The sequence below is a fragment of the Phyllobates terribilis genome, unplaced genomic scaffold, assembly GCF_046119375.1.
Source record: "Phyllobates terribilis strain yellow unplaced genomic scaffold, ASM4611937v1 Scaffold_2__4_contigs__length_985480577, whole genome shotgun sequence".
In the NCBI taxonomy this organism is placed as follows: Eukaryota; Metazoa; Chordata; class Amphibia; order Anura; family Dendrobatidae; genus Phyllobates; species Phyllobates terribilis.
Genome location: NW_027362762.1, coordinates 208,628,370 through 208,700,458, shown reverse-complemented (window position 1 = coordinate 208,700,458; position 72,089 = coordinate 208,628,370).

Sequence of the window (72,089 nt, the reverse complement as noted above, 5' to 3'; positions counted from 1 at the left end):
ATCCCCGTTTGCTGCACGGAGGAGAGAGCGACCGGCGACGCACCTAACAAATATTTTAGCCCTTCGTGTTAACGCACACGGAAGGGTAAGACGGCACGCACAATCTCCAAGAACCGCAGGGAGACGTGCGTCCGTGGGAACAGCAGTAGACCTGTCTTTGATACAGGCGCTACGCTATGGGGATTGGCGCTAAAGCGGTTCACACAATCTCCAAGAACCGCAGGGAGACGTGTGACCGGACTATGAGCAGTAGCCCTGTCTTCGGTACAGGCGCTACGCTATAGGAGACGGCGCTAGTGTGCGGGTGATTCCCGCCGGGTAATCGAGCACTCAGCCGGCGTGCTACCGGACTGAGCAAACCCACTCTATTCAGCTCACAGGCGGCTCGGGGTGTAAGGCGAACCCCCTGGTTAGAGCCAGTCAGCGAGGTGAAGCTACCTGCCTACTAAAGCTATGGCTCTTAGAGCCCGGCCTGCCTAGCTAATGCTATGGCTCTTTTAGCCCAGAGTAAGCGTGCACACCAAACAGCTAGCTCAAATGATCTGAGCGCGCCGCCATGTTTGTGGGCGGGCCTTTTAAAGATTAAGCCCTGCCCAGCGACGCGCTATTGGTGATGTTACCCGTGAACCAATCAGGGAGTGCCAGGTCACCGAGTCAGGTGGGTGCCAACCCACCAATCATGATCCGCCAGGTCACGGACATGCTCAGTGCGGTGAATACTGGACTTGGACTCCACGAGCCCTGTCTCCCTCTGCAGCCTATGCTTAACACTGCTGGGCACAAATGCCTGGGAGACAATCTGCAGGGCTCGTGGAACAGCTAGGCGTTGGGACTGACAACAATGCTGAGCAGTATCAGCCCTGGCTGGCCTGGAATGGGAGACCACAGAAGGTCCTGGATCCATTTCAAATCCAGCCCCAAACCGATGCCTAACAGTGTCCATCAACCAGCCATCCTCCACTCCATCCATCTGGACCATCAAGATCATTTCATGCATGATAATGCCCTGTCTCATGCTGCACATAACACATCTGCATCTCTGGCTGCTGTGGGCATAAAAGGGGACAAACTTATGGTGTGGCCCCCATGCTCACCTGACCTCAACACCATTGAGAACCTCTGGAGCATCCTCAAAAGGAGTGTCTATGATGGCGGGAGGCAGTTCACATCTAAGCAACAGCTCTGGGAGGGTATTCTGTCCTCATGCAAAACAATTAACCACTTCGTGCCAGAGCCTGTTTTTGCCTTCGTGACCAGGCCAATTTTTTCAATTCTGACCACTGCCAGTTTATGAAGTAATTACCCTGGAACGCTTCAACGTATTCCCCTGATTCTGAGACTGTTTTTTCGTGACATATTGTACTTCATGATAGTGGTAAAATTTCTTCGATATCACTTGCGTTTATTTGTGAAAAAATCGGAAATTTGGCGAAAATTTTGCAATTTTCAAACTTTGAATTTTCATGCCCTTAAATCAGAGAGATATGTCACACAAAATAGTTAATAAATAACATTTCCCACATGTTTACTTTACATCAGCACAATTTTGGAACCCAAATTTTTTTTTGTTAGGGAGCTATAAGGGTTAAAAGTTGACCAGCGATTTCTCATTTTTCCAACAAAATTTACAAAAACATTTTTTAGGGACCACATCATATTTGAAGTCACTTTGAGGGGTCTTTATGACAGAAGATACCCAAAAGTGACACCATTCTAAAAACTGCACCCCTCAAGGTGCTCAAAACCACATTCAAGAACTTTATTAACCCTTCAGGTGCTTCACAGGAATTTTTGGAATGTGGAAGAAAAAAATTAACATTTAACTTTTTTCACAAAAATGTTACTTTAGACCCAATTTTTTTATTTTCACAGGGGTAACATGAAAAAATGGACCCCAAATTTTTTTGTGCAATTTCTCTTGAGCGTGCTGATACCCCATATGTGAGGGATAACCACTGTTTGGGCGCACGGCAGGGTTCGGAAGGGAAGGAGCGTCATTAGACTTTTTGAATGTAAAATTTGTCTGAATAATTAGCGGACGCCATGTTGCGTTTGGAGAGCTCCTGATGTGCCTAAACAGTGGAAACCCCCCACAAGTGACACCATTTTGGAAACTAGACCCCTTAGGGAACTTATCTAGATGTGTGGTGAGCACTTTGAACCCCAAGGTGCTTCACAGAAGTTTATAATATTGAGCTGTAAAAATAAAATTTTCACATTTTTCCCACAAAACCGTTTTTCATCCCTTAATTTTGCATTATCATAAGGGTAATAGGATAAATTGCACCATGAAATTTGTTATGCAATTTCTCCTGAACACGCTGATACCCCATATGTGGAGGCAAATTACTGTTTGGGCACATGGCAGGGTTTGAAAGGGAAGGAGCGCCATTTGACTTTTTGAATGTAAAATTTGTTTGAATAATTAGCGGACGCCATGTCACATTTGGGGAGCCCCTAATGTGCCTAAACAGTGGAAACCCCCCACAAGTGCCACCATTTTGGAAACTAGACCCCTTAGGGAACTTATCTAGATGTGTGGTGAGCACCTTGCACCCCCAGCTGCTTCACAGAAGTTTATAATATTGAGCCGTAAAAATAAAATTTTCACATTTTTCCCTCAAAAAATGTTTTTCATTCCCTAATTTTGTATTATCATAAGGGTAACAGGATAAATTGCACCATGAAATTTGTTGTGCAATTTCTCCTGAACACGCCGATACCCCATATGTGGAGGCAAATTACTGTTTGGGCACATGGCAGGGTTTGAAAGGGAAGGAGCGCCATTTGACTTTTTGAATGTAAAATTTGTTTGAATAATTAGCGGACGCCATGTCACATTTGGGGAGCCCCTAATGTGCCTAAACAGTGGAAACCCCCCACAAGTGCCACCATTTTGGAAACTATACCCCTTAGGGAACTTATCTAGATGTGTGGTGAGCACCTTGCACCCCCAGCTGCTTCACAGAAGTTTATAATATTGAGCCGTAAAAATAAAATTTTCACATTTTTCCCATAAAAAATGTTTTTCATTCCCTAATTTTGCATTATCATAAGGGTAACAGGATAAATTGCACCATGAAATTTGTTGTACAATTTCTCCTGAGTACGCCGATACCCCATATGTGGGGGAAAACCACTGCTTTGGTGTACGGCAGGGTTCGGAAGAGAAAGAAGCGCTATGTTGGCTGGGATAGGCAGCAGACACCATGTCACATTTGAAGAGTCGCTGACATGCCAAAACAGCAGAAACCCCCACAAGTGACCCCATTTTGTAAACTACACCTCTCAAGGAATTCATCTAGGGAAGTAGTGAGCATTTTTTAATTTTTAAATTTATACCATTGGGCAGTGAAAAAAGCATAATTATATTTTTACCACAAAAAAATGTTTTACCCTCAGATTTTACATTTTCACACAGGGCAATGGGTAAAAATGGTGCCGAAATGTGTCACACAATTTCTTCTAAAAGTGTCAATACCCCATATGTGGCTGTATCGTACCACTTAGCCATACGGTGAGATTTGAGGGGGAAGGAGCGCTATTTGACAATTGGAGAACAAATTATTGTAGAATAGGCATTTGGATTTGGGAGCACAAAATTTTCTGAATTTCTTTTGGGGGGCAAGGACCATTTTGCTTTTCCAGAGCCTTTCTGCTACCAGTAACTTGGAAGTCCCTTATATTTTTAACAGATGATGGACCTGAGTGGGGACTAGCTTTTTTTGAGGACTGAGTTGAAGCTTTTATTGGGAACATTTTACGTAACATTTATCCGGCGCTCTAGGCTGAGCACTTACATCGGGGTTTCCATCTAATTTTCCAAGTGATGTAATTCAGATGAAACCCCTGCAGGATCCACTCACTGTAATGAGGCAGCAGAGTTACTCTGGACTCCGTCTGGCCTCTGTTTAGTGGTGTCCTTTTTTTCAGAAGTGCACAAAACTGTGGCCAACCGCACTTTTATGCACGCCTAAAACAAATGACACCGTGGGATCCCAGGCTAGACGGCATCCACAGTGGCCTATATCTGCCTCATTACAGGGAATCTTCCATCATGGGTTCTGGCTGAATCACGTATTTCAGAGATTTACACGGAAACTCTGGTGTAAGTGCTCAGCGCAGAGCACAGGATAAATGTGAGCAGAGCCTTACTGGGATCTTTGGGAGACATAATAAACAAATCAGTAGCAGGTGAATAATATTTGTTTTATTTATTTTTTATGCCGTTCCTAGTGTGATATAACTGATTAGATTACTTTATTCTTCGGGTCGGTGCGATTACAGAGATACCAGATTTATATCGGGTTTTTATGACTGACAGCTGTCACACACTAAAATACGCTTTTTTTGCAAAATCTAGTTTTTGCATCACCATATTTTGAGAGCTATAATTTTTCCATATTTCGGCCAATAGAGTCATGTGACGGCTTGTTTTTTGCGGGACGAGTTGAAATTTTTATTGGAACCATTTTTGGGCATGTGACATTTTTTGATCGCTTTCTATTCCGTTTTTTGGGAGGTAAAGTTAACAAAAACAAACACTTCAGGAATTGTTTTTTGAGGTTTTTTTTATGCCGTTCTGCGTGTGGTAAAAGTGATCAGGCAGCGTTATTCTTCGGGTCAGTACGTTTACAGCGATACTACACTTACTGTATTTTTTTTATGTTTTGGCGCTTTTACACAATAAAACAATTTTATAGAAAAAAATTTTTTTTTTTGCATTGCTTTATTCTGAGCGCTATAACTTTTTTATTTTTTGGCTGATGGAGCTGTATGGCGGCTTTTTTTTGCGGAACAAGATGACGTTTTCAGTGGTACCATTTTTATTTCTATTCTGCTTTTTGATCGCATTTTTTTCCACTTTTTGTTTGGCGATATGATGAAAAAGCATATTTTTTTGCTCCGTTTTTTATTTATTTTTATTACGGTGTGCACAGAAGGAGTTAATTAGTGTGACAGTTTTATAGCTCGGGTTGTTTCGGACGCGGCTATACCAAATATGTGTACTTTTTTTGGTTTTGTAATAATTTACGGATTTATTGGTTTAATATTTTATTTATTTATTTTTATTTATTTTGTGATTTTTTTTTTTAATAGTTTAAAAACTTTTTTTTTACTTTTTTTTACATTTTTACTTAGTCCCTGTATGGGACATTAATTTTTATTTTTCTGATCACTGATCTCATGTAATGTAATACACATATATTGCATTATATGAGATCTTCACTGACTGTTTCAGTCAAGAGTCTCCTGTCTGACTTCAGCTACATACAGGCTGAAGTCAGACAGGAAGGACACCATATATGGCAGAGCTGGAGGCGGTCATGTGATCTCCAGCTGCCATAGCAACCCCAGGTCCTCAAACGAAACGGAGGTCTTCGGAGGTAAGTAAGACGACCCCCTCTCTTCCTGCTGTCTCCTATATGCCGCGATCACTATAGATCACAGCATATAGAAGACAGCAAAGGGTTAACATCACTGGGACCTGATCTAATCAGATCCCGATGATGTACCCTGTCAGAGCTAACGCTCTGCACCGGAATCGCAGTGCTTGCAGGACCCTGGGGGTCCTGAGCACTGCGAGACCACCCACCGTTTTTAAACGTCGGCACTGCACAGAGCCCGGCAAGCGCCGACGTTTATCTACAGTGGGCGGTCGGGAACCGGTTAAAGCAGAAACCATCCAAAACCTGACAAATTCAATGGACGAGAGAGTTCAGAAGCTCCTTTCGAACAAGGGGTCCTATGTGCAAATGTTACATCACCTAGAATAAAGTTTTGAGTTGAAAACTGTTTGATTTCAGTTTGTAATAACCTGCTAATGCTTATAATTTCAAAAATGACCATTTTTTTGTTCTTTATTAAAATGAAAAGGTTGAAAACTCTGCTGTGCATAATAATTTGGAACATGCATTTTGAGTGCAGTTTGAGTGTTTTATTTTTTTTAAAATATACTGTTATCATAGGCAGTTTGTACAAAAACCTTTCAATTGTACTCTAATAGTTATTTGACTGGAAAATTACAATGACTGCAATTCATATAGATAATTTGGGAAAATCTGAGAAAATATTATTTGCATAATAATTTGGAGCACAGTGTATACTACACTGCCCTGGGGCCCGTTCCACCTGTGGGGAGCCGTTCCAACTCAGCTTCCCTACCAACCGCCCCAGAGGTCTGAAGCAGCTCTAGTATCTATTACCAGAAACCACAGGTGGCGTCACGAACACTTTCTAAGAATTACAAATCCCATATAAATATATTCAATTCCCCTTTTTGTTGACCGCCCTGGGCCACGGACCGGGCCGCCGCCACTGTGACATATCGCTCCCCCAGCATCTACAGGCCCGGCACCGAGTACCCCACGGCCCTGGGGGCGCGTCAAACACCCAAGAGATCATGCAGATCCCACCGCTGCTAGCAATTATCAGGACTATTACACAATTGACTGACGAGTGATGTATGGGGCAGCGGCTATTTCCCCTACTAGGCCAGTTATTGGGGAACTCACAGTGAGAGTATAGTAAATACACCTCCGATTTCAACGCATGGAATATACATATATACCCCTGTATGGTCACTGCCAACTCCACAATAACAAAAGGAACTACTATCTGCCACCACCAATCGTTTATACAGGCCGATTGGACACCAGTTACAGGTAGCGTATGGCTTCAGGGGTGCAATTTGCAGAGCAAGAGGAACGTAGCTATAACATTTTACATAGTTAATCTGGAAAAGTAGGCAGTGTTTAGAAAAAATATACGAATATGTTACAAAATGGGAACAAAACAATACAGTATATACAATCACATGAAATAAAAGGGATAAAAGAAAATGTACTAAATTTGTGTCACAGAAATGGCTCAGAGCTTAGCGGAGGGAGGTGCTCCTTTAGGAAATGGACATTACCACAGCAAACTGTACCTTCCAGAACTGACAAAATACAAAAGCTCAAACTATGTTTTCTATTAGCTCAAGGTTACATCACCATACCACCCCTTATTGAGCTCATATGGAGGGCTGGATGTGGGATGTACAAGGTCTTTTAAAAGTTTATGAGATCCCCAACTTTCAGGATAACTCCACTCCCGGAGGTCCCAGGTGGGAATTTTTTTTGTCATGTTTCTTATCACGATTTTACCTTTCTATAGAGATGAAATATGGCATGGGTAGCATCACCCATCTGACCGATATTAAGTTTGAGGTGTTCGGCTGACCTTAAGGTCATGTGAATGAATGTATGAATACACTGTGTGCAGAATTATTAGGCAAGTTGTATTTTAGAGGATTATTTTTATTATTGATCAACAACTATGTTCTCAATCAGCCAAAAAGACTCATAAATATCCAAGCTTAATATTTTTGGAAGTTGGAGTGGGGTTTTTTTAGATTTGGCTATCTTAGGAGGATATCTGTTTGTGCAGGTAACTATTACTGTGCAGAATTATTAGGCAACTTAATAAAAACCAAATATAATCCCATCTCACTTGTTTATTTTCACCAGGTAAACCAATATCAGTGCACAAAATTTAGAAATAAACATTTCTGACATGCAAAAACAAAAAAAAATTAGTGATCAATATAGCCACCTTTCTTTATGATGACACTCAACAGCCTTCCATCCATAGATTCTGTCAGTTGCTTGATCTGTTTTCGATCAACATTGCGTGCAGCAGCCACCACAGCCTCCCAGACACTGTTCCGAGAGGTGTATTGTTTTCCCTCCCTGTAGATCTCACATTTTATGATGGACCACAGGTTCTCTATGGGTTTCAGATCAGGTGAACAAGGGGGCCATGTCATTATTTTTTCTTCTTTTAGACCTTTACTGGCCAGCCACGCTGTGGAGTAGTTGGATGCATGTGATGGAGCATTGTCCTGCATGAAAATCATGTTTTTCTTGAACGATACTGACTTCTTCCTGTACCACTGCTTGAAGAAGTTGTCTTCCAGAAACTGGCAGTAGGTCTGGGAGTTGAGCTTCACTCCATCCTCAACCCGAAAAGGTCCCACAAGTTCATCTTTGATGATACCAGCCCATACCAGTACCCCACCTCCACCTTGCTGGCGTCTGAGTCGGAGTGGAGCTCTCTGCCCTTTCCTGATCCAGCCTCTGGCCCATCCATCTGGCCCATCAAGAGTCACTGTCATTTCATCAGTCCATAAAACCTTTGAAAAATCAGTCTTAAGATATTTCTTGGCCCATTCTTGACGTTTTATCTTATGTTTCTTGTTCAAAGGTGGTCGTTTTTCAGCCTTCCTTACCTTGGCCATTTCCCTGAGTATCTCACACCTTGTGCTTTTTGATACTCCAGTAACGTTGCAGCTCTGAAATATGGCAAAACTGGTGGCGAATGGCAGCTTCACGCTTGATTTTCCTCAATTCATGGGCAGTTATTTTGCGCCTTTTTGGCCAACATGCTTCTTGTGACCCTGTTGGCTATTTGCCATGAAACGCTTGATTGTTCGGTGATCACGCTTCAAAAGTTTGGAAATTTAAAGACTGCTGCATCCCTCTGCAAGACATCTCACAATTTTGGACTTTTCAGAGCCCGTCAAATCTCTCTTCTGACCCATTTTGCCAAAGGAAAGGAAGTTGCCTAATAATTAAGCACACCTTATATAGGGTGTTGTCATTAGTCAACACCCCTCCTTATTACAGAGATGCACATCACCAGATTTACTTAATTGGTAGTTGGCTCTCAAGCCTATGCAGCTTGGAGTAGGACAACATGTATAAAAAGTATCATGTGATCAAAAGACACATTTCCCTAATAATTCTGCACACAGTGTATGTTCGTCACTTCGCTATTTCGCCAAAAATATATCTCCCATAAATATTGAATCGATGCAAATCCCAATATTAATCACTAACCACTGGCTCTATGCTGGAAGCCCCAATACTTCTCCGCCTCTGAGTATACAAATCCTAGGCTTGTTGGCTTGTTCTCATCAGATCTCCTGTGGTAATTAACTGTTCATGGCAGGAGGTTCTACTTCAATGGAGGTTGAAGTGTCAGCTCTTTCTCACTTCCCCAGTTATAATTAATCCCGTATGTTCAATGTGAGTGATATGTCTCCTCTCCGGGGATATCTTTTGTGTCACTTTCTCAACGTAAGTCTATGGGACTCAGAATGAGACTAGAGAGCCTTCTTCTGAGACTCACAGATTTGCATTGAGAAAATCTAAAAAGTGTAAGTATTGCAGTACAGTCTCTGCATACACATTACTATTTGCTAATAAATGGAAAAATAACAAAAAATCATCAGAGTGCACATTTAAGGGATATTAACAATTTAGCGTCTCTGTGTTTAGCCTACAATATACTTCAGGAGCTTTTCCCAATCTATACTGTAACATTCCCATAGGCCCCCATTCACCAGACAAAGGCCAAAAGGTGTGTTCTTTTGGCCTCCGCCTGCATCTGACCTCCGATTTGCAGTGTCCCTGAGCTTGATTGACAGCTCTGGGTTTCTCACAGCAAGTGCCTTCACATTGAGTGTGTGGCCAACCTGAGACTGTGAGTGTGCTACTTGGCTCCTTAAGTGTCAGTGGGCAGGAACGGGGATTTAAATTTAGGGAACACTCACTGAGAAAGCCAGCATTGTTAATCAAGATCTGCTACAGTGCTTAGAAATGAAATCGAAGGGCGCAATGGTGCATCAAACCATTGGGCACGGTTAGGTTTCACGCTCTTTTGCATATGGATTAAAAGTGAATTTTTCTGCATTTACAGCACTAAAATGTATGTTACTGGTATGATTTGTTTCCCTATATAAATGTTTAAATAGCTGAATTTGCAGTTAGGGGATGACAGACTCTCTTTCAATAGTTCTCTTTGACTTGATGAGGGTAGTGTACTTCAAAAACTTTGTCAAACTGGGTGTATGATTATTTTTAAAAAATGTTTCTGTCTAGAACTGAATAAAATGTTAATGTCAGAAAGTAAAACTTTTAATAAGAATTATACAGCCATTCTGACATGTATTTTTTAAGTACACTATCCTCATTAGATCTAAGAAATCTTGAATAATGCAATTTGTGAAGTAGGTTGACAGATAGAATTTAAAGTAGAACAAAATAGAACCAACTCATACAGATATGATGGTTATGTGTCTACATAGATAATTGGGAGAAAATGTGAATTAGCAATGTCACAGTCTTTTAATTAGAACTGATATATTTATAAAAAAAAAGAAACTAAATATTTTTATAAAAGTACATCTTTATTATATCCCTCACCTTATAATTACACGATCCTCATATTTCACATAGAAAGTGGATTATGAAATAATATTTTTGTGGAGTTTGGCACAATCTAATTTCTATGTAAAATATGTTGACGTAGACGTGTTATATTTCTGAGCAGCACTGAAGATAAGCCTTTGATCGCCAATGTCTAGAAGTGAGCGAGCTGCAGTGCAGATTTGAATTTCTTTGATTAATTACAATCTGATTATATTAAAATAAACATTTTTTTTTCCTTGAAGAAAAACCCTTCTGAAGTAAAGTAATGCAAGGATAGGTGAAAACAAAAACAACACTGATACACAATTCTTCATTCCCCACAGTACAGTGAACTCCATGATACTACTAGGCTAGGTACAGATGACCATATGTTCTCTCATCCGAGAAAATTCGTCCGATTATGCAAATCACACTCTGATCAAACTCAGAGTTTGATCATAGTGTGATCTAGTTCTCCATCTTCTCCATTGTGTTAGTCCGTGGAAATCGGACTGCATTCAAATGTCATCCGAGTGCAGCACGATGTTTTCCTCAGACTTATTGACTTGCATGGCCTAGTGCGATCTGAATATCGGATCAAACTCGGTCATGCTGCAATTTTTTTCTCCAGACATGTGCACGGCCCAATAGCATAACATGGGAACAAATGCTACCTGTCAAAACAACGGATAGAATTTGAGCAATTATTACGGTCATCTGCAGAAGCCATTAATTGAACGAGAGAAAATACATACAAATTCATCATTTGCGTTTTTTTATTTTCAAGTCACATTTCTTTTTTTGTTGTGTGGTATTCACTGATGTTTATTGCGCCAAATGCCTCAAAATGGCAAATGTGGACCATGAATATGGCACAAAGTTAAAAATGGGCTTTTTTCCAGTTAGCAACGATTTTTTGTGACTTTTTGAAAACCGCATCTTTTTCAAGATGTCGCAAAACATGTGACTTTTGAAAAAGATGTGTATAAAACTTCACTGGGGGGGGGGAGGCTGGAGTACTATTGTGCAAAGTTTTTCGGCTCTTTAAAAAGTAGATCTACTCTGCCCACTAAGTGGGAAAAAAAACAGCAGGCGATTACATCTAAATTAGGGTTCCAAAAAATCAAAAAAGTGCAAATAGAATAATCATTTGGGTGTAAACAAAAAAAAAGCGCAAAACACAGTAAACTAGACCAAAAAAAAAAACAGGCAGAAAGGCAATACAGTCATATTTTTCAGACTGTAAAACACACTTAGCACAAAAAAAATCATATTGCTAAAAAGCTCGTAATACGCAGGTCACTGCTTATTTAAAAAGTCTGTGATGACAGAAATTCATTTGTTTTAGACAGAGGGGCTTGCAGGGACCTTATACCAAGAGGAGCCGGTGATCTTTATGGCGGTTTTGATGAGGGGATGGGGTGGAGTGCAAACTCCTGATTCATTAAGAGGCACACGCCTCTTGATGAATCAGGAGCGTCTGATGAGTGGCGTGTGCATCCATGTGTGCCTCGCTACAAATCTTACTCCATCCTCTGCTGGGGAAAGATTTGTGGTATAGTGAACGCCGCCGCCACCGCTCGTCATGAATTTGAACAAGTCACTATGCCCTCGTCCTGCCCCAGCGCTGGCAACTTTGTCAGAGCTGGCTGAAAATGGGTAACGCCTTCTGTGAAGTGTATATAACTGTTGTCCATGTATAGTTGCCTGATGAAGGAGTTAGACCAGCTCTGAAACGAGTAGCAAAACATTAATGACCCATTCACTTGATGATTTCTCCAGTGGTATCGCTTGTTTTAAACCTTGGCAGCGCTAAATACAGCTACCGCTTTCCTTTTAATTTCTAACATATCTCTGGATCCTTGGATAGGATCCAGCGGGTGAAGCAGCAGCCATCGGATAAACAATATACCTGTCACAGTGTTGTGCTTGGAGATGCACAACTTTTCCAGGTGAGAAAATCCACAACTGTGATTGTAATATGTTTTCTGTCTGATCTGTGCAAGGTGCACTTTCTGTGTTTTTCTTTTTAAATAGCTGGAAATGGCATGAGCCCACCAAAAGTTGCAAAATTTTAGCGCAGCTTTGAGTTGTTCCAAAATTTTGTGACTTTTCAAAAGTTTTTATGCCAGAATTCTGGCGTAAAAGCTTTGAAGATTAGTTTAAAATCCAAGGGCTAGTTTTGGAAAAAATCTCCTTTAGGTTTAAATAGAAATTAGGTGCTCCGAGCACCCTATGTTTGACAGTTTCACAGGCTACCTCTGTCCCCCAATGCATTGATTGGTAGCGCTGGCTTCACTTGAGTCAGCACTGTCTCTGCAGAAATCCTACAGTCATGGCCAAAAGTATTGAGAATGAGATAAATAGTAATTTTTCCAAAGTTTACTGCTTCATTTTTTGCAATGGCAATTTGCATATACTCCTGAATGTCAAAGAGTGATCAGCTTAACAGCAATTACTGTACTTGCAAAGTCAATATTTGCCCAGAAAATGAACTTTAACCCCCAAAACTCATTTCAACATCATTGCAGTCCTACCTTAAAAGGAGCAGCTAACATCGTTTTAGTGATTGATCCATTAACACAGGTGTGGGTGTTGATGAGGACAGGGCTGGCGATCAATCAGTCATGATTAAGTAAGAATGACATCACTGGACACTTTAAAAGGAGGCTGGTTCTCTTCAGTTAACCATGGTTATCTCTAAAGAAACACGTGCAGCCATCATTGCACTGCACAAAAAGGGCCTAACAGGGAAGAGTATCGCAGCTACAAAGATTGCACCTCAGTCAACAATCTATCGCATCATCAAGAACTTCAAGGAGAGAGCTTCCATTGTTGTCAAAAAGGCTCCAGGGCGCCCAAGAAAGACCAGCAAGCGCCAGGACCGTATCTTAAAACTGTTTCAGCTGCGGGATCGGACTACCAGCAGTGCCGAGCTTGCTCAGGAATGGCAGCAGGCTGGTGTGAGTGCTTCTGCACGCACTGTGAGGCGGAGACTCTTTGAGCAAGGACTGGTTTCAAGGAGGGCAGCAAAGAAGCCACTTCTCTCCAGAAAAAACATCAGGGACCAACTGATATTCTGCAAAAGGTACAGGGAGTGGACTGCTGAGGACTGGGGCAAAGTCATTTTCTCTGATGAATCCCCTTTTTGATTATTTGGGACATCTGGAAAACAGCTTATTCGGAGAAGAAGAGGTGAGCGCTACCACCAGTCTTGTCTCATGCCAACTGTAAAGCATCCTGAAACCATTCATGTGTGGGGTTGCTTCTCAGCCAAGGGAATCGGCTCACTCACAGTCTTGCCTAAAAACACAGCCATGAATAAAGAATGGTACCAGAATGTCCTCCAAGAGCAACTTCTCCCAACCGTCCAAGAGCAGTTTGGCACCCAACAATGCCTTTTCCAGCATCATGGAGCACCTTGCCATAAAGCAAAGGTGATAACTAAATGGCTCATGGAACAAAACATAGAGATTTTGGGTCCATGGCCTGGAAACTCCCCAGATCTTAATCCCATTGAGAACTTGTGGTCAATCATCAAGAGACGGGTGGACAAACAAAAACCAACAAATTCTGGCAAAATTCAAGCATTGATTATGCAAGAATGGACTGCTATCAGTCAGGATTTGGTCCAAAAGTTGATTGAGAGCATGCCAGGGAGAATTACAGAGGTCTTGAAGTAGAAGGGGCAACACTGCAAATATTGACTTGCTGCATTAACTCATTCTAACTGTCAATATAACCTATTGGTACTCGTAATATGATTGCAATTATATTTCTGTATGTGATATAAACATCAGACAAACACTAATAAAAACCAGAGGCCAGCAGATTATGTGAAAATATAATTTTGGTGTCATTCTCAAAACTTTTGGCCATGACTGTACATGCACCGAACAGCTTATCTCCTGGTAAATTGATTCAACTGAAGGTAGAACTGTCAATCAATGAGGCAATAAAGGAGACAGAAGGCAATACTGTCAGTGCTGCCTCCGTACCATCCTGCAAATCGATTTAATCACCAGCTCCATAATTTTTCAATAGGCTGAAGTTACCAGCATTGAGGCCATACTACTGAAGAAGCAGTTGTGCTGGGCAGGACACTTCTAGGATGCAAGATCATCGTCTACCCAAGATTGCATTGTATGGTGAACTCGCCACAGGCCACCAAGACAGAGGGACACAGAAGAGTCCTGCCATATAGACCATAGGAATTGGCTAACCACAGGCGTTTGGAGTCAAGCCATCCACAACATTGTCTCCTCCTTTGAGAATGCACTATGGGCTATACTTGAAGACAAACTGTGCAAGAACCAGGGCAATACTGCAGCTTTATGCCCAACTGAGACCTTTCCCTGTGGTCAACGTAGCCAGACATGCTTATCCTACATTGGCCTCATAAGCCACCAAGGAGCATGCAATCGATGTGGACATCCACCATGTCCCCTTCACAAATCTTCATTCGCCAATCTAAGCCATGAGACATTGTAAGGACTCATTCCTAATTTCTATATTCCACATCATGTGCGAGTGTCCAAATGGCTGTCATCCATGAGCTTCGCTTATTGTCCTATGCCAGAACCAGAAAACAAAACACTAATCCATCATTATGGGGGTCTATAATACCAAATCCTGTCAATCATCTATACACTGATGAAACTGGTAAATAAAATCACATGCAACTAATAAACCTGCCTCGTATTCAGCTCAAGGAAACCCGAGGTCCATTATCTGATGTTCTGTAACTTAGCAAAAAAAGAGCTTTCTGTCTCCCATCCAAAGAACAACTGCTGGGTAAATAAACATGCCAATTACCCAGTATTTTCAGGGTGGCAGGACTCGGCTGTGTGTGATGGTTTTCCAGTGTATTCAGAAACATGTATCAACCTAATTTCTTAATATGTGCCACTGTAGCAATAATACATCCAAAGTGTTTACCAAAGCAATTTCATGTCCCGTAGAGACTAATGTTTTAAAAAGTAATTTCATGGAGATTTATGATTTATCATTATGCAGAAACAAAACAAGCTGACAAAGCTTATCGTAAAGTTTCAAAGCACAAAAAATATTAATAATCTGTCTCCAAGAAGAAGTTGCGTGTAACTAAGAGGAAGCTAATTTGGGTTATGATTAAAATGTTATACATTTCTATGAAAGATATGAAAAAAAATCTAACAATCTAACTATTTAATATATGATTGGTGATTTAATTAAAAAACAGCATAAAATCCATATTATTTACATATATATATATACATATATATCTTGTAAGCTCGCAAGGGCAGGGTTCTCTTCCCCCTGTACCAGTCTATCATTGTTAGTTTGTTTACTGTAAGTGATATCTGTATTTGGTATGTAACCCCTTCTTATGTACAGCACCATGGAATCAATGGTGCTATATATATATATATATATATATATATATATATATATATATATATATATATATATATATATGTAAATGATATTATAGCTACAAAATAAAAAATCCCCTAGCAGCCATGTACATTGATGAGGTGCCACCACCAATTGAAGGGGAGACCGCTCTCAGTCAAGAGGACCTGTGTCAGCATGTAATGGAAGCGGAGAGAATGAAGGGACTTCACTTCCTGAGATATACAACTATGTTCCCAAATGGGTAATCAGTAGTGAAGAGCGAGCACTAAAATGCTCGGGTACTCATTGCTTGGATCGAGCAAATTGGAATACTCGGGTGCTCAACCCGAGCAACAAACCCAATGTAAGTCTATGGGAAACTTGAGCATTTTTCTAGAGGTCTGCAGGGTGTCTAAATTGCCCTAACAGATGGGAACAGTGCTCAAATGACATGAGAACATCATGGGGAAGACCCCTGGAAGCATCTCTGACTCCCAGGTCACTGTTGTGAACAATGTTGTTAGAGTATTACGCCACTTTTACGGGCTCACAATAAAACATACAAAACAAAACCAAAATGGAACATTCTTTCCAGGGTAATGACTTGCATATAAGGCAAAATAAATAACCCCAAAAAAAGATGCGCCTCCTCACCTTGGAGTATGTTCACACGTAGCGTTTTTGATGCGTTTTTGCACTTTTGCATTGATTTCAACGGTGAAAAATACATTCACTGGTAAATGTCATTTTAACATTTTTCTACCTTATCTAGCCATGTGGTGTGTGAGACATGATCAGACACATCCATACAGTGTTGAAAAGTCGTGGGAACAGCATGGGGAAGACCTCTGGAAGCATCTCTGACTCCCAAGTCACTGCTTAAAACCGTGGTCATCAGACGTGATCCTATACAGTTATATGAAAATTTTGGGCACCCCTATTAATCTTAAGCTTAATGTTTTATAAAAATTGGTGTTTTTGCAACAGCTATTTCAGTTTGATATATGTAATAACTGTTGGACACAGTAATGTTTCTGCCTTGAAATGAGGTTTATTGTACTAACAGAAAATGTGCAATCTGCATTCAAACAAAATTTGACAGGTGCATAAGTATGGGCACCCTTATCATTTTCTTGGTTTAAATACTCCTACCTACTTTTTACTGACTTACTAAAGCCCTTTTTTTGGTTTTGTAACCTCATTGAGCTTTGAACTTCATAGCCAGGCGTTTGCAATCATGAGAAAAGCTACTTAAAGTGGCCACTTGCAAGTTGTTCTCCTGTATGAATCTCCTCTGAAGAGTGGCATCATGGGCTCCTCAAAACAACTGTCAAATGATCTGAAAACAAAGATTATTCAACATAGTTGTTCAGGGGAAGGATACAAAAAGCTGTCTCAGAGATTTAACCTGTCAGTTTCCACTGTGAGGAACATAGTAAGGAAATGGAAGAACACAGGGACAGTTCTCGTTAAGGCCAGAAGTGGCAGGCCAAGAAAAACATCAGAAAGGCTGAGAAGAAGAATGGTGAGATCAGTCAAGGACAATCCTCAGACCACCTCCAGAGAGCTGCAGCATCAACTTGCTGCAGATGGTGTCACTGTGCATCGGTCAACTATACAACGCACTTTGCACAAGGAGAAGCTGTATGGGAGAGTGATGCGAAAGAAGCCGTTTCTGCAAGCACGCCACAAACAGAGTCGGCTGAGGTATGCAAAAGCACATTTGGAGAAGCCAATTTCTTTTTGGAAGAAGGTCCTGTGGACTGATGAAACCAAGATTGAGTTGTTTGGTCATACAAAAAGGCGTTATGCACGGCGGCAAAAAAACACAGCATTCCAAGAAAAACACTTGCTACCCACAGTAAAATTTGGTGGAGGTTCCATCATGCTTTGGGGCTGTGTGGCCAATGCCGGCACCGGGAATCTTGTTAAAGTTGAGGGACGCATGGATTCCACTCAGTATCAGCAGATTCTTGACAATAATGTTCAAGAATCAGTGACAAAGTTGAAGTTATGCAGGGAATGGATCTTTCAGCAAGACAATGATCCAAAACACCGCTCCAAATCTACTCAGGCATTCATGCAGAGGAACAATTACAATGTTCTGGAATGGCCATCCCAGTCCCCAGACCTGAATATCATTGAACATCTGTGGGATCATTTGAAGAGGGCTGTCCATGCTCGGCGACCATCAAACTTAACTGAACTGGAATTGTTTTGTAAAGAGGAATGGTCAAAAATACCTTCATCCAGGATCCAGGAAATCATTAAAAGCTACAGGAAGCGACTAGAGGCTGTTATTTTTGCAAAAGGAGGATCTACTAAATATTAATGTCACTTTTCTGGTGAGGTGCCCATACTTATGCACCTGTCAAATTTTGTTTGAATGCAGATTGCACATTTTCTGTTAGTACAATAAACCTCATTTCAAGGCAGAAACATTACTGTGTCCAGCAGTTATTACATATATCAAACTGAAAAAGCTGTTGCAAAAACACCAATTTTTATAAAACATTAAGCTTAAGATTAATAGGGGTGCCCAAACTTTTTCATATAACTGTATTACTGCAGTAATAATACAGACATTTTTGGCAAAGTGACAAATATTAAACTCCATTTAAAATGGGCAAGGCTCGTGGCAAGGGTCAGGGAAGTGAACGTAATGGTGATGGTGCACACAGAGGCCGAGGCCGTGGGCAAGATGAGACTGTGCCTGCTGAGGGAGCACAACAAACACCCACATCATAAAAACCTACAAGAAGCAAAATGAACATAAACCCTGCTGTAAATAAATAAAAAGCAAGTGCATTTAAATAAAATAGGGTTCTTAGTAACACTGCTTTTGTTCAAAAATAGTATATAAGCCTTCCCACCATCGACGAGGTGAACCCGTTCGGGACGGTCCTACACTGTCTAATATTAAAAAACCTTACCATTTGTGAAAGTTGACCTCAATGTGTGAATAAGGGCAGACAAAGGACTGAGTCCCAAACTGAACACCAGCCTAGGGAAGCTTTAAATGTATTATCCAGCTCTAGGAAGGGAGGCCACACCCAGGTTTGCACAGAATGCAAAAAATACAAAGAAAAAACACAAAATTAGAGCTTGGTTTAAGTGGTATACATACAGCACTTAAATGCATGTTTCACAATGGCCATAAATCAGAAAAACCTACAAGAAGCAAAATGAACAAAAACCCTGCTGTAAATAAAGAAAAAGCAAGTGCATTTAAATAAAGTAGGGTTCTTAGTAACACTGTTTTTGATCAAAAATAGTATATAAGCCTTCCCACCATCGACAAGGTGAACCCATTCGGGACAATCCTACACTGTCTAATATTAAAAAACCTTACCATGTGTCAAAGTTGACCTCAATGTGTGAATAAGGGCAGACAAAGGACTGAGTCCCAAACTGTGAACACCAGCCTAGGAAAGCTTTAAATGTATTATCCAGCTCTAGGAAGGGAGGCCAGAAACACCCACATCATGTCGAACTACCTTCCTGTCCCAATTACTAGGGGGCTGCGGAACACCACTCTTGAAGCCAGAGCAGTGTGAAAAGGTTGTTGGTTGGATAGCAGATAATGCTTCCAGTCAGTTTGCCACCACCACCACCCTGTCTTCCACACGGTCCAGTCTCAGTAGCCGTGAGTCTGGACCACATTATTATTATTACTATAGCGCCATTTATTCCATGGCACTTTACATGTGAAAAAGGGGTATACCTTGCAAAAATAATTACAATAATCTTGAACAAAAATGTGACAGCGACTGGTACAGGAGAGGAGAGGACCCTGTCAGTGAGGGCTCACAGTCTACAAGGGATAGGTGAGGATATAGCAGGTGAGGGTAGAGCTGGTGGTGCAGCAGTATGGTGGAGCAAGGGTTACTGCAGGTTGCATGCTTGTCGGAAGAGGTGGGTCTTCAGGTTCCTTTTGAAGGTTTAAACAGTAGGCGAGAGTCTGATGTGTTGGGGTATAGAGTTCCAGAGTAGGTGGGATGCAGAGAAATCTTGAATGCGATTGTGGGAAGATGAGATAAAAGAGGAGTAGAGAAGGAGGTCTTGTAAGGATCGGAGGTTGCATGCAGGTAAGTACCAGGAGACTAGGTCATAGATGTATGGAGGAGACAGGTTGTGGATAGCTTTGCATACCAAGGTTAGGGTTTTGAACTGGAGTCTCTGGGTAATGGGGAGCCAGTGAAGGGATTAACAGAGAGGAAAGGCTGGGGAATAGCGGGGGGGGGGGGGGGACAGGTGGATTATTCGGGCAGCAGAGTTTAAGATAGATTGGAGGGGTGAAAGAGTGTTAAAAGGGAGGCCACAGAGCAGGAGGTTACAGTAATCGAGGTGGGAGATAATGAGGGCATGCACTAATGTTTTGCAGATTCTTGTTTGAGGAATGTGCGGATCTGGGAGATTTTTTTCCTTGAAGTCGGCATATTTCTCACCCTAGCATATTTGTAGCGATGCCCAAATATTTCAGCAGCCATGGTCACACGAAGATGAAGGTGGGAAAGTACAATTCCTGTCGCAAAAGGTGGATGATGATGAGACACAATGCACAGAAAGTCACGAAGAGGACCAGGGTGTAGAAGTGTAAGACAAGGTGGTGGACGATGAAGTCACTGATCCAACCTGGCAAGGTGACATGCATAGCGAGGACAGCAGCACAGAGGGTGAGAGAGGTGTAGCACCACAAAAGGCAGGAACAAGCAGTGAGGTGGCCACAGACACAAGGCGGGCAACTGTTCCCTAAAACACCAATACCAGGGAAGTTGCCAGTCCAACGGTTAGGTCTTCCAGAGTCTGGCTCTTTTTTTAAAGACTGTCCAGTTAACCCCAAAAAGGCTATTTGCAACATCTGCCATGCCAGCATCAGCAGGGGCAGCAAAACTACCAGCCTGACCACCACCAGTATGCTCAGGCATATGACAGCAAAGCACTGGACTAGTTTGGCCGAACGCCAGTGTCCAGAAATACTGTCTGCGGGTGACGCCACTGCCTGTTCTTTTGTTGTGAATGCATGCATGTCCATGGCGCAGGCGAAGATGCTTCCCGCCCTGCTCCTGTTGTTGCACACTTACATCCATCACCATCACCGTCCACGTCCTTGTCCAGCGCAGCGTTCAGTTGTCCCTACCGCAGTCCTTAGAATGCAAAAGCAAATATGCAGCCAGCCACCCACAGGTCACAATACTAAACTGCCACATTAATCGACTGCTTGCACTAGAAATTTAGCCTTTCAGGCTCATGGAGGCGGAAACTTTCCGCGAACCTCATGGCAACGGCTGGCCCTCGGTCCCCACCCACCACTATTTCTCTCGGTGTGTCGTCCCCACCTTACACAAGCACGTGTCCCAGAACATTTCCCATGCCCTCACCAACGCAGTTATTGGGAAGGACCGCCTAACCACAAACACATGGACAAGTGCTTGTGGCCAGGGACGGTACATCTCACTAACGGCACACTGGGTTAATATTGTGGAAGCCGTGACCCAGTCGGACCCTGGAACGGAACATGTCTTCCCGACACATAGGATTGTGGGCCCTGGGTCAATCAAGCTTCAACACAATGTTCACAAGGTAGACAGCAGCAGTGGTCGGTCTCCTTGACAACGAGCAAATTATTAATGATGATAGAGGCCACCATATCCTGAGCTTGCTGCTGGTACTTTTCTGTGGGAATGAGCTTGTCTCCAACGAGCCTGGAATATTTCCAGTAAATTATGGCACCCGGTACCAGAAGCGAAGCCATCCACAATTTCCTTCTCAGGAATTTTATTTGGTTGACTGAGTGGCTGCCCAAACATTAGTTTTTCACAAAGTAGCTGAAGGCACTGAGTGGCAGCAGGTGCAAGTTTCTCCAGAATTACCTGTTTGTTATTGTTAGATATCAGAGGGAGAACAGACTTGTGCTTTGCTAAGGTACCAGATTGCATCTTAAGTCTTATAGACCCTGCCCTTGCGGGCTTACATTCTGCAGGATGGTTGAGAAGGAGACAGTAGGTTGGTGGGTTGCAGTAGCTGCGGTGGTGTTGAGGTGGCAGCGAGGTAATGGCAGGCTGTAGGCTGTCTTGAAGAGATGGGTTTTCAGGTTCCGTCTGAAGGATCAAAATGTGGTGGCTAATCGGACGTGTTGAGGCACAAAATTCCAGAGGATGGGGGATATTCGGGAAAAGTCTTGGAGGTTATTGGTGAGGAACGAATAAGTGTGGCGGAGAGAAGGAGGTCTCAGGAGGACCGGAGATTACGTAAAGGAATATATCGGGAGATTGGTTAAGAGATTTACGGACGAGAAATGTAATGGATGGCTTAGTAGGTCAGTGTTAGTAGTTTGAACTGCATACGCTGGGGAATTGGGAGCCAGTGAGGGATCTTATAGATTGGAATCTTATAGATTGCTGGAGCCAGTCCACAGTAAAAAAGCAGCCATACATTGTCCGGGAACCTTCAGACAGGCTTTTCTTAGCCAGGGCTGCATGTGGGAGAGAGTTGTATTTCACCACAGCCAAATTCTTTAGGTCGGAGAAAGGACTGGCATAGAGGGAAACCGCATCTACTCCAGCTGTCATTTCTCCCAGGAAGTCCTCTAATGCAGCTTGTTCCATAAACTTTGGCAGCCCATCCAACATCAGTTCACACTTCTCGATGCTTCGACACACAAAGATCTTTACTCCTTGAATTTCATGACTACAGAGTTGGGCAATGGCTTGATCTGCAATGCTTTTTTGAGAAATAACGTGCATAAGTACGTCACAATGCACAGTAAAAAAGCAGCCATAGAGTGTCCGGGAACCTTCACATAGACTTTTCTTAGCCAAGGCTGCTTCTCGGCAGGGTTGGATGGGCCTAACAGAGAACCGGAGACTCCCCCGGAGGGCCCTGGCTTCTCCTTCAGGAGAGTTCATAATGTAAACCTTGCAGGTCGTGATGATGATAGAGAACACCATCTCCTTAGCTTGCTGCTGGTATTTTTCTGTGGGAATCATCTTGGCTCCAACCAGCCTGGAATATTTCCAGTGAATTAAGGCACGCCATGGTTTGGTATTAGAACCCAGTATCAGAAACTAAGTCATACACAATTTCCTTCTCAGGAATTTTATTTGGTAGACTGAGTGTCTGTCCAAACTTTAATTTCTCACAAAGGAGCTGAAGATACTGAGTGGCAGTAGGTGCAAGTTTCTCCAGCATGACCTGTTTGTTAGATATCAGAGGGAGAACAGAATTTGGCTTTGCCAAGGTGCCAGATTGCATCTTCTTAAGTCTTATAGATTGCTGGACCCGGTCCGCAGTAAAAAAAAAAAAACAGCCATAGAGTGTCCGGGAACCTTCATAAAGACTTTTCTTAGCCAGGGATGCTTATCGGTGAGAGTTGTATTTCACCACAGCCATATTCTTTAGGTTGGGTGAAAGGACTGGCATAGAGGGAAACCATATCTACTCTAGCTGTCATTTCTCTGCCACCAGGTTCTGGCCATTGTCACACACGACCGTGCCTGGCTGTATGTTCAGCGGTGAGAGCCACAGATCTGCCTGTTCTGTTACAGCTTTCAACAACTCTGCAGCGTCGTGCGGTTTGTCACCTAAGCATAAGCATATTATCTTCAGCACAACCTGTTGCCGCTTGGGCGAGGCAGTGCTGCAGTGCTTCCAGCTTGTGACTGATGTGGTCATTTCGGAGATGAAGACCAAAGAGGAGGATGAGGTGCAGGAGCTGTACAACGTGATTACATTGAGGTTACATTGGTGAGTCTGGTTTTTATACTAAAGATCCTGCTGTGTTTTTATATATATATATTTTTTTTTACGTCACTTCAAATGTGTATTGGAGTGCGTCCTAATTTTTGCCAGCCCTTGAAATTGCTGCATATATGGAATAACTGTATAGAGACCCACTCTATAATAATGGGAAGGACAATTCAAATAGATTCTATATTCTAGAATATTACCTGTCTTAGCTGAAATTCGTTTACGGGTGAGTTATCACTGTATGGATAGCGTATTACACCGATCCAGCCAGGTATTATTGCCTTATACTGCGTGCTGCCGAAAAAAAATAAAAATCTATTCTATTCCCTATCGATAATGCTGTTAGATGCATTTACAATAGGGACAGGTGCTAGGTGGTATCATCAGCTCCAGATGAGTGTTCATTCTGGTCGCATAAATGTCTTCCAAAGCCCAAAACTTTTTTTTTATTATTTCTTTGGCCTTATATACAAGTCATTACCCTGGAAAGAATGTTTCTTAACATTTTTTCTAGGAAAATCCATTTTAGCTTGGTTATTGTATGTTTTATTGTCAGTCATTAAAAGTGGCGTAATACTCTGACAACATTGCTCACAGATATGCACACAACTGGCATACTTTAAATGGAGTATAATATCTGATACGTTCCCAAAAATTTCTGTATTATTACGGCAGTAATATGGGCTCACGTCTGATGGCCACGGTTCAGTCAGTCGCCTAATAGTATGGTATTTATCAGCGACCAAGTGTGAATACGTTAAAAAAACACATCTGACTGACTTTAAATGGAGTGTAATATCTGGCATGCTCCCAAAATTTCTGTATTATTATGGCAGTAATAAGGGATCACGTCTGATGGCCACGGTTTCAGTCAGTCGCCTAATAGCATGGTATTTGTCAGCGACCAACTGGGAATAGGTTTGAATACACAACTGCCATACTTTAAATGGAGTATAATATCTGATATGGTCCCAAAAATTGCTGTATTATTACAGCAGTAATATGTGATCACGTCTGATGGCCACGGTTTCAGGCAGTCGTCTAATAGTTTATCAAAATTGTCCTATCAAACATTTTTGTAAGCACTTCAATTTTAACAATAAATATAACTGACTTACCAGGTCACAAGATTGTACCTGACAAGAATTAGAAGTGACAAATAAATAAGAAAATATACCTTTTATTCATACATAATTAAAAAACACATAAAATAGGAAAGGTACTAATAAAGACAATTTTGGAGCTTTGAATTTGTACAGGATTAGTGTAATAAACAACAGATTATTATAAATGCAAATATTATAATAAACAATGAGGTCATAATAACTTATTAATATTTATAGGATAAGCCTAAATAAATCACAATAATAATGGCCACAGGTTTAAAATACAATCGGTCAATGAAGCAGCCTCTACAAAATAACCTGCTCAATATAAGAGTCCAGAGAGGTATTACACATTAAAATAGATAAGTATCATGAGGAAAAGAGATGCCTATAGGCATGAATTGGTTAATTCGACAAATGTCTATTATATAAGGTAATAATATGCCCTAGGAACCCCTTAACACAAAATGGCAAATGTAAGATATTAAAGCACAAAAGTGCTCATGTGCATAAAGTAATGAAATGGGATGATACCCATCATATAAAGTGATAATGTAATGTGCAAATATAAACTCTTTTAAACTCTTTTATGAACAAGAATCCTCACAATAAATCATAATCAGTCACATAAAGTGCTAATGTTTAATATAACCATTCATGTATATGTTGACTGCTACAAGCTTAGAGGTGTCATGAGATTGCATTGAACCAAAAGGACTGCTGTTTAACTGGAGATGAAACACGCTGTATAAAAAAGGATGTAATGGCTCCAAAATGCTGCCCTGACGCACACGCCCTCGCCCAGCTTCCTCGAGGGGCGTGTCTAAACAAGGGGCATGTGCCTTTAAATACCCCATTCATCCAATAGCGCGGCGTTTGTGGTGTGATGTCACTGGTGAGAGAATTGTGCGGCGCATGCGTCAACTGAACCAGTGGCATATATAATGGAAATTTCTGAGATGCGATCATGTGACCAATGACGCTCACCCCCCCGCCTCTAGAGGCGGAGAAGAGGCGTGAGGAACACAAAACATCGCACACCCTGATTCTCAATGTGCTGGCAGATGGCGCATGCGCACATTCTAACACTAGGATATGCGCAATCGTGTCTATTGCAAGTATGTTATGTAGTGCAGCGCCTTGCTTGGCATTACTGTATGGTCCAGGGTATGTTTTAGCCGACCAGGTACCTCCCCCTCAGCTGACTGGTCACATGACTGTGACATCACACAGGTCCTTTTGCACACAGAAGGTCTGAACACATGACTGTGACATCAGCTAAGGTCCTGTCTGTGTATGTGTGTGTGTGCTACAGGATATATAAACCCTGGTAGTCTTGAGACAGTGTGATAGGCATGAGGCCTGTTCCCCGTGTGTGGGACACCATTCGTGTGAGGCCTAGTGAGGGCGAGTGAAGCCTGGCAGCCTGAAAGGTCGAGCCTGGATCCTGTGTGTGGATGCTAGTGGCCTTGCAGGGAAAGCCGGCTTGGTGAAGAGTCCTGAAAGGCGCAGGCTGGATATCAAGTGTGAAAGACATACCAGTAGCCTTTGAGGGAGCGACGGCTAGAGACCCCCATCTGGGAAGCCGCAAAGCCACTGTGGTGGCAAACCAAAGGGACTGAAGCAGCTAAAACCCGGCAAAGGTAATACACTGCGTTATATGGACATTGAAATGGACATTGCTATATTATTACCTTGCTGAAGGCTGTACCTGGAGCCAAGTGGGCCTGTCTGCCACTTGGGGCTCGTGGACATTATATGTGTGAACTGCGGTTTATGGTGAAATAATAAACTGCTGCATTGTGAAATACTGAAAAGACATTGCTGGTGTGCATTAATTGACCCGGTGCAGCGAGTATCCCCCAGTATGATGACTAGCGCTGCCTTACAGTTAGATGAAAAAAAGAAGAATAGGAATGCCTATGGACACATGTAAAGCCTTGGGATAATATTCCAAATATCCAATGCAGGTATGTTAAATGCAAAAAGGGATAGGAATGCCCCTGGATATATGTAAAACTTTGGTATAATATTCTAAATATCTAATGCAGGTATATTAAATAAAAAAAGAAATAGAGATGACTGTGAACATATGTAAAATCTTTAAATAACATTCTGGATAAATACGATTAATAATAATTACACTATATTAATAGAAATATAACAGATGCAAATTAAAATCACTGAAAATTAATATAGTGTCTGTGTGCCAACAGGGGCAAGCAAATTTGTATGAAGAACAGATGCCAAATAGAATTACTAAAAATTAATATAATGTATATGTGCCACCAGGGGCGAGCATATATATATATATATATATGAAGTGCAGAGATTATATATTGTGAATAAATAAATAATAACATGAATTAATTTAGAGAATATAAATGTACCGAAACGGACCTGAAATATATAAAGTGCAAAGAAGGTGTACATGATAAATATTTACTTTATTTTACAGAAAATAAATAAAAAAATAAAAAGGTGACACTATAAATATTGTGAAAAAATTTATGTGAAGAATTATATGAATAAAGCCAAGGGGAATGAAAATTTGATAAAATTAGTGTGGGATATAACTCTTAAAAATTACACTTGTGATTGGTTGATCACATCCAAATTATATAGGAAAAAAAGTGACAAAGTGCAAAAATGTGAAAAATTAATAATTACATTAATTATTATCAAATTAGACTAAAACGTGACCTTAGGGGTCCATGATTCAGGCACCTCAGAATATCCTATTTTCTATATACAAAAAGGACATTACTATAATGAAAATCACTACAGGAGGAAGACTGAATAGTCCACTATCATCCATAAAATGTAGCCGGCCACAGGCAGAATGGTGTTCCGGAGTCAGGTATCCAACCACAATACGCCGCAGATAAGGATCACTAGATGAGGGTCACCACGACCAGGGCCGGCGTCAGCACCTGGCGCACCCGGGCAAGTGTCGGGGCCCTGAGAAGGCGGGTGGGCCACTCGCCGTCGGGCACCCCACCGCGCTATGGGACCCGTGAGTGGAGGAAAGCGGTGCCAGCACCCGCTTGCTCAGGGCCCTGGCACCCAGCACAATACTTACCTCTCCCCGTGCCTCCGCAGCAGGTCCTGTCTCTTCCGCGGCTGCTGCACAGTGACGTCTCAGGTCAGAGGGCGCGGTGATGTCTTTCCACAGTGCCCTCTCCTGAACAGTCACAGTGCAGAGCGGGAAGACGCCGGCGTGGGTGAGAAGTCTGGAGCAGCGGCAGCAGGTGAGAAGTGAGGTGAGTATTTGATTTTTTTTTTTATTGTATGGGGGCATGGGGCATTATATGGTGGGGTGGGGTGGGGGGGGTGTGACATCCTGCATGGGGCATTATAAGCGAGGGGGGGTGGTGTGACATCCTGCATGAGGCATTATAAGGGAAGGGGGGTGACATCCTGCATGGGGCATTATAAGGGAGGGGGGTGACATCCTGCATGGGGCATTATAAGGGAGGTGGGTGACATCCTGCATGGGGCATTATAAGGGGGGTGACATCCTGCATGGGGCATTATAAGGGGGGGGTGACATCCTGCATGGGGCATTATAAGGGAGGGGGGTGTGTGACATCCTGCATGGGGCATTATAAGGGAGGGGGGTGTGTGACATCCTGCATGGGGCATTATAAGGGAGGGGGGGTGTGACATCCTGCATGGGGCATTATAAGGGAGGGGGGTGTGACATCCTGCATGGGGCATTATAAGGGAGGGGGGGTGACATCCTGCATGGGGCATTATAAGGGGGGGGTGACATCCTGCATGGGGCATTATAAGGGAGGGTGTGTGTGACATCCTGCATGGGGCATTATAAGGGAGGGGGGTGTGACATCCTGAATGGGGCATTATAAGGGGGGAACAGCCTGCATGGGGCATTATGTGGGGGGAACAGCCTGCATGAGGCATTATGTGGGGGGAACAGCCTGCATGAAGCATTATGTGGGGGCACAGCCTGCATGGAGCGTTATATGGGGGCCAGTATCCTGTATGGAGCATTATATGGGGGCCGGTATCCTGTATGGAGCGTTATATGGGGGCCAGTATACTCTGTGGAGCGATTCGCCAGTTTCTGAGCTATTGTAGAATTTGCAATAGATATCACTCATGTAATGTAAGAAGTGAAATCTTTGGCATTGTACTATATATATATTTCTCTGCGGTATCTGTGCATCATGAATCGTGGTATTTGTTAAAGGGGCCCACTGAGACTCTTCGCCCAGGGCCCACAAAAACCTGGAGCCGGCCCTGACCACGACAATTGCCACGATGTTCCACGATTAAGCACCAAGGATGAATATGTACAGCAATATTACTACCTTATAGAAATGAAATAAAAACCGTTAAAATCCCATAATAATAAAAACTAAAATTAAAAACACGACACGAACTTCCCTTTGTATATATATATATATATATATATATATATATATATATATATATATATATATATATATTGTAATGCAGCGGCTGCGGCATTACTGTAATGGTCCAGGGTGTGTTGGGCCGACCCTGTACCTCCCCCTCAGGTGACTGGTCACATGACTGTGACATCGCACAGGTCCTGTGCACACGGAAGGTCTGATCACATGACTGTGACATCAGCACAGGTCCTGTGGGTGTGCACTAGATGATATATAAACCCTGGTGCTTTTGAGACAGAGTGTGACGCCTGTTCCCGAGTGGGACACCGCTGGAATGTGAGGCCTAGTGAGGCCTATTGAAGCCTGGTGAAGCCTGAAAGGCGGAGGCTGGATCCTTAGGCGGAAGCGATCCCAGTAGCCTTGGAGGGCCAGAGGCTTGGAAGATAAGAGTCCTGGAGGGCAAAAGGCTGGATCCTTGTGTGTGAGAGATGCCAGCAGCCTTGGAAAACAAAAGGGCTGGAGACCACGATTGGTGAGCCTTAGAGCCTCAGTGGTGGCAGAACAAAGCGGACTGAAGCAGCTACGACCCAGCAAAGGTAAAAACACTGCGTTGATGTGGACATTCATATAAGTGACTTTGCTGAGGGATGTAACTGGAGCCAAGAGGGCTTGTCTGCCATTTGAAAGGCTCCCGAATGTTATGTGTGTAATATGCCGGTGAGCCACTAAGATGGACTGTGTGATCAGCAGTTTATGAAGTATAATAAACTGCTGGAGTGTGAAAACTGGAAAAACGTGTCTGGTGTACTTTAATTGACCCGGTGCAGTGAGTATCCCCCAGTATGATGACTAGCGCTGCCTTACAATATATATCTATTAGACTTAAATTATGAATAAAATTACTCCACAGAGAGGAGCCCAAAGAACCCCCAGTAAAATTACTCTACAGAGAAGACCCCAAAGAACCAATAACCAAAGTATTAGATTGTAATTACAGGAAAGCCCCAAACCCAAAACTTTCATTAAGTCCTTGGGGTGCTAACGCACCCAGTCTATTTATCCATTTACTTTCTCGCATGACGAGACTCTTACCAAGGTCTCCACCTCTGGATCCTAGCTTTACAACATTGATTCCTCTGATTTTGAGTAAATGAGGGTTACTATTATGGACTTTCTTAAAATGCTTGGGTATGGTTTTGAGGGTGGAGTCATCTAGTATTTTCTTGGCCTTTTAAATATCTAGACAGTGTTCACGGGTTCAAACTTTCAACTCCCTACTAGATAAACCAATGTAGATTTTTTTGCAAGGACATTCTGTTTGATAGATGACTCCCTTGGTCGAGCAAGTGATATGATGTCTGATTTCATAAGACTTGGATCCATCATGATTTTTACATTTTTTGGTTTTAACCAAATTGGCACAGGCTTTGCAAAGCCCACATGGGAAGAAACCCCAAGTTTCATTAATCTCCTTAACATTTCCCTTTGGATCGTAATGGCTATGGACAAGAATATCCTTCAAATTCCGAAAGCATTTAGCCATAATTGAAAGGTTTTCTGGTAAAATTTGTTTCAATATTGGATCTGTATACAAAATGTTCCAATGTTTTTTTATTATGTCTTTAAACTTATCCCATTGGCCATGGAAATTGGTAATTAAACGTACCTGATCATTATTTGAAGTTTGTGAATGAGGCAGTTGACTTTTATAAAGAAGAGAATTTCTTGATGGATTTTTCGCACGCTGATATCCTTTTTTAATACTTCTGTGGCTGTAGCCTCTTTCCTTAAAGCACTTTGATAATTTTCTGCCTTGTGATTCAAACTGATCAGTTTCAGAACAGATCCTATTGACTCATAGGAACTGCCCTACAGGGATGCCATTGATTGTGGATCGAGGATGTGACAATGTAGCATGGAGAAATGAGTTTGTCGATGTTGGTTTACGAAAAACCGATGTAGTTAGACGACCTTCTGAACTGGTAGAGGTAAGAATGCCAAGGAATTCCACTGATCTGCCAAATTGATAAAATAGTTTGATATTATAATTGTTGTTATTCAAAGCATTCATCAACATTTGCAGTTCTTCTACTGATCCTTCCCATATAAATAGAACATCGTCTATATATCATAGTATCATGGAATCATAGAATGGTAGAGTTGGAAGGAACCTCCTGGGTCATCTGGTCCAACCCCCTGCTCAAAGCAGGATTCACTAAATCATCTCAGACAGATGTCTGTCCAGCCTCTGTTTGAAGACGTCCATTGAAGGGGAACTCACCACCTCTCGTGGCAGCCTGTTCCACTCATTGATCACTCTAACTGTCAAAAAGTTTTTTCTAATATCAAATCTGTGTCTCCTCCCATTCAGTTTCATCCCATTGCTTCTAGTCTTTCCTTGTGCAAATGAGAATAAAGATGATCCTTCTACAATGTGACATCCCTTGAGATATTTGTAGACAGCTATTAAGTCTCCTCTCAGTCTTCTTTTTTGCAAGCTAAACATTCCCAAATCCTGTAACCGTTCCTCATAGGACATGGTTTGCAGACCGGTCACCATTCTGGTTGCTCTTCTATGAACTTGCTCCAGTTTGTCAATGTCTTTTTTAAAATGTGGCACCCAGAACTGGACACAGTATTCCAGATGAGGTCTGACCAAAGAGGAGTAAAGTGCGATAATGACTTCACGTGATCTGGACTTTATGCTTCTGTTAATACATCCCAGAATAGTATTTGCCTTTTTTGCTGCTGCATCACACTGTTGACTCATGTTCAGTCTATGATCTATTAGTATACCTAAGTCTTTTTCACATGTACTGTTGCTTAGCTCTATTCTTCCCATTCTGTATATCCTTTTTTCATTTTTATTGCCAAGATGTAGTACTTTGCATTTTTCCCTGTTAAAAACCATTCTGTTAGTTGCTGCCCACTGCTCCAGTTTATTTAGGTCTTTTTGAATCCTCTCTCTCTCTTCTCTAGTGTTAGCTATCCCTCCTAGCTTTGTGTCATCAGCAAATTTAATCAGTTTACCCTCAATTCCTTCATCTAAATCATTAATAAAGATGTTGAACAATACAGGTCCCAGGACAGAGCCCTGTGGTACCCCACTTGAGACATTCATCCAACTGGATGTGAAGCCATTTACGACCACTCTTTGAGTCCGATCACTAAGCCAGTTATGAATCCACCTAACAATTGCCTTGTCCATTCCATACTTGATCATTTTTTCAATAAGGATGGTGTGAGATACTTTGTCAAATGCTTTGCTGAAGTCAAGATATACTATATCTACAGCATTTCCCTGATCCACCCAGTCAGTTATTCTGTCATAGAAGGAAATTAGGTCAGTCTGACAAGACTTGTTAGTTACAAACCCATGCTGACTCTGGTTAATCACTTCATTCTTATCCAGGTACTTACATACATGTTGTTTAATAATTTGTTCAAAGGTCTTTCCTGGTATAGAAGTCAGACTCACCGGCCTATAGTTCCCTGGGTCCACCTTCTTCCCCTTTTTGAAGATAGGAACAACATTTGCTCTTCACCAGTCTTCTGGGACTTCTCCTGTTCTCCAAGAATTTTCAAAGATTTGACCATTTTCATCCTGTAAAAATCCTATAGCATCTTTGACTTTTCTTTTACTTTTGACATACCCCCAAAATCCTTTTTTATTGCTTTTGACATCTCTTGCAAGCCTTAATTCATTGTCAGCTTTAGCAAACCTAATACATGCCCTACAGGTTCTGCAGACTGCATTATAATCTTCTTTAGATATGCCTCCCTCTTTCCATTTGATAAACATTTCTTTCTTTCTTTTTAGCATGTGTTTAAGTTCTGTGTTCATCCATCCTGGTTTCCTTAAATGCTTCCCATTTTTCCTACTTTTTGGGATTGTTAACGATTGTGCTTTGAGAATCTCATTTTTAAAAAGTTCCCATCCTTCCTGGACATTTTTGTCCTTAAGGACATCCAGCAATTGGATCCCTCCTATTCTCTTTCTGAGTCGCTTAAAATCTGCCTTTCTGAAATCTAACCTTGAAGTTTGAGTCTTCACATGTCTTCCTCCTCTAGTTATCCAAAATTCTATAATAGCATGATCGCTGCCTCCTAGCGTCCCAGCCACTTTTACCTCCTCAACCATTTCCTCCCTGTTTATAAGGATTAGATCCAAAGTAACAGATCCCCTTGTTTTCTCCCCTACCTTTTGGAAGATAAAGTTGTGAGCAAGAGAGGATAAGAATTTGCTTGACCTGTTAGTTTTACTTGAGAGAGATTCCCAACAAATGTCTGGATAGTTGAAATCTCCCATGACCACTACATCATATTTTTGGAGAACTTGGTCATTTGATACATAAAGAGTTCATTCATATCTTCAGTTTGCCCAGGTGGCCTGTAGTAAATGCCTACAATGGTGTCCTTTCAGTTGTTCTCTCCTTGTATTCTTACCCAACCAGTTTCCACAGAACTCCTAGTCTCTGAAGCTTCAATCTCTGTAAAGATATACACTTTTCTAACATACAATGCGACACCTCCTCCTCCTCGTTTATCAAGTCTGTTTCTTGCAAATAAGTTGTATCGTTTTAGCCTTGTATTCCAATCATGTGTATCGTCCCACCAAGTTTCAGTGATTCCAATGACATCATATTTATTTTCCTGCGTTAGTAGTTCCAATTCTCCTTGTTTGTTTCACATGCTTTGTGCATTTGTATAAAAACATTTTAGTTTGTGATTGGTTTCTCTTCCTCCCATATTTTTATTATTTCGATTTTTTTGTCTTTGTTCTTTCTTTCCACTTCCAATAGCAGAGATCTCAATAGTATTTGTCAGCTGTATAGCTTTTCTGGCCTTTTGCTTCCCTTCCCACATTGTTCTAGTTTAAAACTCTCCTGATGAGTGTAGCAAGGCGACTTCCAAATACACATTTTCCAGTCTTCGTAAGGTCCACCCCATCTCTAGCAAGTAGTCCATCATATAAGTAATTCATTCCGTGATCCAGAAATCCAAATCCTTGTTGACGGCACCATCGACGTAGCCAGTTGTTCACCTGTAGAATCTTATTCCACCTCATTGTTCCATGGCCATCCACTGGGAGGATGGATGAGAAGACCACCTGCGCGCCCAATTCTTTCACTTTCTTGCCTAAGTTTTCAAAGTCACTGCAGATGGTTTCCAGGTCCTTTCTTGCGGTGTCATTTGTCCCCACATGTATTAGCAGGAATGGGTAGTGATCTGTAGGTCTGAAGAGTCTTGATATCCTGTCAGACACATCTTTCATTTTTGCACCTGAAAGACAGCACATTTCTCTTGAGGTTATGTCTGGTCTACAAGGCCAAACCACAATGTTACCTCCTATTGGCCATTTTGAAGACCACCGATAAAGGAGGTAACATTGTGGTCTGGCCAAACAAAATGTATGAAAATCAAGCCAGGAAATTACTGTATGAACCAAATTTCTATAAGCAACTAACATACAATCCCACGTCCAAATTACACATGGAACTCCTTGACATTTTGACAGCAGCCTTTGAGGACCACGTCATCCAAAAAGATTGCTGGATCTATATAAAAATGTACATCCAAAATTAGCAACTCTCTACTTGATTCCAAAAATTCATAAAAATGCAATAGATCCACCTGGAAGACCTATAATTTCTGGGAACGAACGCTTATGTGAAGTAATATGTAGTATAGTAGACCACTATTTAAAACCATTAGTATCAGAATTAACATCTTACACTCGTGATACCACCACTGCTCTGAAAAGCCTTGATAACATCATTCTAAATGAGAACATGCTCATTGTAACAGCGGATATTGAGGCCTTATATACCTCCATAAAATACAAAGATGGCCTCAGGGCAGTAAGATGGTATCGTCAAACCAGCAACGTTGAACCATCTATGGCCAAATTGATCCTTACCTTATTGGAATTCGTGCTTACCCATAACGTATTTACTAGTGTTGAGCGAGCACTAAAATGCTCGGGTGCTCGAAGCTCGGGCCGAGCTCGCCGTGATACTCGGATGCTCGACCCGAGCAACGAGCCCAATGTTAGTCTATGGGAGACTCGAGCATTTTTGCGGTGGCACCCCCGGCAGTCTTTTAAAAGCCTAACAAGTGCCCAAAACGATAGTGACAGTGCTCAAATGACATGGGGACAGCATGGGGATCGCCGCAGGAAGCATTTCTGACCCCCAGGTCACTGCTGTCAACAAAGTGGTCAGAGGTATTAAGCCACTTTTACGGGTTCACAATAAAACGTTCAAAAACGAAAGTGAAACTTTTTTCCTGTGAAATATGTTAAGTAACATCCTTTCCAGGGAAAAGACTTGTGTATAAGTTAAAATAAATGACCAAAAACAAAAATACTCATCCACACCTTCGGCTATGTTCACAAGTAACATTTTTTATGCGTTTTTGCACTTTTGTATTGCTTTCAACTATGACAAATGCATTCACCGGGAAATGTAATTTTAACATTTTACAACCTTATCTGGCCATGTGCTGTGTGACACATGCATAAAGTGCTGAAAAGACATGGGAACAGCATGGGGAAGACCCCTGGAAGCATCTCTGACTCACAGGTCACTGTCTAAAAGTGTGCCCATCATAAGTGATCCTTGCCGCATCAGAAGATGCAGACTTGCAACTATCCCCATGCAAGTTCTAGTCCCAGGGCAGTGTTCAATTGTACTTCCCCCATTCCTTGCAATACAAGCGCAAGTATGCAGCCTGCCACCCACCCACTCCCAGGCTGCAATACCATACTGCTTGCTTGCTTGAACTTGAAATTGGGCCTTTTAGGCATGTGGAGGCGGAATCTGGCCACCACGTCATGGCTGTGTTGGCGGCCTGGAATCCATACTCAGTCCCCAGCCGCCCGGCGGCCAGGTGTCCATACTCGGTCCCCAGCCGCCCCGCGGCCGGGTGTCCACACACGGTCCCCAGCCGCCTGGGAGCAGCCGGGTGTCCATAAACGGTCCCCTGCCGCCCCTATTTCTCCTTGGAACATCCCCCCACACACTTTTCTTAGCCCGGCCTGCTTTAGGCAGCATTGGACGAGCCCACCAGAGAACCAGACTCCTCCGGTGGGCCCTGACTTCTCCATCGGTGGAGTTGAGAGTGCCAAGGTGAGGAGCATGATGTTGATGACAGAAGTTAGCATCTGCTATGCTTTCTTTTAATGCAAGTGTAAGTGTGCAGCCTGCCACCCACCCACCCCCAGACTGCAATTCCATACTGCTAGCTTGCACTTGAAATGGGGCCTTTTAGTTTGGAGGAGGCCGAAGCTGGCCACAACCTCATGGCTGCTTCGGCAGAGAGGTATCCATACTCAGTCCCCAGCCGCCCCTATTTGTCCTGGTGTGCCTTATACATAAGATTAAGCGCGTATACCAAAACATTACCTGTGCCCTCCCCAGTGCATTTAGTGGGAAGGAGAGCCTATTCCGCTGTAGTGTGTGCATGCCAAACCCCTGTTCATGGTACATGCGAAGATGCCTCCCACCTTGCACCTGTCGTTGCAGACTTGCAACTATCCCCATTCAAGTCCTTGTCCCAGGGCAGTGTTCAATTGTACCTCTCCCATTCCTTGCAATGCAAGCGCAAGTATGCAGCCTGCCACCCACCCACCCCCAGGCTGCAATACCATACTGCTTGCTTGCTTGCACTTTAAATTGGGCCTTTTAGGCATGTGGAGGCGGAATCTGGCCACCACGCCATGGCTGTGTCGGCGGCCTGGTATCCATACTCAGTCCCCAGCCGCCTGGTGGCCGGGTGTCCCCGCTTGCTCCCCAGCCTCCAGGGGGTGACCGGGTGTCCATACTCGGTCCCCAGCCACCCCTATTTGTCCCGGTAATCTTTCCCACACTTTTCTTAGCCTGGCCTGCTTTAGGGCAACATTGGCCGAGCCCACCGGACCATCAGACTCCTCCGGTAGGCCCTGGCTTCTCCATCAGGGGAGTTGAGAGTGCCAAGGTGAGGAGCATGATGAGGATGATAGAAGTTAGCATCTGCTTTGTTTTGTTGTAATGCAAGCGCATGTATGTAGTAGCGGCTAGGCCTGAGGTGGTCAGCTTTTTGGCGCATATCCTACCTCCTCCGAGGATTGCTGGATGTTTTCCTGCTACTATCCAAGTTCTATGACTCCCGTTAAAACAAAGCTTCAGGTGATAAATGATGGATGAGGTAGTGGCAAAGGAGAAAGAGCAGGAGGAACAGGGACCATTCACATCAATATCAGGCCAGTCAACCAGATATGTATTGTAGGATATGTTTCTGTAACAAAAGGAGCGGTTCGGCTACACAGTTATAGGGCATACAGTGAGTGCAATGCCTACCAAAAATTTAGAGGCACTCCAATGCCCCTTGGAAATGACATGGAGGTCAGAGGGCGTTAACTAAACCTTTTTTTCCATTTATAGCAACTGGGTCTCCTGTGCACTGTTGGCCTAAGCAGTGAATGGAAGGCTTTCCAAAAATTATGAGGAACTGCAATGCCCCTTACAAGAGCCATGTGTGGCACCCCAGGGGTCTGGTCACCACAGTAATAGAGATATTACGTCGGAGAGCAAGTGGGAGGTTTCCTGGTCAGGATCCCTTAAACATGCAACATCCTCCTGCCCCAGTCCTGGGAGGGGAGAATTCTGCCCTTATAAACTGGATCTGGGGCGGACTTGAGTGAGTCAGAGAACAGAGAACAGTCAGAGTCAGAGTGAGAGCAAGGGAAAGTATCAGCAAGGAGCTCTGTAGGAGCTAGGAGCTAAAGACCAGGGGCTGGAAGCTGAGCAGAGCTTGCCCTGGCAGAAGACAATAGGAACCGGACACAGGAGTCCGAGGCTGTGAGGACTTATATATCCAGCAGCAGAAACCAGCCGGCAGGGGATTTCAGGTCCTCTGGCCATAGAAGCCCGGAGGCTCAGTCACAAGCAAGGGACCAGCACCGCCGTCGTGGAGTGGAGGCTAACAGAAGGCCCCAAGTCACCAGCCATACGGGTGAGCACTACACAGTACACTCAGGAACGTGGGCTACTTCTACCCGCTTACAGCAAGGTAGCCAGGAAGAGTGCAGACAGACGGGGAGGCCTACAACTCCACCTGGCCAGGGGAACTCCTGCTTGCTCACAGACTGACCAGGCCTCTTATGCTAGCCAGTACTCCCGGGAGGGTCTACCTTATAATCATCAGTAAAGACCCTGAACTGCACTGCAAAGACTCTGAGTCGTTCCTGCTGCGCTCGTGCACCATCACCCCCATCATCCACACTCACTGCCCTGAAGCTATACTCCTCCCGTGGGGAGATATCCCATTCTCTGCTGCGCACACAACACCAGCCTCAGCGGTCTGCCTCGCAGCGGTGGTACTCCCTCACCGCAATCCACGGGTGGCGCAGTCGGACAATTAACCTCAAAACCTAAGAAAGACTGCCACTGGTTTGACCAGCCTGAGCCACGGGACCTGGTCACCGCCACGGAGACTACAGACCCCAGAGACCCGGCACCGGGTATCCCACACACGTGTACACACAGCCCAGGGGGCGCGTCACATGCAGTACAGCATATTACAAACATAAGTCCCATTATTGGGGAGTGGGTGTCCCATAGTATTTGCTTATGCCTTGCAAGCAAAAGCTGCCAAAAATTAGGACGGAGCAACTTGCAATGCCCCTTACAAGAGCCATGCAGTACAGCATATTACAAACATAAGTCCCATTATTGGGGAGTGGGTGTCCCATAGTATTTGCTTATGCCTTGCAAGCAAAAGCTGCCAAAAATTAGGACGGAGCAACTTGCAATGCCCCTTACAAGAGCCATGCAGTACAGCATATTACAAACATAAGTCCCATTATTGGGGAGTGGGTCTCCCATAGTATTTGCTTATGCCTTGCAAGCAAAAGCTGCCAAAAATTAGGACGGAGCAACTTGCAATGCCCCTTACAAGAGCCATGCAGTACAGCATATTACAAACATAAGTCCCATTATTGGGGAGTGGGTCTCCCATAGTATTTGCTTATGCCTTGCAAGCAAAAGCTGCCAAAAATTAGGACGGAGCAACTTGCAATGCCCCTTACAAGAGCCATGCAGTACAGCATATTACAAACATAAGTCCCATTATTGGGGAGTGGGACTCCCATAGTATTTTCTTATGCTTTCCAAGCAAAAGCTGCCAAAAATTAGGACGGAGCAACTTGCAATGCCCCTTTCAAGAGCCATGCAGTACAGCATATTACAAACATAAGTCCCATTATTAGGGAGTGGGTGTCCCATAGTATTTGCTTATGCTTTCCAAGCAAAAGCTGCCAAAAATTAGGACGGAGCAACTTGCAATGCCCCTTACAAGAGCCATGCAGTACAGCATATTACAAACATAAGTCCCATTATTGGGGAGTGGGTCTCCCATAGTATTTGCTTATGCTTTCCAAGCAAAAGCTGCCAAAAATTAGGACGGAGCAACTTGCAATGCTGGCACCCTGGTGGTATAGTGGTGGTGGAGGCTGAGGATAAGGAGAAGAAGATAAAACAGCCGAAACGAGGAAGCGTATACCCATGTGTGGGTATGAAGCGGTGCATGTGAATACACCTCCCGAAATAACACAGTGGATTTGACTTTATGTTACTCTGCTGTCATTTGGTGGTAATGAGAAGTCTGGCCCAATCCAGCCCTTGTTCATTTTGATAAGGGTCAGCTTGTCAGCATTGTCAGTTGACAGGCGAGTGCGCTTATCAGTTATAATTCCCCCAGCGGCACTAAAAACACGCTCCGATAACACGCTAGCGGCAGGGCAGGCCAGGACCTCCAAGGCGTACAGAGCGAGTTCATTCCAAGTGTCCAGCTTGGATACCCAATAATTAAAAGGCACAGAGGAATCACGGAGGACGCTGGTACGGTTGGCAAGGTACTCCCTCACCATCTTTTGAAACTTTCCACTCCTTGTGAGAGTACCCCGCGCCTCAGGGCCTGTAAGCTGGGCGGGTGTCAGAAAACTGTCCCAGAACGTTGACAGTGTTCCCCTGCCTCTGCTGGATTGGAGTTGCATCTCTCTCGCCTGTACGCCTTGGTTGGGCAACGAACTGTGACCTCTGCTGCTAGCGTGTTCAGATGGGAATTTTTTTAAGAGTTCTGCAGCAAGGGCCTTCTGGTACTGCCCCATTTTTGTAGACCTCTCCACCTCAGGAATAAGAGAGTGAAAGTTCTCCTTGTAGCGGGGGTCTACAAGTGTCACCAAGCAGTAATGACTGTCACCCAACATTTTGACAACGCGAGGGTCACGGTTAAGGCAGCGTAACATAAAGTCAACCAATGCGTGCCAGACTGGTAACGGGCAAGATTTCCGTGTCCTCACCAAGATGACGACTGACCATGCTCTCCTCCTCCTCCTCCTCTTCCTCCTCCCCCCTGTCCTCAGGCCACCCACGCTGAACCGACGGTATGACACTTGTACAGGTACTACCGTCTACAACGCATGATAGCAGCTCCTGTTCTTCCTCCTCCTCCTCCTCCTCCTCCTCTCTCTCATTGTCCCCCAATGCAGGTTGGGATGAGATGAGGCTGGGCTGTGTGTAATCGCCCGCTACGGCTTCTTGATCCATCTCATCATACTCTGGCTGTAATGCCTCCTCTTTAATTCTCTGCAGAGAGCGTTGCAAAAGACAGACACGTGGGATGCTGACACTAATGATGGCGTCATCGCCACTCACCATCTTGGTGGCCTCCTCAAAGTTTGTCAGGATGGGACATATGTCAGACATCCAGGTTCATTTCTGAGGTCTTATGTGTGGAGTCTGACCTGAATATCGACGGCCTTGTTGCAGCTGGTACTCCACAACTGCTCTCTTCTGCTCACAAATCCTTTGCAACATGTGAAGGGTAGAGTTCCAACGTGTGGGGACATCACACACCAGTCGGTGTGCCGGAATCTGCAAACGCTGCTGCAACACAGCAAGGGCGGCGGAAGCTGTAGCCGACTTGCGAAAATGAGCTGACAGGTGGCGTACTTTCACGAGCAGATCTGGCAACTCGGGGTACGATTTAAGAAACCGCTGAATCACGAGGTTAAGCACATGAGCCAGGCATGGTACGTGTGTGATCTCACCTCGCCTCAGAGCCGCCACCAGGTTACGGCCATTGTCACACACGACCATGCCGGGATGTAGGTTCAGCGGTCTCAGCCACAGATCTGCCTGCTCTTTCACAGCTGTCCACAACTCACAAGCAGTGTGAGGTTTATCACCTAAGCTTATGAGTTTCAGCACAGCCTGTTGCCGCTTGGCGGAGGCAGTACTGCAATGCTTCCAGCTTGTAACTGATGTGGTGATATCTGAGATGGAGGCTGAACATGAGGAGGAGGAGGAGGAGGAGGATGCGCAGGAGCTGTACACTGTGGGGGCAACTCTGACTGACATAGGGCCCGCAATCCTCGGTGTGGGGAGGATGTGTTCCGTCCCAAGGTCCAACTGGGTCCCGGCTTCCACTATGTTTTCCCAGTGTGCTGTCAGAGAGATATACCGTCCCTGGCCACAAGCACTTGTCCACGTGTCCGTTGTCAGGTGGACTCTCCCAGTAACTGCGTTGTTGAGGGCACGGCAGATGCTTTGGGACACGTGCTTCTGTAGTGCGGGGATGGCACACCGGGCAAAATAGTGTCGGCTGGGGACCGAGTACCGAGGGACGGCCACCGCCATAAGATTGCGGAAGGATTCCGTCTCCACCAGCCTAAAAGGCAGCATTTCCAACGCAAGCAGTCGTGAAATGTGCGAATTTAGGACTGTGGCCTGTGGGGCGTTAGCTGCGAATTTCCGCTTTCGTTCAAAGGTCTGGGATATGGACAATTGAACGCTGCGGTGGGACGTGGACGTGGACGTTGATGCTGTTTCTTGAGAAACTGCCATAACAAGTGAAGACTGAGAGGAGGGGGCATCTTTACATGCAGTATGGACAGGGGATTGCCTTGCACACACAACAGGGGGTTCTATTGCACGCACAACAGTGGAAGAAGCAGTGGTGACACCCGCTGACACTGGTCGTGGACCCTGGGTTTCGCCCCACAAAGTCTGGTGCTTTGCTGCCATGTGCCTGATCATGCTGGTGGTGGTCAGGCTGGTAGTTTTGTCACCCCTGCTGATGCTGGCATGGCAGGTGGAACATATGGCCTTTTTGGGGTTATCAGCAGAGTCTTTAAAAAAATTCCAGACTCTGGAAGACCTACCGCTTGTACTGGCAACGTCCCTCGTGTTGGTGTTACGGGGAACGGTTGCCTGCCTTCTGTATGCGGCCACCACACTGCTTCTTCCTGCCTGTTGGGGTACTCTGCCTCCCTCCCCCTGTGTGCTGCTGGCCTCACTCTGCATGTCCTCCTTTCACGTTGGGTCAGTTACTAGATCATCCACCACCTCCTCCTCTTCCACTTGCGCACCACGATCCTCCTCCTCACTTCCTGGCAATTGTGTCTCGTCATCGTCCACCTCTTGTGACAGATTGCCAACGTCGACTTCCTGTGGCCGTGGCTGTTCAAATATTTGGGCATCGCAACATGGGATCTCCTCTTCCACCATTTCAAGCATATCAGGCGAGGGGCCCAAATATGGAAATGGACCAGTGAACAGCTCTTCAGAGTGTCCAAGTGTGGGATCACTTGCTGTCTGACGACACTCGGCATGGTGGGAGGAAGGAGCATCAGGGTGAGGAGGAGTATGCGGTCGAGACTCACGGCTACCAAGAGTTGACCGTGTGGAAGACAGACCGGAGGTGGTGGAGCCCAGGTAACTGGAAGTATTATCTGCTATCCAATTAATAACCTGTTCACACTGATCAGCTCTCAATACTGGTGTTGTTCTGTGCTTCCCTAGTAATTCGGTCAAGAAGTGGGAGCGAGAAGATGTGGCTGTTGGTTGTGGCACATTTTCACCTTGGCCACGGTCCCGTCCTCTGCACGAACCATCACCAGAACGTCCACTTCCACGTCCCTTGCCATGCGCCTTGCCCATTGTAAATGAAGTAAAATAGCTTACACTTGCACTATCAATGGAAAAAGGGTAATAAAGAGTAGATTAGAACCGTGGAAGAGGAAAACCACAGTTATTGTTTACTGGGGTATACCACACTTTTTTAAATAGAGATATTTGCGGCTGAACAGTGAGCGACACACTCAAACTGCTTTTTTTTAGATACCAAAGGCCCAAAACTGGATAGTACAGCGATTTGACCCGTGGAACTGCGAAACCACACTGGGATGTCGGGCCTACACAAGACTATTTTCAACAGATATATTTTTGTGTCACAACAGTCAGGAGACACTACTGTTTTTCTTTACGGAAAAAACTACCAAAAGCTGAATAATAGAGATTTTTTACCGTGGGATGGCAAAACCACAATTATTGTTTACTGGGGTATACCACACTTTTTTAAATAGAGATATTTGTGGCTGAACAGTGAGCGACACACTCAAACTGCTTTTTTTTTTAGATACTAAAGGCCCAAAACTGGATAGTACAGCGATTTGACCCGTGGAACTGCAAAACCACACTGGGATGTCGGGCCTACACAAGACTATTTTCAACAGATATATTTTTGTATCACAACAGTCAGGAGACACTACTGTTTTTCTTTACGGAAAATATACCAAAACCTGAATAATAGAGATTTTTTACCGTGGGATGGCAAAACCACAGTTATTGTTTACTGGGGTATAACAGACTTTTTTAAATATATAGATTTGCGGCTGAACAGTGAGCGACACACTCAAACTGTTTTTTTTTTTTAGATACAAATGGCCCAAAATGGATAATACAGAGGTTTGAACCGTTGAAGTGCAAAACAACACTTCTGTTTCTCTAGCCTACACCAGACTATTTTCAACAGTTATATTTGTGTCTGAAAAATCAGAGACACGCTTGTTTTTTTTTTTGGGGGGGGGGGTGACACCAAAAGGTTATTAAGACGGGTATTTGTACAGTGTGAAGGAGGAAAAAAAAAGGAGAATTTAGATGAAAAAAAAAGGATTTTTCCTGGCCCCCGACACCTGGTGCTAAGTCCAGCAATTTCAGCAACAGGAGCACACAGGACTGTATTGCAGCGTTTGCTGGTATAACCACTGTGTCTCCTATACAGCCTGCCTGCCTGGTATCTGGGATGGATATTAGTCCTGAAAAGGACTGTTTGTTTGTTCTGGCAGCCTTTACAGACCCTACACTAACTATTTCGCAGTTTATATCTCTCCCTAAATCAGCAGCGCTGTCCCTACACTGTCTAATCCGGAGCGACTATCTTATCAATTTGGGAGATCAGTGGAATTCCTTGACATTCTTAGCTCCACCAGTTCAGAAGGTCGTCTAACTACATCGGTTTTTCGTAAGCCAACATTGACAAACTCATTTCTCCATGCTACATCGTCACATCCTCGATCCACAATCAATGGCATCCCTGTAGGGCAGTTCCTATGAGTCAATAGGATCTGTTCTGAAATTGATCAGTTTGAATCACAAGCCAGAGAATTATCAGAGTACTTTAAGGAAAGAGGCTACAGCCACAGAAGTATTAAAAAAGGATATCAGCGCGCGAACAATACATCAAGAAATTTTCTTCTTTATAAAAGTCAACTGCCTCATTCACAAACTTCAAATAATGAACAGGTATGTTTAATTACCAATTTCCATGGCCAATGGGATAAGTTTAAAGACATAATAAAAAAACATTGGAACATTTTGTATACGGATCCAATATTGAAACTAATTTTATAAAAAAAAAAACTTCAATTGTGGCTAAACGCTCTCGGAATTTGAAGGATATTTTTGTCCATAGCCATTACGATCCAAAGGAAAATGTTAAGGAGATTAATGAAACTTGGGGTTTCTTCCCATGTGGGCTTTGCAAAGCCTGTGCCAATTTGGTTAAAACCAAAAAAATGTAAAAATCATGATGGATCCAAGTCTTATGAAATCAGACATCATATCACTTGCTCGACCAAGGGAGTCATCTATCAAACAGAATGTCCTTGCAAAAAAATCTACATTGGTTTAACTAATAGGGAGTTGAAAGTTAGAACCCGTGAATACTGTCTGGATATTGAAAAGGCCAAGAAAATACTAGATGACTCCACCCTCAAAACCATACCCAAGCATTTTTAAAAAGTCCATAATAGTAACCCTCATTTACTCAAAATCAGAGGAATCAATGATGTCAAGCTACGATCCAGAGGTGGAGACCTTGGTAAGAGTCTCGCCATGCAAGAAAGTAAATGGATATATAGACTGGGTGTGGTGCGTTAGCACCCCAAGGACTTAATGAAAGTTTTGGGGTTGGGGCTTTCTTGTAATTACAATCTAATCCTTGGGTTATTGGTTCTTTGGGGTCTTCTCTGTAGAGTAATTTTAGTGGGGGTTCTTTGGGGTCCTCTTTGTGGACTAATTTTATTTATAATTTAAGTCTAATAGAAATATGTATACACATAGGGAAGTTCGTGCCATGTTTTTAATTTTAGTTTTTATTATTATGGGATTTTAACTGTTTTCATTTCATTTCTATAAGGTAATAATATTGTTGTACATATTCATCTTTGATGTTTAATCCTGGAACTTCGTGGCAATTGTCGTGGTGACCCTCATCTACTGATCCTTATCTGTGGTGTATCGTGGTTGGATGCCTGACTCCGGAACACCATTCTGCCTGTGGCGGGCTACATTTTATGGATGATAGTGGACTATTCATTCTTCCTCCTGTAGTGATTTTCATTATAGTAACGTCCTTTTTGTATATAGAAAATAGGATATTCTGAGGTGCCTGAATCATGGACCCCTAAGGTCACATTTTAGTCTAATTTGATAATAATTAATGAAATTATTAATTTTTCACATTTTTGCACTTTGTCACTTTTTCCTATATAATTTGAATGTGATCAACCAATCACAATTGTAATTTTTATGAGTTATATCCCACACCAATTGTATCAAATTTTCATTCCCCTTGGCTTTATTCATATAATTCTTCACATATAATTTTTCACAATATTTATAGTGTCACCTTTTTATTTTTTTTATTTATTTTTTGTAAAATAAATTAAATATTTATCATATACGCCCTCTTTGCACTTTATATATCTCAGGTCCGTTTTGGTACAATTATATTCTCTAAATTAATTCATGTTATTATTTATTTATCCACAATATATAATCTCTGCACTTCATATATATATACAGTACAGACCAAAAGTTTGGACACACCTTCTCATTTAAAGATTTTTCTGTATTTTCATGACTATGAAAATTGTACATTCAGACTGAAGGCATCAAAACTATGAATTAACACATGTGGAATTATATACTTAACAAAAAAAGTGTGAAACAACTGAAAATATATATACAGTGGCATGTAAAAGTTTGGGCACCCCTGGTCAAAGTTAGTGTTATTGTGAACAGTTAAGCAAGTTGAAGATGAAATGATCTCTAAAAGGCCTGAAGTTAAAGATAACAGATTTCCTTTGTATTTTAGGCAAAAAATATATATTTTTTAATCTTTTACATTTTAAAAATGACGAAAAAGGAAAATGGACCAATGCAAAAGTTTGGGCATCCTGCATGGTTAGTACCTAGTAGCACCCCCTTTTGAAAGTGTCACAGCTCTTTCAATTCTTGTTTGAGGGATTTTCATCCATTCTTCCTTGGAAAATCCTTCCAGTTCTGTGAGATTCCTTGGTCATCTTGCGTGCACTGCTATTTTGAGGTCTAGCCACAGATTTTCATTGATGTTCAGAAGAGCGGAGTGTGAGGGCCATTGTAAAACCTTCAGCTTGCACCTTTTGAGGTAGTCTATTGTGGATTTTGATGTTTGTTTAGGATCATTAACCATTTGTAGAAGCCATCCTCTTTTCAACTTCAGCTTTTTTACAGATGGTGTTATGTTTGCATCAAGAATTTGTTGAAATTTCATTGAATCCATTGTTCCCTCTACCCGTGAAATGTCCCCTGTACCATCGGCTGCAACACAACCCCAAAGCATGACTGATCCACCCCCATGCTTAATGTTATTTTCCTGAAATTTGGTGGCCTTTTTTCTCCACACATACCTTTGATCATTGTGGCCAAAGACTTCTATTTTAACCTTTTCAGTCGACAGAACTTTTTTCCAAAATTTATCAGGCTTGTTTAGATGTTCTTTTGCATACTTCTGATGCTGAATTTTATGGTGAGGCTGCAAGAGAGGTTTTCTCATGATGACTCTTCCATGAAGGTCATATTTGTGCAGGAGTCTCTGAACAGTAGAACAATGAACCACAAAGCTAAATCTTTCTGTAGGTCTTTTGAGGTCAAGCGGGGCTTCTGATTTGCCTCTCTAGCAATCGTACTAACAGCTCTCACTGAAATTTTGCTTGGTCTTCCGGACCTTATCTTGACCTTCACTGTTCCTGTTAACTGCCATTTCTTAATTACATTTCAAACTGAGGAAAGGGCAACTTGAAAACACTTTGCTATCTTCTTATAGCCTTCTCCTGCTTTATGGGCCTCCACCATTTTCATTTTCAGAGTGCTAGGCAGCTGCTTAGAAGAACCCATGGCTGCTGTTTTTTTGGCATAAAGTTAGAGGAGGCTTGGTTTTTACAAAGCTGGGAAATTTTCATCACCTGGCATTTCCTAACGATGGTAGTGAACAAGCCATAACCCTAACAGGCTAATTAAGGTCTGAAACCTTGGTCAAAATTATCAAAGCACACAAATCTCCAAGGGTGCCCAAACTTTTGCATAGGCCCATTTCCCTTATTGTAATTTTTTTAAATGAAAAAAAAAAGACAATATATATATTTATTTGCCTAAAATACAACTGAAATATGTCATCTTTAACAATATGCCTTTTAGAGATCATTTCATCTTCAACTTGCTTAACTGTTCACAATAACAGTGATTTTGATCAGGGGTGCCCAAACTTTTACATGCCACTGTATATATATGCTCGCCCCTGGTGACACATATACACTATATTAATTTTTAGTAATTCTATTTGGCATCTGTTCTTCATATATATATGCTTGCCGCTGTTGGCACACAGACACTATATTAATTTTCAGTAATTTTAATTTGCATCTGTTATATTTCTATTAATATAGTGTAATTATTATTAATCTTATTTATCCAGAATGTTATTTAAAGATTTTACATATGTTCACAGTCATATCCTTTTTTATTTAATATACCTGCATTAGATATTTAGAATATTATACCAAAGTTTTACATATATCCAGGGGCATTCCTATCCCTTTTTGCATTTAACATACCTGCATTGGATATTTGGAATATTATCCCAAGGCTTTACATATGTCCATAGGCATTCCTATTCTTCTTTTTTTCATCTAACATACTTGCAACAGACATGATCGCGCATATCCTAGTGTTAGAATGGGCGCATGCGCCGTCTGCCAGCACATTGAGAATCAGGGTGTGCAATGTTTTGTGTTCCTCACGCCTCTTCTCCGCCTCTATAGGCTGGGGGTGAAAGTCATTGGTCACATGATCGCATCTCAGAAATCTCCATTGTATATGCCACTGGTTCAGTTGACGCACGAGCCGCACAATTCTCTCACCAGTGACATCACACCACAGACGCCGAGCTATTGGATGAATGGGGTATTTAAAGGCACACGCACCTTGTTTAAACCCGCCCCCCCCCTGAGGAAGCTGGGCGAAACGTGCGCATCGGGGCAGCATTTTGGAGCCATTGCATACTTTTTTATACAGCATGTTTCATCTCCAGGTAAACAGCAATCCTTATAGTTCAATGATAGGCAATCTTAGGACACCTCTAAGCTTGTAGCAATCAACATATACATGAGTGGTTATATTGCACATTAGCACTTTATATGACTGATTATGATTTATTGTGAGGATTCTTGTTCATAAAAGAGTTTATATTTGCACATTATAGTTGCACATTATCATTTTATATGATGGGTATCATCCCAATTCATTACTTTATGTACATGAGCACTTTTGTGCTTTAATATCTTACATTTGCCATTTTGTGTTAAGGGGTTCCTAGGGCATATTATTACCTTATATAATAGACATTTGTCCAATTAACCAATTCATGCCTATAGGCACCTCGTTTCCTCATGTGTAATACCTCTCTGGACTCTTATATTGAGCAGGTTATTTTGTAGAGGCTGCATCATTGACCGATTGTATTTTAGACGTGTGTCCATTATTATTGTGATTTATTTAGGCTTATCCTATAAATATTAATAAGTTATTATGACCTCATTGTTTATAATAATATTTACATTTATAATAATAATCTGTTTATTACGCTAATCCTGTACAAATTCAAAGCTCCAAAATTGTCTTTATTAGTACCTTTACTATTTTATGTGTTTTTAACTATGTATGAATAAAAGGTATATTTTATTCTTATTTATTTGTCACTTCTAATTCTTGTCAAGTACAATCTTGTGACCTGGTAAGTCAGTTATATTTATTGTTAAAATTGAAGTGCTTAGAAAAATGTTTATGATAGGACAATTTTGATAGACTTATAAGTTTATTCCTGTTGTTTAAACAGATAGTCCACTGTCATGGATTTTAAAGCCAGAGAGAATTCCTGGCTGGCAAAAGCCACAGACATTTTTAGGAAAGGAGCTAATACAGGATTGTGTTAAGGTTTGAACACCAGTAATGAGACTATGAAGAAATATAAAAAGTTACTCTATAGAAAAACAAAGTTGTGGTGGACACAAATCTCATTAGAAAATTATTCTGCACAAAAAAATATACCCAGAGGCCTCAGGATACAAACCTATCCCACTTTTGACCTTGAAGATGAGGGTCTTACACAGAGATGGATTTTGGCAGCCAATACCTGTTCTCTTGAGTTTATCCAAATAATTATTGAAAAAATACAACATCAATCGAAAAGGTAGAAGAAGAGATAGAGATCTTAAAGAAAAGTCTACAACAAGAAATGAAGGCAGAAGCCTTCAATGTCTTTTTAACAGGTTTAGACAAAGACTTTGAAAAATGGGAAAAAGACCTGGTGACCTGGTAAGTCAGTTATATTTAGTCGTCTAATACTATGGTATTTGTCAGCGACCAAGTGTCAATTGGTACAACAAAACACAGCTGGCTGACTTTAAATTGAGTGGAATATTTGGCATGCTCCATAAAATGTCTGTATTATTACAGCAGTAATATGGGATTACGTCTAATCATGGAAAAGTTTCTCTGCTTCCACAATACAGTAATGCGAATATAATCAAAAAAATCTGGCTGTATTCTGCTAAAAAGCAAATGGAGCAATAAAATGGTGTACTCTGGATTGCTTTTTAAGCAAATGATCAGGATTAAGAGCAAAAAAAAATAGCCTGGATATGTAGGGCTATATGGATATCTGTAACAACAGCAGCAGACAGGACGTGCAATGGACCCTATTGTGCTGTATACACTAGCAGAAATCCTGCTAACTCCTGCTATCAGGATTAATATATGCAGCTGGATTAGTCCTCAGAAGGACTGTTAGTTCAGATGGATATATATATATTGCTGTGGAATACCTATACCTAACTAATAAACCACCAATTCTCTCCCTACTCTGCCTATTTCCGGGGTAGACTGTCACGAGCATAAGGCCACCAAGTCTTATATAGACCCGATGACGCTATGCAGCCAGCCAATCACTGTAATGCAACAACCAACATGGCTACAGCATTACAGTGTGTGGCAAACAATCCCTGCATGTTAATTGGCTTTCTAAAGAGCGCCAGACATGTGGAGCAGGGATTCGAGCTCCCACTCGAGCATCCCGGAAATAATCGAGGAGGGCCGAACATGTCGAGCAGTGAGATGCTCGGGCGAGTACCGAGCAGTGATGAGCATGCTCACTCATTACTAGTAATCAGTGCTCTACTTAACCGCCTCCCGACCGCCCACTGTATATAAACATCAGCGCTGCTTGGGCTCTGTGCAGTGCCGACGTTTATTAATGGTCGGTGGTCCCGCAGTGCTCAGGACCCCCAGAGTCCTGCATGCGCTGCGGTTGCGGTTCAGATCAGTAGCAGTAACAGGGGGCATCATCGGGACCTGACTGGATCAGGTCCCAATGATGTTAACTCTTTGCTATCTTCTAGATGCCGTGATCTATAGCGATCGCGGCATTTAGAAGATAGTTTGAGGAGAGGGGGTAGTCCACTTACCTCTCCGACGGCCCCCTGATGTCTGAGAGGACCTGCTGTTGTCATGGCAGCGGGAGGTCACATGACCACCCCGGGTCTGCCATGTATGGAGTCCTGCTAGGCTCAGCCTGCTGCTGAGTCTAGCAGGAGATAATGACAGTTTTACACTGTCAGCAGAGCTATCATGCAATGCAATACATGTCTATTGCATTGCATGAGAACAGTGATTAGAAAAATAAAAATTAATGTCCCATACAGGGACTAAGTAAAAATGTAAAAAAAAAGTCTAAAAAATGTTTTCAAACTGTTAAAAAAAATCACAAAATAAATAAAAAAGAAATAAATAAAATATTAAACCAAAAAATCCGTATATTTATGCAAAAACAAAAAAAAGTACACATATTTGGTATCGCCGCGTCCGAAACAACCCGATCTATAAAACTGTCACACTAATTAACTACTTCTGTGCACACCGTAATAAAAATAAATAAAAAACGGAGCAAAAAACTATGCTTTTTTATCATATCGCCAAACAAAAAGTGGAATAAAATGTGATCAAAAAGCAAAATGGAAATAAAAATGGTACCGCTGAAAACGTCATCTTGTCCCGCAAAAAAAACTCTGCCATACAGCTCCATCAGCTGAAGAATAAAAAAGTTATAGCTCTCAGAATAAAGCGATGCAAAAAAATTATTTTTCTATAAAATTGTTTTATTGTGTAAAAGCGCCAAAACATAAAAAAATATAAGGTAAGTGTAGTATCGCTGTAAACGTACTGACCCTAAGAATAATGCTGCCTTATCACTTTTACCACACGCAGAACGGCATAAAAAAAAAACAAAAAAAATTCCTGAATTGTTGTTTTTTGTTAATTTTACCTCCCAAAAAACGGAATAGAGAGCGATCAAAAAATGTCACGTACCTAAAAATGGTGCCAATAAAAAAATGTCAACTCGTCCCGCAAAAAACAAGCCGTCACATGACTTTGTCGGCCTAAATATGGAAAAATTATAGCTCTCAAAATATGGTGATGCAAAAGCTAGATTTTGCAAAAAAAAGTGTCTTTTAGTGTGTGACAGCTGTCAGTCATAAAAATCCGATATAAATCTGGTATCTCTGTAATCGCACCGACCCAAAGAATAAAGTAATCTCATCACTTATACCGCACGAGGAACGGCGTAAAAAATAAATAAAACCAATTCTTCACCTGCTACTGATTTGTTTATTATGTCTCCCAAAGATCGCAGTAAGGCTCTGCTCACATTTATCCTGTGCTCTGCACTGAGCACTTCCACTGGGGTTTCCGTGTAAATCACTGAAATAGGTGATTCAGACGGAACCTATGACGGAAGATTCCCTGTAATGAGGCAGATATAAGCCACTGTGGATGCCATCTGGCCTGTGATCCCACGGTGTCAGTTTTTTTAGGCGTGCATAAAAGTGCGGTTGGCCACAGTTTGGTGCACTTCTGAAAAAAGGACACCGCTAAACAGAGGCCAGACGGAGTCCAGAGTAACTCTGCTGCCTCATTATAGTGAATGGATCCTGTGGGGGTTTCATCTGAATTACATCACTTGGAGATTTAGATGGAAACCCCAATGTAAGTGCTCAGCATAGAGCGCCGGATAAACAATATGTAAAATGTTCCCAATAAAAGCTTCAATTTAGGTCCGTTATGTGTTTAAAATATAAGGGACTTCCAATTTACTGGTAGCAAAAAGGCTCTGGAAAAGCGAAATGGCCCTTGCCCCCCAAAAGAAATTCAGAAAATTTTGTGCTCCCAAATCCAAATGCCTATTCTACAATAATTTGTTCTCCAATTGTCAAATAGCGCTCCGTCCTTCCCAGATCTCGCCATATGGCTAAGCGGTACGGTACAGCCACATATGGGGTATTGCCACATTTAGAAGAAATTGTGTGACACATTTCGGCACCATTTTTACCCATTGCCCTGTGTGAAAATGTAAAATCTGAGGGTAAAACATTTTTTTTGTGGTAAAATATAATTATGCTTTCTTCACTGCCCAATGGTATAAATTAAAAAATTAAAAAATACTCTCTACTTCCCTAGATGAATTCCTTGAGAGGTGTAGTTTACAAAATGTGGTCACTTGTGGGGGTTTCTGCTGTTTCGGCATGTCAGCGACTCTTCAAATGTGACATGGTGCCTGCAACCTATCCCAGCCAACATAGCGCTTCTTTCTCTTCCGAACCCTGCCGTACACCAAAGCAGTGGTTTTCCCCCACATATGGGGTATCAGCGTACTCAGCAGAAATTGCACAACAAATTTCATGGTGCAATTTCTCCTGTTATCCTTATGATAATGCAAAATTAGGGGATGAAAAACATTTTTTGTGGGAAAAATGTGAACATTTTATTTTTATGCCTCAATATTATAAACTTCTGTGAAGCACCTGGGGGTGCAAGGTGCTCACCACACATCTAGATGAGTTCCCTAAGGGGTCTAGTTTCCAAAATGGTGTCACTTGTGGGGGGTTTCTACTGTTTAGGCACATAAGGTGCTCCCCAAATGCAACATGGCGTCCGCTAATTATTCAAACAAATTTTACATTCAAAAAGTCAAATGGCGCTCCTTCCCTTCCAAACCCTGCCGTGAGCCCAAACAGTGGTTTTCCTCCACATATGGGGTATCAGCGTGTTCAGGATAAATTGCACAACAAATTTTATGGTGCAATTTCTCCTATTACTCTTATGATAATGCAAAATTAAGGAATGAAAAACGTTTTTGTGGGAAAAATGTAAAAATTTTATTTTTACAGCTCAATATTATAAACTTCTGTGAAGCACCTGGGGGTTCAAGGTGCTCACCACAGATCTAGATAAGTTCCCTAAGGGGTCTAGTTTTCAAAATGGTGCCACTTGTGTGGGGTTTCCACTGTTTAGGCACATCAGGAGTTCTGCAAACGCAACATGGCGTCCGCTAATTATTCAAACAAATTTTACATTCAAAAAGTCTAATGGCGCTCCTTCCCTTCCGAACCCTGCAGTGCGTCCTAACAGTGGTTTTCCCTCACATATGGGGTATCAGCGTGCTCATGAGAAATTGCACTACAAATTGTGTAGTCCATTTTTTCCTGTTACCCTTGTGAAAATAAAAAAATTGGTTCTAAAGTAACATTTTTGTGAAAAAAAAGTTAAATGTTCATTTTTTTCTTCCACATTCCAAAAATTCCCGTGAAACACCTGAAGCGTTAATAAACTTATTGAATATGGTTTTGAGCACCTTGAGGGGTGCAGTTTTTAGAATGGTGTCACTTTTGGGTATTTTCTGTCATAAAGGCCCCTCAAAGTGACTTCAAATAAGATGTGGTCCCTAAAAAAATGTTTTTGTAAATTTTGTTGAAAAAATGAGAAATCGCTGGTTAACTTTTAACCCTTAGAACTTCCTACCAAAAAAATGTTGGTTCCAAAATTGTGCTGATGTAAAGTAGACATGTGGGAAATGTTATTTATTAACTATTTTGTGTGACATATCGCTCTGATTTAAGGGCATGAAAATTCAAAGTTTGAAAATTGCTAAATTTTCAAACTTTTCGCCAAATTTCTGATTTTTTCACAAATAAACGCAAGTGTTCCAGAGTAATTACTTCATAAAGTGACAGTGGTCAGAATTGAAAAAATTAGCTTGGTCACGATCGCGAAAACAGGCTCTGGCACGAAGTGGTTAAACAAGTAGATTAGAAAGTCTCGCATGTTTCATGTATTTAGATCACTTTTATAACATTTTCTATGGCTGGATAACAACTTTAATATTACTGAATGAAGCATATACTGATATAATGGTGAAATTATTTTAAAAAGTAAAATCTATGATAACCAAGAAGCCTCGCATTGGCAATGAAGCAACAGTAAAAACAGTCTTCATCAAAAAAAAATTCTGATTGCTTTGCATCTAGAAGTCTTGTAGAAATGTGTGTCTCCATGGCAACAGACTACGAACAACCTTTACTCTAACCCTGCCTTCATTGTGTCATCCATCTGCTATATAACCAAATATGTTAGTAAGTAATAGGGAACAGATGGAAAGGAGTGCGGTCTCAGGATCAGACTATACAGCTTTTAATGGTATGCTTGTGAAATGTATACAAAGATTTACTCAACAAGGGAAGGAAAACTTTGAATGCCAAAAATATATGTAGAATTTTCTGAATTAGTAACTTTAAGTGGGTTTACCTAAAAATAAAACATGCTCACAATTTTTTTAGGCTAAGTATAATATTGAGATTTCTGTATGACTAGTGTATACCTGTGATAGTTGATAGTTTAATTTCTTGGCTGTTTGCAATCTTGGTTCCTTCTTGCCTCCTCCATATACAGATTACATTTCCCCATGATGGCTCTCTTTTTAGAGGAGGTGGAGTTTCATTACATTGGTCTTGCTGCTATCTAAATGCAGCTAGTTAAAATCCATGACAAAAAACTATGCCCTGCAGAGTCTTAGGGGTTTTCTGGTGTAAAAAAACACTTTGAAAAGCAGCAAAACCTTTGTAGAAAGAAAAGTTGCTGAAAAATTGTGCAACTTTTGCCGTTTTGATACCAGTCCTTGCCAGCTCCGCTAAAAAGTGCAGAACATTACCGGGACGAGGCATGGCGGCAATTGCCCTCTGAATTAGTCAAAGTTATGCATTAGCCCATTCATTAAGACAGACGTGTGAAACACAGGTATTAATGAATCAGCCTGTCTGACTAATGTTTTCAATCAGAGAACCGATGCCTGAAATTATAGGACGGAGATGGGGCGGAAAGATATCCTTGTGGACTTTTGGAAGTCCATGGAAAATCAGGGTGATAGGGTGATCCAGTTGTAGCCATCTGGCAATTTTGTTAGTAATAACCCTCGATCTCAGACCATTGTTAACACAGGAGGACAACTCACATTTAAATGACATAGTGGGTTCGCATTTTAGTGATTTGTAAGTAGTGGGGTCTCAAAGTATAGCCCACAGTAACTTGCAGTAGAAGTCAGTGTCGAGTACAACACAGCCGCCTATGTCATCCTGACGTATGGTTATATTATAATTCAACTGCAAATTTTTAATGGCCTCAAATTGTTCATCGTTTAAGATAATATGCAACATTTTCAAATTGGTTGTTTCATGTAGTGTCTTTAAGTCCTGTTAGACAAGACGCTGGAATAAATCCAACGATGGAACTCTCGATTGAAGTAATAGGTAGGATTTGATGGAATAACTTATGTCAATATCTCATATCCTGTCCAGATTGCCATCAGAGTCCTAGAGATGAGACAAGGTCAGTGTAGCGCCGGCGTCTCTGCCTCCTGCCCGGCAGAGACGCTGACCCTCTTACCACCGCGGCTCTGCTCCGGCGTCCTCCGTTCCCCTGTCTGTGTGTGCCCGGGATGCAGATCCCCAGACACTGTGCTTAGGGCGTGCGCTCCCTGCTTCTTAAAGGGGCCGCGCGCGCCAACCTAATATGTCCCTCGCCAATGGCCAGAGGACAGCTGATATTTTAGGCACCTCCTCCAAAATGGAGGTGCCTGTGCAATGTTGTAGTTTGTGTGTTAACAATCTCTCCAGCCCTCAGGTCCCAGTGCTGCCGGCCAGCCTGTCTTTCAGCCATGCCCGCCAGCTTGACTATCTGCCGTGCCCACCAGCCTGCCTAACTGCTGTGCCCGCCAGTCTGTCTATCAGCCATGCCCGCCAATCAGCCGAGCCTGTCCATCAGTCAGCTCCATCCATCTGCCTACCAGCCGTGCACATCTGTCTGCCCATCTGTTGTGCCAGTCCGCTTCGGCTATCAGTCCCGTGTGAGCCGCCTGCTCTCACACGAGGTCGGTCCCAGAGTGGCACCTGGTTCACCTTCCCGGTCCCTCCTTGGTTCACGGAGTCGACTAAGTCGCCATGTAGCCAGGGTTGGTCCGGGTAGGCACTTAGTTACACCCCTCTGGTCCCTCCTTGTACCACAGCACACTGGTTCCACCATACGGACCCGTAACAGTTTGCACAGGCCATGGAATCTGGTGGCTTCCAGGCTCCCTCGCTTTCAGACCTGTATCAAGAGGTCTCCCTCCAGAGATCTCTACAGGATACTATCCTGCCCTACCTGCGGACTGGAAACTCCCATCTGGATGCACTGTCCACCCCGGCTGCGTCCGCCTCTAACCAAGCGGTATCTGCTCCGGCGGCACCTCTTCCCAGCAGCAGTGTGGCACCCAGCGTTGGACCCCGACTATCTGCTCCCCCACGTTTTGGCGGTGATCCCGCTCTATGTCGGGGCTTCGTCAACCAGTCCATGCTGCACTTTGAGCTCCTGGCTCATCAGTTTGCTTCTGACCGGGCTAAAGTGGCAATCATAATGTCTCATCTCACCGGAGAGGCGATGGCGTGGCTTAACCACCTGTGGGAGAGAGGGGATGCTCTGGTGTCCAATCTCCATGCTTTCCTTGTGCCTTTCCGGAGGTTGTTCGATGAGCCCGGACGCACATCTTCGACTCCCTCCTCCCTCCTTCGACTCCGCCAAGGGAGTCTCACTGTGGGTCAGTACGCTGTGCGTTTCCGCACCCTCGCATCAAAACTTGCCTGAAACAACGAGGCTCTGGTGTCTACCTTTTTGGGAGGGCCTTTCTGGGCGGATCAAGGATGAGCTAGCCGGTCATGACATACCCACCTCTCTGGACGACCTGGTGTCGTTGGCCACAAGAATCGACATCCGGTTCCAGGAGCGTTCAAAGGAGGTGATCCATGAGAAAAGGCCTTTGCGCCTTGCACCAACCTTCCAAAGGCCAATCTCTCAACCAGCATCAGCCTCGGCCTCTTCCCCAGAGTCTAAGCCAAAAGACCAAGTAAAGATGGTCAAGTCTCGCCAGGAGGTCCGCCGCACCGAGGGAAGTTGCTTTTACTGTGGCAGTACTGAGCATCTAATCCGTTCATGTCCAGTGAGACCTGGAAACTCCAGTGTTTAGGATCGCTTGGAGAGGTTGTCCTAGGCAAAAATTCTTCCTCTCCACCCCTGACTCTGTATGTATCGATCACCTGCGGTAAGACACACTTCTTCGAGACTGCCTACCTGGTTTCCGGTGCCGCTGGGACTCTCATCCAACAGGCCACTGTGGAGCAGTATCAGATCCCTATCCAATGTCTTGCAGATCCGTTAGCAGTCTCCTTCCTATCGAGCCTGTAGTTCTTCAGGTAGGAATGCTACACTCGGAGAAAATCTCCTTCTACGTAAGGTCCGGTCTCTCCCACTCATTACTGCTTGGTCTACCCTGGCTTCAAACACATGAGCCGGTCTTGAATTGGAATTTGGGAGAGGTGCTCTGTTGGGGTCAGGAGTGTCACAGGACCTCCTTGGTTCCGTCCTGCTCGACCTCCGTCCTCTCCAACTAATTTGCCCTGCTTGCCGGCACCCTACTGGTCGTACGCTGACGTGTGTGACAAGAAGGAGGCTGAGACACTACCACCACATAGGTCATAAGACTGTCCTATTGACCTCATCCCTGGTGCTTCACCTCCCCGAGGTCGAATTTACCCCCTGTCGGTGGCCGAGACCAGAGCCATGTCGAATACATCGAGGAGAATCGATGCTAGGGGATTTATACAGAAATCCACCTCTCTGGCAGGAGCAGGATTCTTCTTCATCAAGAAGAAGGATGGCTCTCTTCACCCATGTATTGACTAAAGGGGCCTAAATCAAATCACTATCAAAAATAAGTATCCTCTGCCTGCCTCTCATCTCCGAGTTGTTTGACCGCCTCAAGGGCGCCAAGGTCTTTACTAAGCTCGATCTCCGTGGCACATACAATCTTATCCGGATTCGCCAAGGTGATGTCTGAAAGACAGCATTCAACACCCGGGATGGCCACTACTAGTACCGCGTGATGCCCTTTGGACTCTGCAACGCACCAGCAGTCTTCCAAGAACTGGTGAATGATATCTTCCGAGATCTACTGTACTCATTCGTGGTCGTGTATCTGGATGACATCCTGGTGTTCTCTCCTGATCTGCCTTCGCATCATAGAGATGTTCGACAGGTACTGCAGAGGCTAAGGAAGAATCATCTGTATGCAAAATTCGAGAAATGCGTCTTTGAACAGACATCTCTTCCCTTCCTGGGATACATAATCTCGGAGACCGGGCTTAAGATGGATCCTGAAAAGGTGTCTGCCGTTCCAAAATGGCCCCGACCAGAGGGGTTGAAGGCTATTCAGCGGTTTTTGGGGTTCGCTAATTATTACCGCATGTTCATCCCCTACTTTTCCTCCTGGACAGCTCCCATCTCTACTCTGACCCACAAAGGGATTAACCCCAAGGAATGGACTCCCGAGGCGGAAAACACCTTCATGTCCTTGAAACAAGCTTTCTCCTCTGCTCCGGTGCTTCATCGTGCTGATGGTAACAAGCAGTTCTTCCTGGAGGTTGACGCTTCTTCCTCTAGGGCCGGAGCAGTTCTCACCCAGAAAGCCTCATCCTGCGGCATCTTTTCCAAAATCTTCTCTCCCTCGGAGCGCAATTACTCCACTGGTGATCGAGAACTGCTTGCTATTAAACTGGCATTGGAGGAATAGCGGTTCTTGCTAGAGGGGGCTCTGTACCCTGTGGTCATCTATACGGATCACAAGAATCTCTCAGCGACTCAATCCTCATCAGGCCAGATGGTCCCTGTTTGCTCGCTTCAACTTCACCCTTCATTTCCGTCCAGCAGACAAGAATATTAAGGCAGATGCACTCTCCTGCTCCTTCCTGTCTACCGATCAAGAGGAGGAGCCTCTGCACTTCATTGATCCCTGCAGAATAATGACTGTCACCCCGTTTGATCTGTCTCATCTTCCTCCTGGTAAGACCTTTGTGGCAGCTCCAGATAGAAGGAGGGTCTTACTCTGGGGTCATTCTTCCCAACTGGCTGGACATGCTGGTCAGAGGAAGACGATTCTGTTAATTTCCCAACATTACGGGTGGCTGACTCTGCTCAGGGACATTGCGGATTTAGTCTCTGCTTGTTCTTCCTGTGGCCGTAACAAGATGCCTAGGCAACTTCCGACTGGTCATCTTCTTCCTCTTCCCATGCCTTCTGCTCCGTGGCAACACATCGCGATGGATTTCATCAAGGATCTTCCTGTATCGGCCGGTTGTACTGTCATTTGGGTGGTCGCTGAATGCTTCTCCAAGATGGCTCACTTCATTCCCTTGCCAAGTCTTCCTTCTGCGCCAGTGCTAGCCAAAGACTTCATCCTTCACATCTTCCGTCTCCACGGCCTACTTCTCCATATTGTCTCGGATAGAGGAGTTCAGTTTACTTCACACTTCTGGAGAGCCACATGTAAGCTGCTGAATGTCGCTTTGGACTTCTCTTCGGCCTATCATCCCCAGTCCAAAGGACAGGTTGAGGGAATCAGATTCTCACTAGTTTCCAGCCTTGGGCTGAATTTTCCTACAATAACCATGTAAGAGAATCCTCAGGCAAATCTTCATTCTTTGTGGTGTACGGTCAGCATCCCAATATTCTGTTTCCTGTTTCTACTTTGGTGGAAAATCCTGCTACGGAGTCTCTCATCAGAAACTTTTCGGTGATTTGAGAGGACACTAAAATGGTATTGCTACAATCCTCTGAGCGGATGAAGAGACATGCTGACAAGAGACGTCTGGACCCACCTCTATTCCATCCAGGGGACAAGGTGTGGCTTTCCTCTAAGAATGTCCGCCTCAAGATGCCTTCTTACAAGTTGGGTCCAAGGTTCATTGGTCCATTCGAGATTCTGAGCCAAATTAATCCAGTGGCATACAAGTTGAAACTCCCTGCCTCATTACGGATCCCCAATTCCTTCCATGCGTCTCTCCTTAACCTGTTGTCCTCAATTCATTCTCTGATGATCCAGGTACCATTCCAGCTCCAGTCAGACCTGAGGACAGTTTTGAGGTAGAGAGCATTTTGGCCTCCAAGAGGGTAAGAGGAAAAACTTTATTTCTTGTGGATTGGAAGGGGTTTGGTCCTGAGGAGAGGTCATGGGAGCCCAGGAAGAACATTAATGCTCCTCTTCTGGAAATATTTCTTGCAGGTTTGAAGAAGAGAGGGCGAAAAGGGGGGGTACTGTAGCACCGGCGTCACTGCCTCTTGTCCGGCAGAGACGCGGACCCCCTTACCACCCTCCGGCATCCTCTGCTTCCCTGTCTGTGTGTGCCCGGGGTGCGCGCAGATCCCCAGGCACTGTACTTAGGGCGCGCACGTGCTCCCTGTTTCTTGAAGGGGCCGCACACACCATCCTAATATGTCCCTGGCCAATGGCCAGAGGACAACTGATATTTTAGGCACCTCCTCCTAAATGGAGGTGCCTGTGCAATGTTGTAGTTTGTGCACTCTCTCCAGCCCTCAGGTCCCAGTGCTGCCCGCCAGCCTGTCTTTCAGCCGTGCCCGCCAGCCTGCCTTTCAGTCGTGCCAGCCAGCCTGCCTATCTGCCGTGACCGCCAATCAGCCTGCCAGCTGAGCCTGTCCGTCAGTCAGCTCCGTCCGTCTGCCTACCAGCCATGCACATCTGTCTGTCCATCTGTTGTGCCAGTCCGCTTTGGCTATCAGCCCCATGGGAGTCGCCTGCTCTCACACAGGTCGGTCCCAGAGTGGCACCTGGTTCACCTTCCCGGGCCCTCCTTGGCTCACGGAGTCGACTGAGCCGTCGTGTAGCCAGGGTCGGTCCAGGTAGGCACTTAGTTACGCCCCTCTGGTCCCTCCTTGTACCACGGCACAGTGGTTCTAACATCCAGACCCGTAACAGTCAATAGAGTGTTCTGTTCCATGAATAATAAAGAAACATTATTTGCCATGAATGGGGCAGAATTGGATGAAAGTGCGTCTACAGTAGATTGTTTCTCTGAAAAAAGTTTTGCAAATCTGCTATCCCTGATGGTGTTGAAGAGATCAAAATTCTGGATAGGAACGGAATTCAAACCTATGTCAAGGATATGAATATGTGTAGATGACAGGATAGTTGGGGTTAGAACTATGACACTCTAAGTTCTCATTTAGCGATAGTATCAGGGCTGTGGAGTCGGAGTCGTGAAGTTGGAGTCGGTATAAAATGGACCGACTCCAACTCCTAAAATATATAATAAATTGGGTACAGTAGTTCAATGCAGTTTGTGGGGAATATTTTTTCCATAAGAATTTGGGAAAATTATGAAATGTCCTATAAATGTCTGTCCTATTCCTGATCTAAGGGTCTAGACCAGTGTTTCCCAAACCCCATCCTCACGGCCCCCCACAGGTCATGTTTTCAGGATCTCCTTAGTATTGCACAGGTGAGAGAATTCCTGATGCCTTGATGATACTTCAATCACTAAGGAGATAGTGAAAACATGACCTGTAGGGGGCCGTGAGGATGGGGTTTGGGAAACACTGGTCTAGACTTTTAGCTGAGATGAATCTGTGCTACAGTAAATTGATCACTTAAACATGAGCCATGTATGAGGGAGTCGGAGTCATGGAGTCGGAATCATGGAAATTGAGGAGTCAGAGGTTTGGCTTACAGACTCCACAGCCCTGGATAGTATCTGTGTTTTCTCTCCCTCATGGGATATCTTCTCCAACCGTCTTCCTCTTGCTCTCCTACCCCCCTCCTCCTGCTACATATTTTGGTTTTAAAAAAGGTAGTGGTTGGCTGTTTTCTGATCCTGATAGAGAAGTATCCATTTCACAATCAGAAAAATTATAATCAGAAGAAGAGAAGGATACAGACTTGAGCGCATTGTCTCTCTGCCAGAATGTGTGTTGTTTTTAGAATGGGTTTTGGAGTATTTTCTCTGCGTTTAGTGTTCCATGTATATATTTTATCATTTCTCTAATCATGAGAATCCTTGTTGAACTTACATTTTTTTGTTTTAATTAGCATGTCCTCCATGTCATTCAAGTGATCAGTCATCTTTTTGAAAAGATTGTCATACTCTGGTGAATTAGCTTATTTCGTAAGACCACTATTTATTTTTTCAACATCAATTTTTAATTGAGTCAGGTTTAGTGTTGAGCGAGTATGTCTCATTAACCCTTTCGGCAAGCAAGCGAGCGTGCTCGCCTAAGCGGTTAATGAGACATACTCTCTCAACACTAGTCAGGTTTCTTTGTGAGAAATTATTAAGCCCATAAGTTTAAGGGAGCACTGTGAGAGAATGGCATTCCATTCCAGCAAAAAATTGTCAGAAAAAATATATGTTGGTAACTTCTTAATTTGAAAACCCCTGGGGATCATTTCCTTTTCCACGTATTCTTTTTCAATGTGTTGTGATCCCACCAGATACGAGTTTCTTGATAAGACAGTTTTTCAAGTTGCTGGAAGAGCTCTTTTAACTCACTCAGTTGCATAGATGAATTGTCAGTATTATCAAACATTGAAGTCAATTTTGCCATCCGGGACTCCAAGACAGCAGAGTTTTAAGTAACTAGTCAAAATGAGAGAAAACACAATCACCGGCTTATACCAAAAATGTGGCAACCTGGATACAAATCAATCAATTCAATCACTGCGGTCCCATTGGAAAATTCAAATATAAGCAAAGTACAGAACAGTTGCTGGAGTATAATGTTCAGCTGAGCTCACCAGTATCATATAAAGACATCAAGGATAGGGTAGAGGCTGATAATATACTATTGGCAGGTGCCGCACCTGCTGTTGACTGCAGCTTGAAGACTTGGAAAGGAGAAGGTGATTTACAGCACAGCCATCCAGGTAAAATCAGATTGTTTTATTGGAAAAAAAATTGATTAAAACATAGTTAAAAAGAAACCTCATAGCCTGATGCGTTTCTGGCGCACTAAGACGCTTTTAGGATATCACATTAAGGTAATCACAAGATGAACAGTGAAGGAAATAATTATTTAATCCCTTACTGTTTTTGTAAGTTTGCCCACTGACAAAGACATGAACAGTCTATAATTTTAAGGGTAGGTTAATTTTAACATTGAGAGATAGAATATCCCCCCCCAAAAAAAAAATCAAGAAAATCACATTGTATATATTAGATACATTTTCTTGCATTTTGCAGTGAGAAATAAGTATTTGATCCCCCTGGCAAACAACACTTAATACTTGGAGGCAAAACCCTTGTTGGCAAGCGCAGCAGTTAGACGTTTTTTGTAGTTGATGATGAGGGTTGCGCACATGTCAGGAGGAATTTTGGTCCACTCCTCTTTGCAGATCATCTCTAAATCATTAAGATTTTGAGGCTGTCGCTTGGCAACTCGGAGTTTCAACTCCCTCCATAAGTTTGGGATTAAGGTCTGGAGACTGGCTAGGCCACTCCATGACCTTAATGTGCTTTTTTTGAGCCACTCCTTTGTTGTCTTGGCTGTATGTTTTGGGTCATTGTCTTGCTGGAAGACCCAGCCACGACCCATTTTTAATGTCCTGGCGGAGGGAAGGAGATTGTCACTCAGGATTTTACGGTACATGGCTCCATCCATTCTCCCACTGATGCGGTGAAGTAGTCCTGTGCCCTCAGCAGAGAAACACCCCCAAAACATAATGTTTCCACCTCCATGCTTGACAGTGGGGATGGTGCTCTTTGGGTCATAGGCAGCATTTCTCTTCCTCCAAACACAACGAGTTGAGTTAATGCCAAAGAGCTCAATTTTTGTGTCATCTGACCACAGCACCTTCTCCCAGTAACTCACAGAATCATCCAGGTGTTCATTGGCAAAGTTCAGATGAGCCTGCACATGTGCCTTCTTGAGCAGGGTGACCTCTCGGGCACTGCAGGATTTTAAACCTTTAAGGTGTAACGTGTTACCAATGGTTTTCTTGGTGACTGTGGTCCCAGCTGCCTTGAGATCATTAACAAGTTCCCCCCGTGTAGTTTTAGGCTGATCTCTCGCGTTCCTCATGAGCAAGGATACCCCACGAAGTGAGATTTTGCATGGTGCCCCAGATCGATATCGATTGACAGTCATTTTGTATTTCTTCCATTTTCTTACTATTGCACCAACAGTTGTCTCCTTCTCACCCAGCGTCTTACTTATGGTTTTGTAGCCCATTCCAGCTTTGTACAGGTCTATGATCTTGCCCCTGACGTCCTTAGAAAGCTGTTTGGTCTTGCCCATGTTGTAGAGGTTAGAGTCTGACCGATTAATTGAGTCTGTGGACAGGAGTCCTTTATACAGATGACTATGTAGGACAGCTGTCTTTAATGCAGGTAACAAGTTAATTAGGAGAGTCTAACTGGTCTGTAGGAGCCAGAACTCAATGGTTTGTAGGGGATCAAATACTTATTTCTCACTGCAAAATGCAAAAAAAAATATCTCATTTATACAATGTGATTTTCTTTGGATATTCTATTCCTCAATGTTAAAATTAACCTACCCTTAAAATTATAGACTGTTCATGTCTTTGTCAGTGGGCAAATTTACAAAAACAGCAAGGGATCAAATAATTATTTCCTTCACTATATATAGGTGCACTAAAGCAATCACTGTTGTGCATGTTGATAATTACAGACAAACATCACCTGTGTTAGCTCCATGAGGAACAATAATTGCCAAGGCGATTAGCGCAACCTATGCTATGTGTGTACACACGAGTGCAAGCAGTGACAAATAGCATTGTTGTGTCTAATACATTGGCACATCGATACAAGACGGACAAAATATGAATATAGTTCATCCCGTTGGGATATTTAGTATCGAATGTCAGGATCCAATATGCCTCGCGTAACGCTTACTGCTTCTGCCAATTACCACCCCTCATAGGACAAGTTATTTTTTCAATACCATAGAAAGGGAAGTTAGATAGATCACCTTTATGGATAGCAGAAAAATGTTTTGCGGCTCCTGAGTAACCCTGATTATTCCTATTTATATTGGCAATATGCTCCGATATTCTCTTTTTAAGTTTTCTAGTGGTATAACCTATGTAACAGACTTTACATGCCCAACATTCGATACAATAGATGAAGTGGTCAGATTCACAGTTAATGAATGACTTGATATATTTCTTATTTTGTTTGGAGAAGAAAGTAATTTTTTTGTTTGCAGCATAACTGCAAACAGTAAATCTGCTTTCAGAACATCTGCAGAACCCTTGAACAGACAACCATGAGGAGAACGATCGAGGTTTACGTAATAAACTAGAAGATAGCATATTGCCTATTGTGCAGCCCCTTTTGGCTACGCATCTGCAGCCCCCTTGAATGATGGTGCGTAAGGTATTATCTTGGTTGACGATGGAAAGATATTTGAGGATAATTTTCTGTATATCCTTATATTGAGGACTATATGGTGTAGAGAATGTGACAGGCGGTGTGGAATCAAATAAATTATTACTTGTTTTTCTTGTAATAAAATAGAACGTTTACTAATGATGGAGCTTTCAGTCAAGAAGTTTTTATCACTAGAACAAATGCATCTTGCCCTAGTGAACTCACCCCTGGGGATGACCATCTAGTGATAAAAACGTATTGACTGAAAGCTCCACCAGTAAAAGATTACAAAGCAGCAACAGGTATTTGAGGCTGCTGGTGCCTCTGGAGTCCCATGAACCTCAAGGTGTAGGGTCCCCCAGAGGCTTGCAGTTGTGCATAAACCTACTATTCAGCCACCCCTAAACAGTGCTCACAAGCATAAACTTTTGCATTGGGTCAAGATATACATGAAGACTACTTTTAAAAGTTTTGTTTACTGATGAGTGCCGTGCAACCTTGCATGGTCCAGTTGGATGGAGTAGTGAATGGGTGGTGGATGGCCACTATGTCCCAACAAGGCTGTGACGTCAGCAAGGAGGTGGCGGAGTCATGTTTTGAGCCAGAATCGTGGGAAAAGAGCTGGTATGCCCCTCTAGGATCCCTGAAGTTGTGAAAATAACCTCAGCAAAGTACATAGAGTTTCTGACTGAACATTTTCTTCCAGAAGAACAATGGCATCTGTAGCAAAATCATCTTCATGCATGACAATGCACCATATCATGCTGCAAAGAATACCTCTGAGTGATTGGCTGCTATGGGAATAAAAGGAGAGAAACTCATGGTGTGGTCACCATCCTCCCCTGATCTGAACCCTATTGAGAACATCTGGAGCGGTGTTTCTCAACTCCAGTCCTCAGGAAACACCCCACCCCACCCCCACCCCCCAACAGATCAGGTTTTCAGGATCTCTTTAGTATTGAACAGGTGAGAGAACCTGTGGCATTTTTTCTGGTGGCTTGATAATAATTCCATCACCTGTGCAATACTAAGGAAATCCTGAAAACCTGATCTATTGGGGGGTCCTGAGGACTGGAGTTGAGAAACACTGATCTGGAGTATCCTCAAGGAAAAGATCACAGAGTGGGAGGCAGTTCACATCAAAACAGCAGCTCTGGGAGGCTATTCTGACATCCTGCAAAGAAATTCAATCAGAAACTATCCAAAAACTCACAAGTTCAATGAATGAATCGTGAAGGTGACATCGAAGAAGGGATCCTATGTTAACATGTAACTTGGCCTATTAAGATGTCTTTGCTTGAAAAAGCGTTTGATTTCAGTAAATGTGATCTCTTAATGCGGCAAATTGAACAAATGATAATTTTCAGTTTTTTACAACCTATAAAATATTTGGAAACTCTGTTGTGCATAATAATTTGGAACAGTGCATTTTGAGTCATTTTTATTTTGAAAAAAATCCTGTTATCATTGGGAGGTTTGTCCAATAAAATATGAACAGTTGATGATTTTAACATTATACTGTCTCAATTGCATCGGCCATATAAGAAAATCAGAGAAAAATTGCATTTGCATAATAATTCGAATTGTGGTGTATATATTTTACACAGAATACCACTCACTTTGAGTTGCAGGGCTTTAAATTGAAAACATTACTGTTAGGAAACACAAATTATTTGCAAATCTTTCTTATCATGACTGTTTGAAATAAGGAATAAGATTTCATTTCTGGGGCAAGTTTTGCATTTTATATATTCAGCAGAGATTTTAGGTAACATACTGAACCAAATATACAAAGATTACCTAGGGAAATTTAAGGAAAAGTACTTAAGCATCCCTCTGCCATTATTCTAATGTAATCCAAATAAGTATTTATTTATTTTTCACTTATATAGTGCATTAATTCCACAGGGCTTTACAGACATTATAGGCACCGTCCCCATTGGGACTCGCAATCTAAATTCCCTATCTGGATGCCTTTGGAGTGTGGGAGGAAACTGGAGAACCCGGGGAAAACCCACGCAAACATGGGGAAAACATTCAAACTCCTTGCAGATGTTGTCTTTGATGGGATTGGAACCCAGGACCCCAGCGCTGCAAGGCGGCAGTATTAAACACTGAGCCACGATGCTAACCTGCTAAGAGTTTGTATATGATATAAAATTACACATTCAGTAGAAAAGCTGTACTGTTTTGTACTAGGCTGCCTACTTTATTTTTACTAATTAGGATTCAATTATTTTTCTTAAACTGTATCATAAAAGACACATGCAAGAAACAGAAACCAAGAGCTCCAAGTTCTAAAGAATTAGTCAGTGCTGCTGTGATCCCACGCGATAAGCTCTTCCATCCTAGAAATGTCCAGGAAGGTATCTAGCTCCTCCATAAGAGAGGGAACCTGGGACAACTACAGTAAACGAGCTGCTTCTACGAAGAAACGCATTAGATCTTTCTTCACAGAAAAAGTGACCTGGGTACAAGATAAAAGAGCCATCGCTGGAGACCAGTGGACTGAATCTGAACAATCTTTATTATAAAGACTAGATGGTGGCCCGATTCTAACGCATCGGGTATTCTAGAATATGTCTCCCGACGGTGGCGTACTTATTTTAAATCTGCCGCCAATTGGCCGGAGACCGTGTTTAAATTTGGCGCCACAATCGCAGATTGGTCGCGGCGGGCGGCCGCGAGCAATCAGCAGAGCGGTGTTTAAATTTGGCGCCGATATCGCTGATTGGTTGCGGCCGGCGGCTGCGACCAATCAGCAAACCGTGTTAGTGAGGACTGGGGAGCATTCACCTGCCTTATAATGCCCCATGCAGGATGTCACTCCCCCCCCCCATATAATGCCCCATGCAGGATGTCACATCCCCCCCCTCCGTTATAATGACCCATGCAGGATGTCACTCCCCCCCCCATATAATGGCTCATGCAGGATGTCACATCCCCCCTCCCTTATAATGCCCCATGCAGGATGTCACATCCCCCCCTCCCTTATAATGCCCCATGAAGGATGTCACCCCCCCATATAATGCCCCATGCAGGATGTCACATCCCCCCTCCCTTATAATGCCCCATGCAGGAAGTCACATCCCCCCTATATAATACCCCATGCAGGAAGTGACATCCCCCCTATATAATGCCCCATGGAGGAAGTCACATCCCCCCCATAGTGCCCCATGCAGGATGTCACATTCCCCCCCTCCCTTATAATGCCCCATGCAGGATGTCACTCCCCCCCTCCCTTATAATGCCCCATGCAGGAAATCACATCCCACCCCATAGTGTCCCATGCAGGAAGTCACATCCCCCGCCATAGTGCCCCATGCAGGAAGTCACACACCCCCTCCCTTATAATGCCCCATGCAGGATGTCACATCCTCCCCTCCCTTATAATGCCCCATGCAGGATGTCACATCCCACCCTCCCTTATAATGCCCCAGGCAGGATGTCACATCCCCCCCTATATAATACCCCATGCAGGATGTCACATCCCCCCTCCCTTATAATGGCCCATGCAGGATGTCACATCCCCCCCTCCCTTATAATGGCCCATGCAGGATGTCACATCCCCCCCTCCCTTATAATGGCCCATGCAGGATGTCACATCCCCCACTCCCTTATAATGCCCCATGCAGGAAGTCATATCCCCCCTATATAATACCCCATGCAGGATGTCACATCCCCCCTCGCTTATAATGGCCCCTCCATGATGTCACACACCCCCACCCCACCATTTAATGCCCTATGCCCCCATACAATTAAAAAAAAAAAATCCAATACTCACCTCACTTCTCAGCTGCTGCTCTGGGCTCCTCAGCGTAGCCGGCATCTTCCCGCTCTGCGCTGTGACCGCTCAGGAGAGCGCAGTGTAAAGACGTCACAGCGCTCTCTGACCTGAGACGTCACAGAGCAGCAGCGGAAGACACAGAAGATGCTTCGGAGGCACGGGGAGGGGTAAGTATGGCGCTGGGTGCCGGGGCCCTGAGCAAGCGGGGGGAGGGGAGGAGAGGGGAGGAGCGTCACACTTGCCATTGGGAGATAAAAGGCCGTAGCCGCTGATCTCCCGACGGTAGCCGCATGGAGGTCAGCAGCGCCTCCGGTCGGGGGACTTATGCTGCGAGCAGCCGGCTGCATCTCCCGGCAGCATCGCCACTGACCTCCATGCGGCAGATGAGCCGCTAACGGCTGCCATATTTTTCTGAAATGCCGCGTCGCTGATTGGCCGCGGCCGGACCAATCAGCGACGCGGGATTTCCTGGACAGAAGGACAGACACACAGACAATTATATATATTAGATCATTAACAGCTGACCATAATGGAACGATTTTTTCACAATTCCACCATATATGAGTATGAGTAACCTCTTTTCCACATCTCCAACAGAGATCAGAACATGGAGGTTAAAAGGAGTGGAGCAGGGTTGTGTTCCACCTAGAGAGAACTTATTAGTGTTGAGCGAACATGCTCGACACTGCTCGGTACTCGCCCGAGCATCACGCTACTCGGGATGTTCGGCGAGCACCGAGCATTTCCGGGTTACTCGGGCGGGAGCTCGGGTCTCCGCCCTGCATGTTTGGCGCTCTTTACAGAGCCAATGAACATGCAGGGATTGCCATCCAGTCATTGTAATGCAGCAGCCATGTTGGTTGTGGGCATTACATTGATTGGCTGGCCGCACAGCGTCACCTTCAGTATTTAAAACCGGGCGCCGCCATCTTGGACACAGACGGCTGGGATCAGACAGTGTAGGGACAGCGCTGCTGATTTAGGGAGAGATATATACTGCGAAATAGTTAGTGTAGGGTCTGTAAAGGCGGCCAGATCAAACAAACAGTCCTTCTCAGGACTAATATCCATCCCAGATATCAGGCAGGCAGGCTGCATAGGAGACGCAGTGGTTATACCAGCAAACGCTGCATTACAGTCATGTGTGCTCCTGTTGCTGAAATTGCTGGACTTAGCTCCAGGTCTCGGGGGCCAGGAAAAATCCTGTTTTTTCATCTAAATCCTCTTTTTTTTTTCCCTCCTTCACACTGTACAAATACCCGTCTCATTAACCTTTTGCCGCCCCCCCCCCCCCCCCAAAAAAATGAAAGTGTGCCTGTGACAGATCAGACAAAAATATATCTGTTTAAAATAGTCTGGTGTGGTTTTGCAGTTCCACGGGTCAAACCTCTGTATTATCGACTTTTGGGCCATTTGTATCTAAAAAATAACAGTTTGAGTGTGTCGCTCACTGTTCAGCCGCAAATATATATATTTAAAAACGTCTGGTATACACCAGTAAATTATAACTGGTTTTGCTGTTCCACGGTAAAAAATCTCTATTATCCTGCTTTTGGCATTTTTTGCCGTAAAAAAAAAACTGTAATAGTGTCTCCCTGATTGTTCAGACACAAATATATCTGTTTAAAATAGTCTGGTGTAGGCCAGAGGAACAGAAGTGTGGTTTTGCAGTTCCACGGTTCAAACCTCTGTATTATCGACTTTTGGGCCATTTGTACCTAAAAAAAAACGGTTTGAGTGTGTCACTCACTGTTCAGCCGCAAATATATATATTTAAAATTGTCTGGTATACCCCAGTAAACAATAACTGTGGTTTTGCCATTCCACGGTAAAAAATCTCTATTATTCAGGTTTTGGTATTTTTTCTGTAAAGAAAAACAGTAATAGTTTCTCCCTGATTGTTCAGATTGTTTAAAAGAGTCGTGTGTAGGGCAGAGAAATAGAACTGTGGTTATCCTCTTACACGGTTCTAATCTACTTTTTATTACCCTTTTTCCATTGATAGTGCGAATGTAAGCTATTTTACTTCCTTTACAATGGGCAAGGCGCATGGCAAGGGACATGGAACTGGACGTTCTGGTGATGGTGCGTGCAGAGGACGGTGCCGTGGCCAAGGTGAAAAGGTGCCACAACCAAAAGCCACATCTCGCTCCCACTTCT